Raw genomic sequence first — 59,907 nt, forward strand, 5'->3', positions numbered from 1 at the left:
AAAAAGCCTGGGCTAGCATTAAAGACGACTCTTTCCCCCTCCACTGGACCATCATGTGGGGCTGAGGTGAGCATGCTACCATGAATTGTGTCTGACTCCATTTATTTCAATACTTCTATTTCTCATGCTCTCTGTAACTTTACTATGATCTTTACTTATTATTGCTGTACCATTGCGCCTACCGGACCCGTATGATGTGTTAGGGGCTGGCTTCCCCTGACACTGTTGCACAAAATGTAATATTAGACCAGTCTAAGTTTCTGGATATGGGACCCCTAAGCACAGACTCTTCTTTCTTTCAGTGTCTCTGCGAGAGAGGCTAAGAGAGGATCTAATTCTTTATTTGGTTGGTTTGCTGAAGCATGGACTGCCAGATGGCCCAGATTGGACCCACTTGAAGTACCTGACCTACCTTGGTACACTGGAGAGAAAGGCATCCAAAAGCTTAGGGAAATTGGTTTGTTGGAATGGATCTATCAGGATATTCCATAGACCCAAAAAGGGGGTGTCCTGAAGACATACCCTTTACCACAACCATAAGGAACAAGTTTGTGAAGTGGGCCCCAGCATCTCTTAAGACTCCTGTAATTGCTATTCTATGTGCACCAGGATTAACAGTGGGGATTGCCCTAAGCAAACTCCGACATTTGCCCACAATGGGGCTGATTGGTCCCCGTGATGGTAGAGGGCAGGTGTCAGCACTGAGTCAACAGAGACAGGGTGGGCGTGGTTATAATAGACAACAAGGTTTCAGTAGTAATCAAAGCAACCTGTCTCGTGTGGAATTATGGCACTGGCTACTTAGCCACGGTGTCTCTAGGAATGAAATAGATGGGAAGCCTACTAAATATTTACGTGATCTGTACAGGCGAAAGAATGGTAGATCAGGTGAACAGCAGAATAGACAGTCATGATCACTCAATCAATTCCCAGACCTGAGCCAGTTTACAGACCCACAGCCCCTTGAATGAGGGGGAGGCCGGGTCCCTTGTAAGGAGGATCCTGCTACATCACTGAAGGTCTATACTGTTAGTCTTTCTTCTAGCCTTCCCCAAAGGGACCTGCGGCCTTTCACAAGAGTGACTGTTCATTGGGGGAAAGGAAATAATCAATCTTTTCGGGGATTACTGGACACGGGCTCAGAACTGACACTAATTCCAGGAGACCCAAAGTGTTCCGAAGGCCCATCAGTCAGAGTGGGGGCTTATGGAGCTCAAGTTATCAATGGAGTTTTAGCTCAAGTACGCCTCACTGTGGGTCCAGTGGGCCCCCAGACCCATCCTGTGGTTATTTCCCCAGTTCCAGAATGCATCATTGGAATAGGCATACTTAGTAACTGGCAGAACCCCCATATTGGATCCCTGAAATGTGGAATAAGGGCTATCATGGTAGGAAAGGCTGAGTGGGCACCATTAGAACTGCCATTGCCTAGGAAAATTGTAAACCAAAGTAGTACCGCATTCCTGGATGGATTGCAGACATCAGTGACACCATCAAAGACTTGAAAGATGCAGGGGTGGTGATTCCTACCACATCCCCATTTAATTCACCAATTTGGCCTGTAAAGAAGACAGATGGATCCTGGAGTATGACAGTGGATTATCGTAAACTTAACCAGGTGGTGACTCCAATTGTAGCTGTCATTCCAGATATGATTACATTGCTTGAGCAAATTGACACTTCTGGTACTTGGTATGCAGCTATTGATCTGGCTAATGCCTTCTTCTCCATACCAGTCTCAAAGGACCACCAGAAGCAGTTTGCCTTCACCTGACAGGGGAAACAATATACTTTCACAACTCTCCCCCTGGGGTACATCAACTCTTCTTCCCTGTGCCATAATTTAGTCCGAAGGGCCCTTGATCACCTGTCTATTCCACAAAATGTCACACTGGTCCATCATATTGATGACATTATGCTGATTGGACCCACTAAGCAGGATGTATCAAAGACTCTAGATTCATTGGTACAATATCTGCGTGCAAGGGGTTAGGAAATTAACCCAGTAAAGATTCAGGTACCTTCCACATCAGTAAAATTTCTAGGGGTCCAGTGCTGTGGGGCATGTCGACATATTCCTACTCACGTGAGGGATAAGCTACTGCATTTAGCACCCCCAATGACTAAAAAAGAGGCACAACGCCTAGTGGGCCTCTTCAGATTTTGGAGGCCACATATCCCTCACTTGGGTGTTCTACTTCGACCTATTTATCAAGTGATACGAACAGCCTCCAATTTTGAGTGGGGCCCAGAACAAGAAAAGGCTCTTCAACAAGTTCAGGCTGCCGTGCAAGCTGCTTTGCCACTGGGACCATATGATCCAGCTGACCCAATGGTGTTAGAGGTGTCAGTTGTAGATAAAGATGCAGTGTGGAGTCTTTGGCAGACCCCTATTGGTGAATCATAGTGTAGACCATTGGAATTTTGGGGTAAAGTCCTGCCATCCTCTGCAGACAACTACTCCCCCTTTGAAAAACAGCTGTTGGCCTGTTACTGGGCCTTGGTGGAGACTGAACGCCTCACCATGGGCCACCAAGTCACCATGAGGCCTGAATTACCTATCATGAACTGGGTATTGTCTGGCACATGTAATCATAAAGTTGTACGTGTGCAGCAACATTCCATTGTTAAATTGAAGTGGTATATACGAGATCAGGCCAAAGCAGGACCTAAAGGAACAAGTAAGCTGCATGAAGAAGTGGCCCAAATGCCCACAGTCTCCACTCCTGTCACATTGCCTCCTTTCTCCCAGTCTGCACCTATGGCCTCCTGGGGAGTTCCTTACCATACTTTAAGTGAAGACCAAAAAAGTCATGCTTGGTTTACGGATGGCTCTGCACAATATGCAGGTGCCACTCGTAAGTGGACAGCAGCAGCACTACAGCCCCTTTCTGGGATCTCCCTAAAGGACAGTGGTGAAGGGAAATCTTCCCAATGGGCAGAACTTCAAGCAGTGCACCTGGCCGTTCAGTTTGCATATAAGGAAAAATGGCCAGATGTGAGACTATATACTGATTCATGGGCTGTGGCTAATGGCTTGGCTGGATGGTCAGGGAATTGGAAGAACCATGATTGGAAAATTGGTGACAAGCAGGTGTGAGGAAGAGGTATGTGGATAGACCTCTCTGAGTGGGCCAAGAAAGTAAAGTTGATTGTATCTCACGTGAACGTTCACCAAAGGATTACCTCTGAAGAGGAGGACTTTAATAATCAAGTGGATAAGATGACACGCGCTGTGGAGACTGGTCCTCCTCTTTCCTCTGCCACCCCTGTTATCGCCCAATGGGCACATGAACAAAGTGGACATGGCGGCAGGGATGGAGGTTATGCATGGGCACAGCAACATGGACTTCCACTCACCAAGGCTGACTAGGCCAATGCCACTGCTGAGTGCCCCATTTGCCAGCAGCCAAAACCAACATTGAGTCCAAGATATGGGACAATTCCTCGGGGAGATCAACCAGCAACTTGGTGGCAGGTTGATTACATAGGACCACTTCCATCATGGAGGGGACAGCGTTTTGTTCTTACTGGAATAGACACCTACTCTGGATATGGATTTGCCTTCCCTGCACGTGATGCTTCTGCCAAACTACTGTTCATGGACTTACAGAATGCTTCATCCATCAGCATGGCATCCCACATAGCATTGCTTCAGATCAAGGAACTCACTTTACAGCAAATACAGTGCGGCAATGGGCCCATTCCCATGGAATCCACTGGTCGTATCATGTTCCTCATCATCCTGAAGCTGCCGGCTTGATAGAACGATGGAATGGGCTCCTAAAGACACAATTACAGTGCCAACTAGGTGGCAACAACTTGCGGGGCTGGGGCAATGTTCTCCAGGAAGCTGTATACGCTCTAAACCAGCGGCCAATATATGGTGCTGTGTCTCCAATAGCCAGAATTCATGGGTTCAGGAACCAAGGGGTGGAAGCTGGAGTGGCACCACTCACTATTACTCCTAGTGATCCCCTTGCAGCATTTTTGCTTCCTGTCCCAGCAACCCTGTATTCCTCAGGCCTGGAGGTCCTGGTCCCGAAGAAAGGAACTCTCCCACCTGGAAACACAGCACGGATTCCACTGAACTGGCAGCTGAGAATGCCCCCTGGCCACTTTGGGTTTCTCGTGCCTTTGGATCAACAGGTCAGGAAGAGTGTCACCATACTAAGTGGTGTGATTGATCCTGATTACCAAGGAGAAATTGGACTGGTGTTACATAATGGAGGTAAAGAAGAATATGTTTGGAATCCAGGAGATCCCATAGGCCGACTCTTACTGTTACCATACCCTGTTATTAAAGTAAACGGTAAGTTGCAGCAACCCAATCCTGACCGGAATTATAATGACCCAGAACCCTCAGGAATGAAGGTCTGGGTCACCCCGCTAGGCCAAAAACCACAGCCAGGTGAGGTGCATGCTGAGGGCAAAGGTAACACAGAATGGGTAGTAGTAGAAGGCAGTTCTACCTATCAGTTACGACCATGTGATCAATTGCAAAAGTGAGGTTTGTAATTGTCAGTGTATTTTCTTTTTATGTGCTTATTGCATATCTTTCCTTTGCTCAGGTATGATATATCAGATACAACTGGACTCAGTGTGTTTTCATTTCTATGTATGATAGATGATTGATGATAAGTATAAGTGTGATTTCATCAATGTCTGGAAATTATATAAGTCTATATGGCTAAAGAATTGTGTACAGGTGCCAGGTTGGCAAGGGGTGGATTGAGATAGTTTATTGTGCCAGCCTGGCTGATATACACAAAGTGGGATTAATTGAAGGGCAGAGAGCTAAGTGGCTCCGTGAGCCTCGTCTTTCTTGTCTCTCGCTTGTTCCGTGCCTCAATTTAAAGGGCACACTACCTGTGGGACACCTAGCCTGTGGACTGTGTCGCTGTAAGTTGAGGTCCCTTTAAGGCCACATGAATGAAATTTACATCTCCTGAGCTGAGGACTGACGGTTGGTGACCTGGCTGACTGTTGGTGACCTGCCTGGCTGTTTGCTGCCTGTGCTGGGATAGCCTAGTTCTCTCTACAGAGGACTACCTGGCGGCCCTCAAGACTTGAAGCACTGCCAGTGTCACAACTCTCTCACGGGAGCGAGTCGCACTGAGCCATTTGTACTGCTTTATAACTTAACTGTTCATTTCTTGTGTTATCTATCTATAAAATTATCAGCAATCTGGTTTTATCTCTCTAGAGAACCCTAAGACAGAGTACCAGGACGCACATCCCTGTCCCCACCTGTTGTAGGACTCTGTATAGTCTCACAGCACCTCATCCCACGGCCCTTTCCTCCTTTCACACACCATTCTGATGCAGTCTTTGTAGTGGACAATTCTCACGTTTCTGGTCATCCCACAGTGCCTCATCCTCCGACTGGGTGGAGATATTCTTCTAACATTCAAAACAGTAAATAAATAAATACATAGATAAATAAAATTCAAAACAGTAAGTTTTCATTTATCAGGAGCCTCCAGGGCTCCAAATTTGTTGCTTCTCTTACAAGTCGTACCACACATCCTTTGTCTCCTGACACTCCCTACCAATTCCCCTCCTTTCCCCCCTGCCCTAGTGAACCCACTTGTTTGGGATGTCACCCAACCCTCCGCTGCTATAAAACTCTAACCTGTTTCTATCAGATTATAAGACCCCTCCAGATTTCCCAGTGTTCCTCAATACCCTGTAGCCCTCCAGCACCTGAAGACCTTAAACTCACAATCTCTGAACTCCTAGAGGCAGGCCGGCCTGTTAAGGCCCACCCACTCTCCCTACAACACACTGACGCTCTTTTCTTTGTTGATGTTCTTCTAAACTTCCTAGCAGATAGAGGGTACTGACCATCCCCCACCAAAGTCCAACTCTCCCTCCCTTCTGTCACCAACGGGGGTCCAACTCACAAAACACTCTAGAGAGATCACAGGAGACAGAAACAGCTTTTTGCTCAACATCCAGTGCCCTCTACAACTGCTGAAATACGCTCCTTTCTAGGCCTCGTGGAGATTCCCAGCTGTAGTGTGTTCGTTGCCAAGGGGGATCTCACTGGGCCTCTAGCCCCAGCAACATCTATGGGAAAGGCTTACAAAACATTTAAATCTTCCCTAACCTCAGCTCCGTCTTTCTCCAACCTAACCCTTCTCATCACTCTAAATGTGACTGGAACTCATGGTCCAGGAGTTCTAGGCCAGGAAATAGGCCCCTCCTTCGCGCCTGTCGCCTATCTGTTTAAACAGCTCGATCCAGCTGTCAGGGATGGTGCCCGTGCCTATAGGCCATTCGAGTGTTGGGGCCCCCTCACCTCTTGTCTACAGCGATTTCATCTCACCTTTATTGAAAACTCAAGCTTTACATTCCAGCCCTGCTCACCTGGCGTCTTTAATTCCCATTTCTTCATCTTTACTCCAACACTCCTGTACTGAATCCTTGATCTCGTCACCAATCCACTACCTCACATCTCTGCTTCCCCTACTTGACCCAGACTGCGCCTGGTTCATAGATGGCAGCTCAAATCTCATCTCCAAGGGTGTATGTGTTAGTCTGGGTACTTTAGAGAAACAAATCCACAGACACTCATATGTAGAAGAGAGAGTTTTATATAAAGGGTAAGTGCACATCAAGAAAACATCCCAACCCAGTGCTGCCCAAGCCCACAAGTCCAACATTAGCCCATCTGTCCGACACCAATCCACAAAGTCCTCCTCCATCTCACAAAACACATGCAATGATGCCGACTGCAGGGGAGGAAAGCCGAATCAGTGAAGGTGTAAACATCTCAGTGCTGGCAGGGGTCTCCACACGGCTGCTCCAGCACCCAGGGCTGCATCCATCTTGCAAGGGTAGGTCCGTGCGGCTTCTACTCGGGGATGTCTTGCAGGAAGTGAGCCTTGACGGCTGAAGCAGGGAACTGGCTAAGGCAGCTGCACCTGGTTCAACCATCACAAAACAAGAGACCCGAGAACTCGAAAGGTGAGGCTCACGGAGCCATTTGTCTCTCTGCCCTTCAATTAATCCCACCTGTGTTTATGGGCCAGGTTGGCACAGTACATTTTATTTTTTATTTATTTTTTTCCCCTCTTTTCTTTTTTTACATTTTATTAGGGACTCATACAACTCTTATCACCATCCATACATATACATACATCAATTGTATAAAGCACATCCATACATTCCCTGCCCCAATCATTCTCAAGGCATTTGCTCTCCACTTAAGCCCTCTGCATCAGGTCCTCTTTTTTTTTTCCCCTCCCTCCCCTTTCCCCCCTCCCTCATGTGCCCTTGGTAATTTATACATTGTTATTTTGTCATATCTTGCCCTATCCGGAGTCTCCCTTCCCCCCTTCTCTGCTGTCCCTCTCCCAGGGAAGAGGTCACATGTGGATCCTTGTAATCAGTTCCCCCTTTCCAACCCACTCACCCTCCACTCTCCCAGCATCGTCCCTCACACCCTTGGTCCTGAAGGTATCATCCACCCTGGATTCCCTGTACCTCCAGCCCTCATATGTACCAGTGTACAGCCTCTGTCCTATCCAGGCCTGCAAGGTAGAATTCGGATCATGGTAGTTGGGGGTAGGAAGCATCCAGGATCTGGGGGAAAGCTGTGTTCTTCATCGGTACTACCTCGCACCCTAATTAACCCATCTCCTCTCCTAAACCCTTCTATAAGGGGATCTCCATTGGCCAACACTTGGGCCTTGGGTCTCCACTCTGCACTTCCCCCTTCATTTAATATGGTATATATATATATACATATACACATATATACACATACTTACACACACTTACATCGTTTTTTTTTTTTTGCATGATGCCTTATACCTGGTACCTTGGCACCTCGTGATCGCACTGGCCGGTGTGCTTCTTCCATGTGGGCTTTTTTGCTTCTGAGCTAGATGGCCGCTTGTTCACCTTCAAGCCTTTAAGACCCCAGACACTATCTCTTTTGATAGCCGGGCACCATCAGCTTTCTTCACCACATTTGCTTATGCACCCATTTGTCTTCAGTGATCCTATCATGGAGGTGTGCAGTCAATGATATGATTTTTTGTTCTTTGATGCCTGGTAACTGATCCCTTTGGGACCACTCGATCACACAGGCTGGTGTGTTCTTCCATGTGGACTTTGTTGCTTCTGAGCTAGATGGCCGCTTGTTTATCTTCAAGCCTTTAAGACCCCAGTCACTCTCTTTTGATAGCCGGGCACCATCAGCTTTCTTCACCACATTTACTTGTTCACCCACTTTGGCTCCAGCCATTGTGTCGGGAGAGTGAGCATCAGAGAGTTCCAATTTAATAAAAGAAGGTATTCATGCATTGAGGGACTGTTTGAGTAGAGGCCCAAGGTCCTTCCGCCACCTTAATACTTGACCTATATATATAGACACATAGATCTATTTCCCCATCCTCCTATATATATTTGCATGTACATGTCTTTGTCTAGACCTCCATGAATGCCCTTTGACTCCTAGCTCTTTCCTCCATCTCCCTTGACTTTCCTCCTGCCCTACTACCATGCTTCGTCGCCACATGGGCTAGAGTATACCTCTTCCCTAAGCAACCTTACCCTTGATCATTTCCCACCAGGCCTGCCACTCCCCCTTCTCCACCATTTGGGGTCCCGTGTTTTTCCCTTGTCCCTGGGTTTGTTAACACCACTTCCTTACCCCCTCTACCCCCCACCCCAAGTCCCCCCGGAACTGTCGGTCCCGTTGTTTTTCCTCCAGATAGTTCATCCAGCCTGTCCTATTCAGACAGACCTGTGGAGACACTAACATGCACGAAAACAAGACAGAGGAAAACAAAGCAACAGTATACAACCAGACAACAAAACAAAAACAAACCACTGACAAAGAACAGAACAAAACAGTTCACAAGAGAAAAGCTTGTAGTCAGTTCAGGGATCGTTTGCTGGCCCTTAGGAGCGTTTTCCAGTCCAGTCTGTTGGGGCACCACGCCCTGGCCCCAAAGTCCACTTTCAGCATTCCCTGGGGACCTTGCCACTCCATTCCCTTGCTGTTCCGCTGCATTCCCCGTGATTTGCCTCGGTGTGGTGGGATCAGGTCAGGTGCAATTCCCACACTGTGTCTCCAGTGCTGTCCCCTGTATCGCCCTTAGTCACTGAGGGGCATCATGTCTCATAGTGGGGCCAGCCATGTTGTTCTCTCTGTGGACTGGCTGCTCTACTCAGGAACATCATCATCACAGCCTGGTGGGCCAGGCTGTGCTCCACTCTCTCCTCCTGCCCCTTCATCTTCTCCCGTGTGCTCTGATCAGATATGTCCATCTCCTGGAGCTGCAGAGTCAATGTCGTCCTTTGGAACAAATTCTTTTCGGGGGAGGGGCAGGCACAGTACATTTTAACTGTATCAGTGTATATGAGGCTGGCTATGCGGTAGTCAGCTCCTCAAATACGCTTGGGCACGCCCTCCTCCAAGTCACACCTCTCAAAAGGCAGAGCCAATAGCTGTGATGTGAGCCTTAGCGTTAGCCAAACTCCCTCTTCCTCCGACAAAGAAAATCTCCATCGTTATGGTCAACACCCAACATAACCATGGCAATCAAACCATCCCCTACCATCGGACCAGTGGGTACCAAAGTACTTCTTTTCCAATCAAGACACTGCCTGCCACCTGGCCCCGAAAGGTTATACCCTATAGACAATGTTTCTACCAACTCTTGTAGCCAACCCCTACTTTGGCTAAATACTGAGGCTCCATGCGCCTCGCCTGGAATATTTATCCTATGGGACCAATTTGTCTACACATGTCTAGGGGCTAACTGGACAGGGCTATGCGTCCCCATCGTCTCACCCCAGACATCACTCTCCTGGATGAACAAACATGGGAAACACCATACGAAAATACAAATCGGAATCACTCCCCCAGATCCCACGGACACAGCAGCAGTGGTAGCCCCTATCCTTACTGGAACTAGTCCAGCGGCAGCCCTGGCTGCTTCTTTTTACTACCAACTATCAAGAGACCTCAATGTTGATATGGAAATAATGATACTCTTATGCTACAACCCCAAATTAATTACCTGGTGGGTGTGGCACTACGGAGTAGTCGAGTCCTGTGTGTGGGCACTGCAGATAAAGGGGAGCCGTCTTTCCTTGGGAGAGGAACGTTGTCAGTTTGTTCATCAGGCCGACATGGGAAAGCTTCTTTGGCTCTGGGAAACCTTGGGCCCCGACTTCTGCCACTCCTGGGACCTCCGTCTAATATGCATAATTCTGTGCTTCAGGCCGTCTGCTTCGCCGTTTTTATTGCAGGACCACAAGGGCCTTCACCAGTCAGACCTACTTGTGGAGCTGTGCATGACCGGCTCTATCAGCCCCTAAAGCGCTCACCTGATCCTGCCCACACAGCAGCTGTCTCTCCCATCCCCGCCATAGCTGTTGCCCATGAGACCTTTGGCCCTTCTCCCTACTGCCAAAAGGCAGGAATGATCCGTCTGGCTGAATGGAAGGTGGCGCCTGGCCAATTCCAACAGCTCACTCATGGCCTACACCTTCCTGCGAGCCAAAAGCCAGGTGTGCCCCTGCCTCGTCCAGCCCTGCCAATCAGGCTACTCAGCGCTCCCCACTTTGTGTCAGGGCTACTGGGCATTTTGTAGTAGTCTGGCAGCCTTCATTTCCAATAAAGCCTGTTTTTCTATCAGCTATATGCACGAATGTTTTCCAGAGATTTATGGGAAAATGTAATGGAAAGATCCTGGCATCTTCCACAAACATTTTAGAGACCTTTAATGTGTATGTACGACTAGACATATAATTATATGTATGAGGTTACTTGTATGCATGTATATTCACATATGCAATATGTGGGCAATTATAATTCCTAGGCATATCCATACACCTTGTGAATTTGGTGTTCTGGGTTTAAGGGTTAAGAGCACAGTCTTGCAATAGTTCATAACAGTTGTACTGCACACTAGTTTGTTGAACAGTGTCTGGGGCCGTAGAAGCTTATGAGCAGTTCTCAACTGTGATCTCTGTTCAAAAGAGAAAGAAGGAAGCCACAGAGCCCAGAGAAGACCACTTTATCTACAGGCTGGCTCCCCAGAGACCAGCACAACGAGATGAAGCCTGACGACTAGATCACGGCTACAGAAGATGGATCCTGATAAGAGTCGAAGAAAAATGTGGATTAACTTAAATACTGAAAACATCCAGGCCTAAAAAAAATCCAGGCTTAGTGGGGAACAGGGAGGGAGGGGGTAAAATGAACTGATGCCAAGGCTTTAAGTGGAGAGCAAATGTTTTGAGAATGATGAGGGCAACAAATGTACAAATGTGTTTTACACAATTGATGTGTGTATGGATTGTGATAAGAGTTGTATGAGCCTCCAATAAAATGATTTAAAAAAAAAACTCCAGGCTTACTGGATCCACTTGAGTAGAGGAATTCCCTGGACCATTGCCCAGGGAAATTACACCTGAGATTCTTTAAGTCTCAGATTATCTTTTAGCTAAGTCAGAGTGTCTCATAAAACTGATACGCGGGTGGCCTCACAATCTGTTGCAAATGTCTAAGGTCTGTTCACTGGGTTTCCCACTCGCCTATAGGAGGTCGCAGGGTTAACAATCTCGCTAACACAGGAGCAGGGGCTTCCCAGAAGGTGGGACACAGTGCGAGGCACGTCAAACAGTGTTCCTGAGTAACTAGAGTACAAACTGCTCAATGAGAGCCGAAGTTGCTGTGTAAGCACTCACCCAAACAAGAAGACATTCTTCAAGACAGAAGTAAAAGCACATAAAAACGTTTACTCTTTAGAAGACCGGGAAACTGGGTGAAAGTTGCTCAAGCCAGCTGAGTTAGAGAAACACGTGTTAGAGAAACACGGTGCCTTCCATCATACAGATCATGGATGTATTTTTAAAAAGGCAACAGACCAACAGGTATTTGACAGAGAGGACGGGGCCCCCACAAACCCCTGCACAGCAGGGCTGGGAACAGGCGAGGTGAGCTCAGGACGGGTGTCTGCGAGCGGATGCGCGGCGGATGGGCGTGGTGTTCTTGGGTGTCTCATCTTCTGTCATCTCGGCAGAAAGCTCTAAGGAGAGAATTGGGGGAGTGAGGAAACGCCGAGTCACGCACAGGGTGAGCACAGGACCTCGGAGAACAGAGAGCTCAGCCCAGACCACCACACAGAGCGAGAACCAGGGTGCACTGCAGGGAGATGTCCTGGGCCCCACAGTGGGACCCCGTCAACCCAGCCTGACCCCCCCCACGCTGGCTTCCTTCGGGGCAAGTCCAGGAGGGAGCGCCTACCTTCCTCACTGGACTCATCACTTGAGAAGACAATTTTGGGTTTCCTTTTAGACGCCCGCGGCTGGGTGTTTGGATGGCGACGGCCAGTACGGCGGGTGTTGGGCGTCACAAAGTCATTGTCGGAAGCAGCAGAGGCCACGCGCTGGCATCTAGAGACTGAAAACGCAGGCGACAGGAGTTAAAGGAAGATGAGAAGAATGTGGGCCCTGGTGTTCCCCCACTCAATCCCCGGGGCAGCCTCACACACCGACAGAGTGTTTCTTGGTGGCTGATGGGGCACTCTGGCTCCCACCCTGGCCAACCTCAAGTTCTTCTACTGCCTCCAAGCCCCGCGTGTGACAGGCGCGCAGCTTCTGCTCAAATTCATCTATCAAAGTCTGGAGGGGAAGGGGAGGCGAAGAGCATGATTGGAAACATTGCTATCTCTATGATTAAAAAGACAGGAAGTAGAGACAGATAGCTCTATCTTAGGCTGTGTCTGCTAACTAGGTTGCAATAGATTTGGGAGCAAGATAAGACAGTCATGTAGGAGCCTTCGATAGCTGCTTGGGGGTGCAGGCAGCTCACCTTGCCCTCAGGCTTGGCCCCCCGCCGCAGCTTGCCCACAATCAACAAGAACGCACTGAAGATGGCGGGGTCCGACAGCTTATCCCCAAAGCAATCAAAATTGTCAAGCATCTTCCGCAGGCCTCGCTCTGTGAGGGGCAGCTGAGACACGCTATAGGCCAGGTCCCGGTACTGCCTCTCAGTTCTGCACAGAAGGGCTTTGTGAGGGGCTGGCATGTGGGAAGCCCACACATTCTCCTCTGCCCCCCACGGATCTAGAGGCACCCCCGGGGGGTAGGGGTCTCTCCCCCCTCCTGCAGGGGCCCTGGCACCCAGTGCACAGACAGACAGAGTACCGGGCAGTGCGGAAGCGCTGACACAGCTTCTCCACCAGGCTCTCTGTCTGCTTGTCCTTGGTGATGTAGGAGAGGAGCTGCCTGCAGAGGGAGAGGGGAGGCGGGATGGCCCGGGGCCGCTAGTTGCAGTCACTTAGGAGTCTGGACTGCCATGGCCCCTGCCTGCATCCGTTCCTCTTGCCCTCTCCTACCCCCCAGAGGAGGGTCCCCTTTAATTTTCAACCCCCAAGTAACTTTGGTGAATGGAACCAGCACCACCTGAGCTACCCCTTTAGGGATAAGTCCTTCTTAGGAAAACCAGGAGCAAGTATTGGTGTTCTTTAATAAAATAGGAAAGGGGCCCAGAGGTTAAGTTACTGCTAAAGGCCTTCCAGATAATAGAACAAGAGCAGGAACTGAAGCAGGCTGATGGAATTCCTGGCTCGGAGAAACACATGCCGGCAGGCCCAACGAGCTTACTTCATGATGGTGTGGAACGGCTCCTCCTCCACCCCACCCTCCGGGTCCGACAGGCGGCTGATGATGTCCGGCAGGAGGTTGTAGATTGCGTTGCCCTGGAAGAGGCAATGGTCATCAAGGGGTGAGGCCACCGGCAGTCTTTGGCAACAAACCCTAAGAGGGTCCCGCCGCCTCCTCACCTTGTGGGAGAGCTCATTGAAGAAGTTCTTGGCCAGGGCCGCGATCTGAGGCTCGGGGTCGGTGAGCAGCACAGCCATCTCGCTCACCTGGCCCTTCACCTTCACCATGTCCTTCAGGATCAGGTGGGTCATCACCAGCCCTGCTGTTTTCCGCACTTGCTGAGCCGGGTCTCGGAGGCTAGGGAAGAGATGTCTGGTCAGGTCACGGGGGCCACCACTTGTGCAACCAAGCTTCAGACAAAGGGCTACTCAGCCCAGGGACCACCCACTGACCCTGGAGACTGAGAGGCAGCCTCGGGGATCCCCACACGACTGGGCCCAGAGCTCTCGTGGTCTCTTACCGAGCGTAGAGGTGAGGCGTCCAGGGGTCCACCAGGTTGGGAAATCGGATAGCCAGATCCCCAGCGGCAACCATGAGGTTGGAGCGGACAATGGGGAGAGCAGACTTCTCCAGCAGGGTGAACAGAAGCCGAAGCTGGGAGTCGCAGAAAGTGGCACTGGGAGCAAGAAGAGGACTGTCAGGGAAGTGGAGTCACCTGTAACCTGAGAGGCTGGCCACAGCCCGGGCCTACCTGACCATGCAGAACTTGCCCAGGGCCAGAGCCGCGGCTGCTGAGAGGTCCGGGTTGCCGTAGACACCAGGGCTGTTGCAGACTTTGAGCAGAAGGGGCACAAAGGCGGCCAGGACCTGCTTGCCTGTTGGAGGGACAACTTGGCTTTGCTACTGGCCGTCTCTGGGGCAGACCAGGTTCCGCACCAACCCCTCTCACCCTCCAACAGCTCCAGCTCGCAGATGCTCCGGATGAGTTCAGCCTCTGTGTCATCGGCAGTGGCCCCCACCAGCCCCAGCTCCTCCTCCATGGTGGTCTCAGAGCTTGTGTTCTAAAAGGAAAGCAGCAGGGGCGCATGGGTGAACAAGGACAGCACTTCTGAACTTCACCGCCACGAGTGGACCCGCCTGAGGGCGAGTTCTGCGACACCCTTCAGAGGACTGCCACATGTTGTCAATAAAGAGGGAGGGTTCCCGAATCCTGAAAACACGCTCCTTATTTGTTCAAAGTTGCCAAAACAGGTTTCTACATTTCTTTGTAACTCCTTCTCACAGAAGATACATAACTCCCTGTACAGAGCCAGCAAACAAGATCAGGCTATGCTGGACAATGGCTCAAGGTCACAGAGGTGGGCAGGCATCCCATTCTGCAAGGCAAGGCTTGGTGCCCTACTTGTCTGCGGACATTGCCCTGTCTCCAGTGGCGAGCACACACAGGTGCTAGTGGCCTGGGCTAGACAGCGGCTCTGCTTTGTGTGCTGAGGTTCCTTAACTTGCTTGCCTGTATGTACCACTGGGGACAGGCTGTTCCATCTCTGGTGGCATGAGTCTTCCCCTAGAGAGCAGCGGCAAGGTGGCAGCTGCATCTCTGTGCACGAACAGCTTCTCCACTGACAAGAGGAGCTGAACCCAAACCCCGGGGCCCCGCTCACCTTCTCCTTTGGCCGATTAGTCTTGTGCTCCTGTTCTTCCCGAAGGCCACGGCGGCGGCACAGCTCTCCACTCACAGCCTGCTCCAGATGGACCAGCTGCTGCAGAGCCACGTCCCCAGCCAGGGACAGCAGGTTCATCAGCAGGTAAGTGGGGAGCATAGGGATCTCTTCTGGAGCAGGGGGAGAGGGGAGCCAAGGAGAAAGAGACGTAGGTGAGTCTGGCCCGGCTGAGCCCAGATCTTCCCCCTGGACATGTGCTACTCAAACTAGTGCGGAAGCAAAAGATGGGGTGGGCGGATGGGGTTGGTTCTCTGGGTCTACTTGAATGACAAAAATAGAAGTCCTTTCTGCTTTTCTAGCTTAAACGAGAGTGTGGCCGAGGGTGTAAGGGGTTGCCGCAGCAAGTGGTGGTGGTGGAGTGGCTGCTGGCCCAGCTGGACAAGTGGCCTAACTGGCTGCCCCCACTGGGCCCTTACCCATCTTGCCCCACTTACTCTGATCCTCCTGGGAAGGGCTCTTCTCCTCCAGCTTCCCCAGGGCCTGTTTGGCACAGCTCTGCAGTATGTGGGCACAGATCACCTCAGGGCCCTCTGCCAGCTGGTAAATGAGGGCCACGGCGCCCTCTTTGAATGGGATCCAGAGTGGGTCTGGGAGGACAAAGCCTGGCGGTAGATGGGAGAAGCTGTCCACTGCCCAGAAAGGACGCGGTTCTGCCCACAGCCTTTCCTAACAGCTCACCTCTCGTGACCATCGCCCCCAGGCGCTCAAACAACGTGTGCTCTTGAGGCAGTCGGAAGGGAGGGTGGCGGTTCCCCAGAGAGGGCTGTAGAGAAGACGAGAGAAGACAGGACAGGGCGTGGGTCTGTGTGCACACGGTGCACAAGGTGGCTAGGGGCGTCTCCATTCCCCTGAGTGATAACCACTCACATACCTTTCTCCGGTCGGAGATGTTGGCAATGGCATAGCACACCTGCTGGGCTAACTGGTAATCCTGCGGAACCTTCTCTTCTAGTCCTATGTGCACCAGTGTGTCCAAGTTGCTTCTCACAATGTCTGGGTTTCCACTGAAAGAAAGAAGACAGAGTTACAGGCTGCCTCTGCTGGGGACAGTGCTACTGCAGGTAAGCACCAGCAGGCAAAGCCAGGCCCCAAGAGCCTGTCTGACACGGGGGTAACTCGAGTTCCTCCCGCTCTACTGAGTGCCAATTTTCACTAGGCGAGGGGGGAGGGGAGGGAGCTGGCACTCTTCATGTTTATATTCCATTTAGGCAACCAGCTCACAGAGCTCAGCTGGGCTGCCTGCTAGTACTGAAGGAAAGGAAGCCTTCCCAGGTCCTCCCTCCTTCCCTCACCGTGCCATCATGCCCAGCAGCGTGACGGAGCAGCAGCGCTCCAGAGGAGAACAGGGGGCCTTCTCAGCCGCACGCTCCCATAGCAGCTGCGTCACTGCCGGCCTCAATTCATCCTTCTGCACAAACTCACAGACCTGAAGAGGGAAGATAAGGGCTCGGGCTACTTTTAATCCCAAAAAACAATCCCCCTTCCTTATCCTTGGCCCACTTTGCTGGCAAGAATGTGGAGAACCTGAAGTGGGCGAAAACAACACGTAAGAACAGGACAAAAGAGAAGTGGGGCAGCCCCTTTCTCTGGACTGATCCTCTGCTACTGTTCTTCTGGGGCCTTCATTCTACTTCCGTGGCGGGGACAAGTGAGACGGACTTCCGAGTTCCCGCAGGCAACGTCTAGTAGGTGCTCTTGCCGTCACCACACTCAAAGGTCTAAAATGGCACTGAGCACCCTCCCTTGCCTCTTCATTTTGCTAGTGGTGCCTAACATTTGTTTTACCCACCATCACTGAGTCCTTCCGAGTCTCCCTTTACGACTGGTCCGAGTCTGGGCCCTGCTGCTCGCTCTCGCCACAGCCTTCATCTGGTGTCCACCCATCTCCCATGTGCTATGCTGGCTCTCCTCCTTCCTACCAGGATCCCTGCCTCACTCTGACACCTTTCCTCTGCCCACGGCCCCACCAGGCCTTCTCTCTTCTGCAGTGAGAAACACATGGCCGGCAGAGTGCTCCTCCCAGTGGAAGGTGGCGGTCAACACCACCAACACCCTTTGTCTCCCAAAGCAGCCTTGCTTTACTGTGACGCTGGTGTCCCAGGCTAAGGAGGTTAGAGACCGAGACATTTCTCCTGCAGGCATCTAGGAACTTTCAGAATTTAGTTCCAAACCAGTCTCAATGTTGTTACGATTTCCAGGTGACCATCTTAGGGGCAAAGACACAATCGCCTGTCTTGCCCAATGGGCCGTGCTCTTTCTGTCTGAAATGCTCTCCCCATCCTTTTTCCTTCACGAAATCCCTCAAGATCTACCTCAAGTCCTAACGCTTCAGGAATGTTCCATGAGCAGCCAGCCTCACTGTACTCCGCCCTGCGGGGCAGCATAGCACAGGTTGCCTGGGCTTGAATCCCAGTTTTACAGCTAACCAGCTGTTACAGAGTGTCCTATCTGCCCTGTGCCTCAGTTTTTTAAAGCTCCAATGGAAACAGCATTCTCTCCTAGCATTGTTGGGAAGAAGAAACAAGTTGCCAAAGTAAAGTGCTAAGACTGGTACCTGACACACAGGAAATGCAATGTAAAGGTTACCAATTCACCTCACCACAGAAAGCACTATCAGAGCCATTGACTGGCGTTTAGTTAGTACGGTCCTAGAAATGTTTTGGTTTTTGACTACTAACTAGACTGTTAGTTCCTTGAAAATTTTGGACTGGACGCACCATACCCGCTTTCTTTATGGGGCTAAGTAAACTGCAGAAAACAGGAGTCACTAACACTTGTTGAATGAATTAAAAAAAAAAAAAGTGAGTGAGGAGACTTACAATTTCCTCAAGACACTGAATGGTCCCAATGGAAGCATCGACGAGCAGCAGAGAGAGACTCTGGATGAAAACCCGGGCCGAGGCTCTGTGGGAGCGACAGAGAGGAGCGTGCTCACTAGCTTGGCCCCAGCATGCCAGACCGAGGAGCATGCGTTAAACGTGGACAACAGGAAACTCAGCTAGCCCCCAGTGACTAATCACTGCAGGGAATGGGCATCCTTGGAAGATCAGTCCTACCCTCAGCCCGACAGACCTGGTCTATAGATTCCCGAATCCCCTAGGATGCCTTCTAACTCTCCTTCAGATGTCGCAAGAAGCCCACCTCCAAAACTCAGCAAAGTCAGAAGTCCTGTGCAAACCTGGCAGAGTCCCCTTTGGGGTGGAGGTAAAGTTGGCGGTAGGCATTTAGCACAGCTTCCCGGACTCCAGGCTCCTTTGACCAGATGAGGGGCAGCATGCGGCGTACCCCTAGCAAGGCCTGAGGTACTCCGAACTGAGACACCGTCACAAAGAACTCAATCACCTCCTGTACCACTGAGAAGACAAATGCAACGTCACTCATTTGCTCATAGACTCTCCCAACACTTAAAGGCAGTTTCTTAATGAAACCTTCAAGTGAAGTCCTTCCTCCAGTCTGCTAGAAATATATAGAATTATGCATTTAAAAAGAGCTTTAATGGCATACTGTGTTATATGCCGGGCTGCTAAGGAAAGGTATGAAGTTCAAATCCACTAGCTGCTTATAAGGAAAGATGCTCCTGAAAAGTTACTGCCTGAGAAACCTGAAGGAGCTGTTCTACTCAGTCTGTAGGGCTGTTGAGTCAGAATTGACTCGAAGGCAGTGACTGTAAATATTCAAACATGTAAGCTTCAAACGTTTAAAGAGGCAGACATCCAAACCCATTGACATTCAGGCGATCCTGCCTCATAACCACCCTAGATATAGTTTCTGGGGCTATTAATCTTGACGGAGGCAGATAGCCTCATCTTTGTCATGCCAAGTGGCTGGTGGGTTTGAGCCACCCACCTGGTGATGAGCAGCCTCACTCTTACCCAGTAGGCCCCGCCACCAGGGCTCCTTGGACCAGGTTGGTCTAGCCCCCTCTGTGGCCCAGTCGTTCACACCTGTGGTTGTGTTTTCATACATCATCTTGCTGATGATGCCCATGGCCTCTGCAATCTTCAGAGAGAAGCTGTAGGCGTCCTGCAGGTACTGCACCAGCATCTGCTGTTTCACCAGCTCTTCATTTCCCCCGCAGTGCTCGGGCTGATCTCTACAGACAGTCTCTCCCGGGACAATGTTCCCTGCAGAGCCCTGAGCACTCTCCTCCTGTGTGCGAGCGGTGGTGCCTACGAGTCAAGAATGAAAGGGAGCTTTTCTTCTAGGAGGAGCGCGGTTGGGCCAGTGGGTAAGAGCTGGACAGCTAAGCACGAGGCAGGTCCCGCCCTGTGGGATAAAGAGTGTGATCTGTTCCCGAAACGACGCGTGCCTTTAAACACCCTGTGCAGCAGTTCTCTCTGCACTGTCCTCCGGGGTCGCTCGCAGTCGGAATTTCCCCAATGGGAGTGGGTTTAGGCTTTGTTCAAGGAAACATGGGAAACCAACTCTAACCGCCCCAGCGTATTTCTTTCTGGGACAGGAAGGTATGGAACCGGAACCTATTTAAGCAAATCTTGGTTCATTTCTCAAAAAAGGTTCTTAAAAACTTCTGTGTAAAATTCCACTTACCCCTGGGGTTTTCACTCCAGGCCCTAGGACTGCCACAGCATCAAAGTGCACAGAACTCTCGTTGGGCTGTTGAGCTGGTTGACTAGGAAAAGGACTCACCTTTGAAGATATTTCCTAAGAGACTCAAGAAGCTGGTCTCTTCAGACTCCTCTGGCTCCACCTGGCTGAAGGGCTCTGACTCCCGGAAGCGGCCGATAGCTTCCTGGGTGAGAATGATGGCGTGCCTGAAAGAACCGACCGACCATAGACAGGTTAACGTCCAGAAGAGCACCTGCACCTGCACCCCTGGCAGGAAGGCTGCTTCAGAGGTCGCACCCTCCGAAGCCCGCGGCTTCAAAGCAGAGGATTACATTTCATTCTTCCCGGGTGGAGAAACACACACGTTGTAGGGCTCAGGATGTCCTTCCAACCTGACGTCTCAAGCGACAGGGCTTTACTGCTATCTTACAGGACTCAAGTGAAATGAAGGTTTCTCAAACAGTTAAACCACTAAGCTAACTCAGACATCTGCTTCAGAACTTCACCGAATCAGTGTTTTGCAAAATATAAACTTTCAACAAGGAACTGCTTAACTAAGGATACACCTGGATCCTGGAATTTTAAGGACCCACGGAAAGTACTGTGGCAGTTATTAATGTGTAAATACGAACACAGCACCAAGACCGTCATTTCTGAATACCAAGCTCTCCGGTTACGTGAGATGGAGGACATTTATCGTGTGTGCCGAAGTGGGGCAGTGCACACACCTGACTGCAGAAACGTCATCTCTAGGGACTTGTAGCATCACACCTCTTGGGGGGGGGGGGGGAAGGAAGAACCAGGGAGTGGAAATCACATTTGGAAGGAGGACGTTTCATGGCATACTCATGTAATTTAAAATTTTGTACCATGTGAAGATACTGCCTACTTTTTAAATTGAACTAAAAATTTGAACAATTTTATTGGCATATAACTGACATACAATTAAATGGGTACTGGCTACTTTTTCCAGAGATTAAAATTTTTTTTCTTTTAAAGTTATTTTAAAAGGCTTGTTCTGTAAAACATCAAAATCTTAAATAAGGTCAGGCTTTCTGGCTGGACAGTGACTGATGAACCCTGGGACTATGGTCCTTAGTCACCCTTTAGGACGGGGCAGAATTCACCCCTGTGGTCTGATTTTCAGCCAAACATACACAGGTCTACAGAGGGAACCGCACAAGGGAGGTCCACACGCCTTAGAATCATCAACCATCTAAGATCAAATGGGCAGCACTGACCCAAGGAAGGGCTAGGAAGGGAGGAAGGATGGAAACAGGACACCCAGGGAGGAAGGAGCCTCGACGGTGCCACACTGTGAGGGCTGCAGTGAGCGAGGGGAAACAGAATGCGCAGGCACGCTTGAACGGACAGGGGTGATCTGCTCTGGAAGCCTTCACCCAGCTCACGGTGAAAGCGGTGTGCCTTGACATGTTTAAACAGCTGGAAGCAAAACCACCTGGGTTTCGCCTCTGCAGATGTGCGGCTTCTGAGCTGTGCGATGACAGCTCGGGCGGGCGGCTCCAAAGGCTGCGGAGAGCACCTCCTAGGGTGACCTACTTAGACAGGAAAGCAGACTGCACAGGCTGCTGGGATTAGAGCCAGTGCTCCCACGTGCGGAAACAAGGCTCTGGGTTCTGGCCACTAGAAAGGCCGTCTTTTCACTCACTTGTAACTAGCTTTGGCTAGCAGCCGCTGGATCCGTCCTTTCACCTCTTCGGCAGTCTCTGTTCCAGCAAGTTCCTCTGGCACCTGCTCATCCTCCTGGGGAGACTTCAGAAGCTGCTGCAGGGTGGATGTCACCTCTGGCAGCATGGCTTCCCACTCCTCCTCGGGGTCCAGCGCTGCCGGGAAGGGGAGAGTCTCAGTGAGGGTCCCTTCTGTCGGCTGCTGGGAGGGAGGACTCAGGTAGCAACGAATACTCACAAGGCACCACCGCTTTCCTCTGGGCCTGCATCTCTTGTAATTTCTGGGTCTCCTTCTGCAGGGGTCCGGCTAGGTCAGTTTCACTAAGCTGCCCAGGCAAAATGAACACCAGGGTCACGGAGTCTCATCTTTCCATCCCCATTTCCACTTCCCCCTTCTCCCTCGGGTGGGCCAACCCTACCTACCTACCTTGCAGGAAAAGGGGTTATTGGCTAGAAAGCTGGCTAGCAGCTGAATGGCATTTTTACACACTAGCACCGACTTGTCTGCCAGACGCCCCACAGCTAAGGCCACCACTGTCTGGAAACGGGTCAGGGGGAGAGCCTGTGGGGAGCAGGGAGGGGAGGGTCAGTTCACAACCCACCTCGTCCCGAATGCTCAAGGCGATGGGAAGCGCACACTCAGTGAGGCTGCCCACTCATTTGAAAGACAGTTTCCTGAGATGCAAACAGTCACCGTCCTTAAATGGAGCCAGGCAGCCAAGGTAGAGGAAGGCCTTCGTGACGGACAGCCGAGACCAGCGTGCTGGGCCCTTCTTCTGTGGATTCCCACCTGGCATTGGCTGTAGGAGGTCGCTTACCTTTTGCTGGACAATTCGGGTGAAGAGCTGCAGGACCCGGCTCCTCACGAAAGAGTTGACGTCGTGGCCATGGGCTTGCAGGGTGTCCAAAAACTGGTCTCTGGTGTCTCGGGCCGTGTCCTCCAGCTGGTCACTATTCAGAACCTGCACCACCATCTCCGCCATGGCCGCTAGCAGAGCATTGCGCATCATGTAGTTCTGAGAGAGAAGGCCACACCCGCACCAGGATCACCACTGGCTCCCTTGCCCTTGTGTTTTCAGGTACAAGAGGCAACATGTTAAGCTTGTTTGTGCTTATTAAGCAGTGGGGCACGCACGTGTACACGTAAATCCCCAGGAGGCCTTGCTTGCTCAGAGAATGGAGAACACAACACATAAAGGTTAAAATCAGCCTTTCCCGTTAAGCTCTCCCAGGCTACCCATGGGGGCAGCTGAATATGACGTCACACCCACCCACCAACAGACATTTAAAAGCACGAATGCGATCTTTCATCTGTGGCCTCAAGAGTCTGTGATCCATAATAAGACAACACATCCTCTGTCCTGTCTGATCCCCTTGCCCTCCCTCCATGCCACTAACTGAGAAGTGGAATTCAGCACCAGAGGCAAAGAAGCCGCTATAGGATAAGGGGGTTAACACCCAGGGTGTGAGGTTTTGCCAGGCCAAGAGCCAGCGAACAAAGTCTTAACCAAGAAAATACGTCCATGAACTCTGTCATTGTCGTTCACCTAGGAAGGTCCAGTATCAGCCTGGGAAGCAGCCAGGTTGGCACGAGGTCATGTTAGAAGGCTCCTTGTTTGGAGAGAGCAAGGTGAGCCACATGGCAGTGAACTGCCTCTTCCTGGGAATCAGAGCGGTAACTCTCACTAACTTGTAGCAGAGAATGGAACTGCCCTGTCCTAGGCTACCATCCCTGGACCAACCAATGTGACGACTGAAGGAGCCACGAAAGGAGCACAGGGCCTCCTGTCGTGTATCTGTCTAGGACAGTGCGCAAACGTGGTTCTCACAAACTGCTTCCTTACTGCAAATGGTAAGGAATTTGGGGAGCAGCTGCAAACAGTGTTCCCTGGTAGAAAGTAAACAAAAGCGGTATGGGCCGAGATCCGGAACTCACTCTCAAGGGTATGAGAAATTCAAGCGTGGGAATAGCAAACTTGTCTGGGAACACAGACAGTATTTAGTCCGTCAGGGCTGCGGTTTGTACCGTCTCTGTGTGTGTCTAGTTTGTGCTGCAGTCCTGACCTGTCTGTGTCTGTTTGGTTCCATGTTCACTCTCCCTGCTCCAGAAACCCCGTTAACAATCAATAGGAGAAAGGCAGGGCTCACTAACCTTCACCTACTTCTCTAGAGGAAGGAAGAGCCGCACTGCTAAGACTAGACTCTTAGATTCCATGTGAAAGCTTTCTTCTTGTCCTGCCTTTCAACGTTGGGCTTTAAATTTCCCAGCAAAGCTCAGAGGCTCTCAGAGGATCCCCCACCTCTCCATCCAGGTGATCCAATAAAATGCACATGTTGGACATCAGGATAGCCGGGACACGTTCTGCTAGTTCTGTCAGGAAAGCTGCAAAGCCCTTTGCCCCTGCAGGGTCCCGACTCAGCTCCTGGGGACACTTCTGTCCAATCTCTCTATGAAGGGAGGAAAACACAGTCAGCGTAAGACAACGCAGTTTCTCAGTCCCCAGCAAGTGGAAGCAGACTGCTGTCAATTATCTCAAGGGGTCTAGTATTATGCAAAGAATAAATTACTATGTCCGATCTTCTGAAGAGACAAGAATTACAAACCCTGAACAATAGAAACGTGGGGGAATGGAGACAGCAGTCAGTGTAAGATATGAAAACAACAAGTATGTAGACTTTATCAAGGGGTCATGAAGGTGGGTGGGAAAAGTGAGGTTACCAAGGGCTCAAATAGAAAGTAAATGTTTAGAAAATGATGATGGGAACATATGTGCTGATATGCTGGATACAAATGAAATATGGAATGTTAGAAGAACTGTAAGAGCCCCCCCCCCAATAAAATGACAAACAAAAATCAAACCAAAAAAACCCCACACACCCCCAAAACAAACCCTCAACAAAACAAACCACGAAACCCTGAGGGAAGGCAACTCGCCTTACGATCTCTCCCACTATGCTCTTCATCCCATACTCAGTAGCCCAGAGGCTCACAGCGGTGACCAGCACGGGTGGCAGGTGTTCAAAATGCTGCAGCATCTGGATAATCTTCACCGTGGCACCTGTGGAGCGCAGACCATGAGAGATGCTGGGACACATGGAGGGGCGCTCGGTGCAGAGGGATCACTTACTGAGCATGTGGTTATGTCGTGTCAGGGCCACACCAAGCAGATGTGTTATGGCCTCCCGGGTGGGGCGGTTCTTCTGGTGACTAATGGTAGGGTTCTCTAGGAGGCGGTAGCAGCAGCCAGTAACCAAACTGAAGGAAGAGAGGAAGCTGATGGACTCTACCTGAGCTCTGCTTCATCTAGTTTATCCCAAACAGAACTCTGGATCTTTCCCACAGCCTCCCACTAGCAACTCCATTATTCCAGATGCTCAGGCCAAGACGCTGGGAGAGTCATCCTCATTCACACTGCGTACTCCATTGGCAGGGAAATTCTGTAAGCATTACTTAAGAAAACAGGGCTGAACTCCAACCACACCTGCCCGTCTCCATCATTTTTTGCACCAGTTACTTCATAGCCTCAGACCTTTCTTTTTTTAAAAACATTTTATTAGGGATTCATACAACTCTTATCACAATCCATACATACATCAATTGTGTAAAGCACATCTGTACATTCTCTGCCTTAATCATTTTCAAAGCATTTGCTCTCCACATAAGCCCTTGGTATCAGGTTCTCTTTTTTCCCCCTCCTTCCCCGTTCCCCCCTCCTTCATGAAGCCCTTGATAATTTATAAATTATTATTTTGTCCTATCTTTCCCTGTCCGATGTCTCCCTTCACCCTCTTTTCCATCCCCCAAGGAGGAAGTCACTTGTAATCGGTTTCCTCTTTCCAACCCACTCTCCCTCTACCCTCCCAGTATCGCCCCTCACACCCCTGGTCCTGAAGTTATCATCCACCCTGGCTTCCCTGTGCCTGCAGCTCCTATCTGTACCAGTGTACATCCTCTGCTCTATCCAGACTTGCAAGGTAGAATTCTGATCATGGTAGTTGGTGGGTAGGAAGCATTTAGGGTCTGGGGGAAAGCTATATTCATCTTCTCCCCTAGACCCCTCTGTGAGGGGATCTCCAGTGGCTGACAAATGAGCTTTGGGTCTCCACTCTGCACTTCCCCCTTCATTCACTATGTTAAGATGTTTTTGTTCTGATGATGCCTTATACCTGATCCCTTCGACACCTCGTGATCACACAGGCTGGTGTGTTCTTCCACATGGGCTTTGTTGCTTCTGAGCTAGATGGCCGCTTGTTTACCTTCAAGCCTTTAAGACCCCAGACGCTATCTTCCTACCTTCTAACTGCTTCCTCGCTACAGGCAATTACAACACAGCGGCCAGAAGGCGTTCATTGAAGGTCAAGTCATGCCATCTCACTGCTCCCTTCAGAATTCTCCTGTGGCCTCAGCTCTAGGGTCCTGCTAAGGTCACCGTGAAGGCTGAATTCCCAGCCGAGCCTCTTGGCCTCACTCAGCTGCTGTCCCTCTGGCCTCAGGGCTGTTACTTGCCCACACTGGGCACTCTCCCTCCACAGGGTCTGGGATGCTCTTCCTCCAGTCTCATAGCTCTCACTCACTCCGTCTTTGCTCAGATCAGAGGTAACTGCAGCCGTCCTCCACCCACACCATCATTTTCTTTCCCAGAAATAAAGTTCAGAAGATACTATATATTTTACTAACGTAAAAATGACCGTCCCCTCTGTAGTATAAACTCCAGGAGGCATCTCCAGTGTCTCCAATGATGCCTTACGTGCACAGGAGCCTCTCAGTGAATTCAGTTCGGTTAATAAATACTAGAGATGAGAACACCACAGCAGTTTCTAACATCCCATTAGCGACTTCCTAACAACTCCATGTTATGGTTTAGTGGAAAATCCCCATTGCCTAGTTCCCCCTTTCCACACTTTGGGCTGCTTCCCTGTCCGTGTGGGTGCTCCAGAGAAAGCTGAGGCAGGAAGGGAAGTATTTAAATGACCTACAAGCAGCACAGCCCTCATTCTGCATAACTGTTCTGTTTTCATGACCTACCTGACAAATTCCTCTTCAATTACTGAATGGTTCCACAGGTGACGAATGTCCAGCTGGAGCAGTTGTGTTAGCAGCTGAAGGATTGGTTGCCTCTCTTCTTCCCAGTTAAAGCCGAGGGCGGCCTTGGCCCGAGCTTTCTTACCCTGAGCAGGATCATGGACACATGTAGGGGAATTAAGTTAATAGAAGCGCAAGGCCCGCAGGTCTGAGGGTGCAGACCAAGGGGGGGAGGTGACAGAGAAGCACAGCTCCCAAGCAGGGAGCTGCTCAACAGAGAAGGGGAGGCTGTGATGCTCAAGGATCCAAAACGAGGACAGAGGACCCCCAGATCCTCAGATTCCTCTTTCCCATCAACTCTCTCACACCTCGACTCAAGTGCGCCAGGTGCTCCAAATTACCTTCCCCGCCACGTCCAGGTCTAAGAGGCTCATCTGACTGGCCATGGTCTCAAAAGCCTCCCCGAGGCGGATGAGGGCATAGCAGTTCATTTTGAGGGCATTCAGGTGGGCACTTCTGTCAGATGCACTCAGGCTTGCGTCATCCAGGAGAGCAGGAAGCTCCTGGGAATGGCGGGCTACCACTGCGAGGGCCAGAATCCAGAGTCAGGTTCATTCACTTCCCCACAGACCCCAACCACCACAAAGCCAGCACTGTAATAGCCATCAGATTACCAAAGATATGTGTTTCATCTCTCAGTGGTCACAATACAGACTATGTCCTTGGGAGCCCTGACCCTCATCACCCCAACTTGCCTTGTCCCTACTCTCTAGCTTTAGTTACCATTTTCTCCCGGCAACTAGAAGAGTCCCCCATTGAAGAGGGAGCTCAAAAGTAGGGTCAACTTCTTGTTGGTCTGCCCTTACAGCGAACGCACACAACTCTGTATCGCCCACCAAGATTACAGACCTTCATGGAGGGCCACAGGTCCCTGGACTGAGTCAACCCACTGAATCACAACAGCCTTGATATCATCATATGGCTAATCAAACACAGAAATAATAAATACCAAAACCACCACCATACCCACCTCCCATCCCCTCCCCCAGACCCACAAACACCTTTGATGAGGAGTTCCAGAGTGTCTTCCTTGAGGCCTGGGTCTACACTTCGAAAGTGACTGTGAGGGAGAGAGAGTGCAGGAGTGAGACAGGAGGTTGCAGAGGCCGTTCTAACGGACAGGCCGAGGCGGCCAAGACTTTAAAACACACACGAACGTGACCAGCTGACTACGTGCGGGGAAAGTCTGGAGAAATGGTTGTCAGTAGAGCTATGCGCACCAAGAACCACGTATCTGTGAACCCATCATTTGGGATTTCCTCACGAACATGCAACATTCGGGCACGAGAGGCCCCAGTTCCTCTTATCGGGCACAGCAGGGTGTGTACTCACTGTAAAATGCTGTAGATGGTATCAAAGTGCTCCAGCATGGCCAGGGGGCCCTGGGCTCGGAAGGCAGCCTGAAACGCTGTAAAGACGAGAGAGGCTGATCAATACAAGGCTGAGCCCTTGATGGTATATTGTGCCCATGCCAGAGCACCAGGGTAGCTGTGTTCCATTAAGTATTTGACACCAGCTTCATGTAGCTCAAGAGAGGCTTTGTTAACCATGAGACAGCACAAATGCTAGTTATTATCGTTTTTATAGTAGGCCCCACTGAAATGGACAGGCTGCCTTCTTGGTGAGTCTTCCAATAAAAGCAACTGACCTGTCACTATCGGTGAAAAATGACAGCCTAGTGGAAAAAGAGAAAACATTTTATTTTCTCATTTACAGTATTTGGTGTGCCGACTGGAAAACGGAAGCAGGGTTTCTCACACACGCAAGACTTCTGCCCCGGAATGTTCACTCCTTAGCTGGCTCACTCGCTCGCTGCCATGAGTTGATGCCAACTAAGTGACCCTACAGACAGGGTAGCACCGCCCCGTGGGTTTCAGAGCCCGCCTTGTCTTTCTCCCATGGAGCAGCTGGTGGTTTCAGACTGCCAACTTTGTATGAAAAGGTCTTTAAACTACGATTTTTTTTCTTTTGAAACCAACCGAACTTTATTTTCTGGGCAGACTGGGTGAATCCATCACTCCTGATGGGCTCAGAGGCTGTACTTTCTCTTCAGGAAGGTCCACTGGAATGGGGAGCACAGTGCTTGGTGGGGCTTGTGTTGCTTTGAGATGTCAGGTTCCCTAGCTGGGCTTCAGGCTGGTCTCCCCAGAGCAGATGCCTGGGATCATTGAGAAACCTCTAGCTGAGCTGGCATGTTGGCAGGTCTGTACTGTCCAGCGCAATCCCATGAGGCGCAGCTGGCGCTGGGTGCAGGTCAGGCCCAGGACCAGGAGGGACGAGCAACCACGGCACAGGGTCCTCTTCATCGAAGGTTCCGTGGCAGGACCAGCCACTTCGCGATGGTCCTCTCCGTGTGGCAATAAAAGTGCGCCAGCGCCTGGTTTGCAGGGTTGTGTGCGAGCACGCAGTGGACCGCCTGGTACAGGATGCTGAGTCTCTGGAAGGCCTCGCGGTCTTACACCTGCCCCGCCATCCCGGCGGCGGGCCTAAACTATGATTATATGTTAACATTATCTGAGTGAAGGATAACAGGAACTGGGTACTAAATTTGCAACCTTTCTGTGATTGTGAAAGAAAAAGTCTAAAACTGCAAAAGTTTGAAACTCTGCAAATGATCCCATTTCTCATATTTTTTGCCCACTCATTTGAGCACGCATCAATGAATCTTGTCTCCCACAATTGCACCTGTGGCGTTTACCAAATGGTGACTTTCTATCATTCCTCTACACTGATTAAGGGGGCTGTTACTCTCAGGAGGGGCTATGACTTTTTCTTCCCCCTAGAGGGCAGTCCCTGGGAGAAGGCCATCATGCATGGAACAGTGGAGGGGCTGTGAGAAAGAAGAAGGCCCTCCAACTGTTCCAGGTTCCTCTTGTTCTTTCCCTGACCAAGCCGCTCTCCAGATTCCCGGGTCCTCTCACGGGGTCAAGGAGACGTAACACCAAACTCTAGGCACTAGAGGCTCAATGCTATTAGGTTATCATAGCTTTTAGGTTTTCTCAGAAGGCATTAGTAGGATCCCCCCCATACAGACACCCACACCCGGCTCCCAACCCCCCTATTTCTCTCTATAGATACATTATACTCAGAATGATTATCTCCAGCTTTGGTCCAAACCCCAGGAGTCTTTTTAAGCTCACCCCACTTTCTTAATTAGACTTCCTTTCTCACATAGTGAGAACCGTAGCTCTCAATCTCTATTTAGATGTTATTTGCTTAATCCTAGTGTACACTCGAAGTTTCAGAGTTGCTACCCACCCCCCCAGTTTCCCTAATAGAAAAGCATATGTACCAATAGCGTAGTGTCAGCGTGCTCTTTTGTACACAGTACATGCTCAATCCACTGTTTGTCAAGACCTAAGGTTGGTGCCCTCCTTCACAGTGTACATGCGCATTTGCTACTATGTTCATTTTAAATGTTGCAAAGTGGCAGGATCTTTGACCCCTTACACTTAGTGCTCTTTTCGCTGGTCTACACTTTCAGTGTAAAGAGAAGAATCGAATGAAGTCTTACAAACTGCCAAGAGTTCGATTTTGAACCAAGTGGTCCTCTTAGCCCTTTGCACCTGGAAGTCTTTTCTGCAAGCCCAACGCTAGCACCTCGTCTGCCTGCGTCCCTCACTGACTGCTGCAGGGCTGTGCTGCCCGACTACAACCTGTCCTGTGGTGCTAGCATGCCTTTCTGCTCTAATTCCTGTCCACTCTAGCACCCAATTCACACTCTCCTTTCTCTTTATACTTTCATTGTCCCAATTTTTGCTTTTTAAAAAGTTTTATTGGCACTTCATCCACATATCATACAATTCAATAGTGCAACCATTATTTTTGCTTTTCTTTCGATTGTTGCTTTCTACTATCAAAAGGAATGAGACCACCCTCATGCCCCGGCCAAAGCATGGACTCCCTTATATAACCCTGCCTCCCCACAGACTGCATCATTCTCAAGCAAAAGTCCTGTCTTCTAAGGCTCATCTGTCCCACTACAGAGCCGAGACTTCCCTCCTCCCCACTCCGCGGGCTGGCTCTTCTGCAGGAACTGCTCGTCCAGTTAACAGGCGCAGGCAGGCCTTCCTTCTCACAGATCCCAGTGACTTTCATTCTACATCTTCCCAAATTCTGCCCAATCTTTCTAGATTTCTAAAACTTTTGGAGGCCTACCAATCTAAAAGCTACTCTCCCACAGATTACCAATTATCTATTTTTACTACATCCAGTGAGTCCCTTGGTCCACCATCCCTCTTCAGTACTTCCCTAAACCACTCAATGCTTGCGCAAAAAAGGTGCTTGCTTGCTACCAGAAAGGTTGGAGATTCACAGGCACCCAAAGCAAGTCCTGGCAATTTACTTATGAAACGCTAGCTACTGAAACTCCATGGCGGCGCACACAGTTCCAATCTGACACATATGGCGTCACCACGAGTCCCATCAATTCGGCTGCAACTGGTTTTCTGGCTTAGGCCACACAACTTAGCATACTAAATCTGTGTCCCTTCTGTGAATTGGGCCTTGAGGTATTTATCACGTAACATCCACCAAACAGTCTGTGAACACCAGGTGATCCTTGAATAACAAAGTTGAAAATCCGTGGGTAAATTTGACTCCCCTCAAACGTAACTAACTATATCCCACTGTTCACCCTATTGATAAGGCCTTACTGGTAGCCTAGTCAATGAGCTCCGCGTGTATGTTACACACTGCACCCACAGAAAACCCACATTTTCAATAAAAATGGTATTTATTCTGCAGAAAGGGCAAGGTTTGCCAAACTGCCAGCAAAGTCACAGTGACGACTTCTCCTCTTCTCGAGTTCACTTATCTTACAATGGAGGGCACCAGCAGCCGCAGACCTCAACTCCAGGACATGTCAAGCGATTCAACTTTGTCCTGTAATGTCATGTCATGGCTTTTCTCTGCTTCTTAGGGACGTGTCCGGCTTAAAAGCTGGTACTTCATATGGGTTCCCTAGGGTTAATCATGGCTTAAGGGATTATACCAAACAGGATGAAACTATGCTAGAACTGTGAGAAGTCAGTGTTTACTGTGATATGCCATTTACTAGAGAGACAAATTACTCACCTGGAGACAGTGTTACCAAGCAATTTTCTTAAAAAGCCACATATAAGTGGACTTTAGTAGTTTAAACTTGTGTTTTTCTTTTTCTTTAAAAACATTTTATTAGGGGCTCATACAACTCTTATCACAATCCACACATATACATACATCAATTGTATAAAGCACATCCGTACATTCTTTGCCCTAATCACTCTCAAAGCATTTGCTTTCCACTTAAGCCCTCTGTATCAGGTCCTCCCCCCCCCCAACTTGTGTTTTTCAAAGGTCAACTGCAGTTATTTTTTTCAATCAACCGTAGTATCTTTGTATATATTCAATACACACACAAATAAGATTCACAAACTTGTGGAAAATCTCCCTCATATTTTAATTCCATTTTCCCAGAAACCTTTTGAAGTACAACACCCCTGGCTACCCATTCAAAGTCAATGCCCCTTAGGGATGAGGTGGTGCAGCTGGAGCTAGGGGCAGGGCCCAGCAACTAGAGAGCCTCCCCAGCCACACCGATAGCTCATGCTTAAAGCAAGCCCCTTCTCCTCCTCCCTACCCTATGGCTGTATGGACACATGTCAGGACTCGCCCACTTATGCTGTGCATACCTGGACTAACCAAATATTATAGAAGCTTTCAGGTTTTTTCCAGCCGACTTTTCAGTTTTCCCTTTGTTGAGTTCACATCCCATATCCACTCTCTGTCCTGCTTTTTAAAGTTTATTATCATAGCAATGTCCCAAACCTTACCTTTATTCATTTTAATGGTTGTATAATATTCTATTAAACATATATATATCTTAATTAAATTACAATTCCCCCATTATCAGACATATTTCTAATTCTTTCCACTAACTGACAACATCATTTACTCCCCTGGAAGATTTAGGTTAAATCCAACTGTTTGTTCCATTCAGGTCACCACCTGGATAAACGTGACCCCAGCAAACCGACATTCTGCTGAGTCTTACTGTAAACTCATGACCACTGGCCTCAAATGGGCCCTTAGTATTTTCTGGTAAGTTCACTACAAATTCACAGGTATATGAACTTTCCTTTGCCCAAACCATCTCTAAGACTTTGCTTCCTATTTCACTGGGAAAACAGAAGCCAACAGAAGAGAACTAACTTCTAATTGGTTCCTAGCTCTGTACACCATGCATCTGGCCTTCCCGCTATGATGCTACAGTTGCCTCCTCTGAGCACCATTTCACACCGTCTCTTACCTATTGAAGAACTGTGCTCCAACAGCTGTCCCCTCTTCCTCCCGCATCACCAGCGTCTCATAGCATCCTTCAACACATACACAGGTGTAGCAACAGGGAGCCCTGGTGGCAGCGTGGTTATGAATTCGTTGGGCAGTGGTCTGCAAGGTCAGCAGCCTGAAACCACCAGCAGCACTGAGGGAGAAAGACAGGACTTTCTCCTCCTGTAAAGAGTTTCAGTCTCGGAAACCACAGGGGCAGTTGTGCCTTTTCTGACGGGATTGCTATAAGCCAATATTGACCCGATGGCAGTGAGCTTGGTTTTTTAGGAGATGGAAACAACAGCCAAAAAATCCTCCCTTGACCCAAGCTCCCTCTCTAGCTAACATCCTACTTTACTGCTAATTCCTTTAGAAAAAAGTTTATTAGCATATAATTCATGTATCATACAATTTAAAAGTTCAATCATATTAATAAGAGTCGTATACAATCATCACCACAATCAATTGTAGAACATTTTCTTCTTTCTTGTTATCAGCTATTTCCCAACTTCTGCCACACCCCATCTAGTTACTGTCTCTGTAGATTTACCTATCCTAGATTTCATAATCAGAAAAACATACAAACACCTAACAATAAAGTAAAACAGAAAAAAAAAGCAAACCAGAAAAGAAAGCAGAGTATCTTAAAACCCAGACAAATTTAAAATGGGTCACAAAATGGAGATTCAGTTATTACACTGTAACCTAACTACGTCTTTCATAATTGCTGTTATAATGCTGTCTGATAACATGGCTATTCATAGCCCTGAACCATGGTCAGAGGGGTTCACTGGAGGCTCACTCCACACGCGGACGCTGCAAATGGATTCTGGCCTTCTACTGTCATCCATCAAACCCAAACTCACTGCCATGCGTGGATGCCAACTCATAGTGAGTCCCTCGTGGGCTTCCAAGGCTGAGACCGTTTACGTGTGTAGAAAGTCCCATCTTTCTCCTGCAGAGTGGCTGCGACGTTTCAAACTGCCAGCCATGCAGATGGCAGCTAACCATGTAAGCACAGGCTTCTATAAACCAGGTGTCCGCCATGTAAGCTCTGATAACATTTCCTCCTTTGGACTTAGATTTCTTTATTTACAGTCCTTGGATCACAGGCTGCTGTGCTTCCTTCATGTGGGCTTGGTGGATGCCTCCCTTGGATGGCTGCTTGTTTGAAGATAAGCCCAGGCACTGTTCTTCTCACTAACTGGGCATCATCTGGTTTCTTCCCCACACTTTGCTACGGCACCCATATCTTCAGTGATCTCTTCATGAGGGTGAGCACCAAGCAGGACCATATCATAAAAACGAACTGTCCTTAGATTGGGGCTGAAATTCAGTGAGTCCAAAATTCATTCACATATCTTTGGTTTACATGTTCCTAACTCAACTTAGAGATTTCACTATCATTTAATGTTAGAGAACATTTTCGATCATGCCCCTGGGGCACTAGGTAATTCTATTGATAGCGTCACTAATTTGGCCAATGGTATGGAATTGAAAACATTTGGAGAAAAGGAAATCAAAAGGTCAGCTACGAAGATGATTCGTTGACTTTTACAGTTTAAACTCAAGTGACTGGATGCTACTTACATAACAACAAGGTTATGTAACAACAGGGCAAAACTTTCAGTAATATTCATTCACAACAGCAAAACCATGCCGACTAGATTAGTACGTGTCATGATAAAGAAATGAAGGGCATTAAAATAGTATGCGGTAGTCCCGGAGCACCATTCACTGGGCACCCTCAAGGCAAGAGATCCAACCGAAGTCCAGGGACAGCCAGTGCTATCTACACCCTTGGGATAGCAGTCATCTGCTTCTTCTCACACTAGGCAATTTCAGCCTTAAGTCAAAGGATGACAGTTGAGTTTGAAGTAAAGACCCGTTTCCACATCAAGTGCTTCTGGTGTAGCCTATGAAAGCTGTGTGCCTCAGAAGAACCGAGTTTAAAACCCCAGTAGCCTGGAGCACACGGCCTGCGCCACCAAGGGCTGGGGTACAACTTAGGTCAAGTGTTCAAATGAGAACACAATACTGGGCGTATTCCCCTTAGGCTCCAGGTAATTACTGTTAAGCAATTTTTCCCTTTCCAAGGAGAGGTTGCTCTTCCCCGTTTTTTCTACCAACAGAAATGTAATCCTCTTCTCTGGGGCATATGCTCCACGCCCTAAAATCTGGACTTGACTTTCCAGTAAGGTTCCCTGATCACTCTGGTACGAGTGTCTATCGATTTAGGGTGACCTTAGCAATTTTATATGGCAGCAACTGAATGGTCTTTTACTTCTCTATCTTGAAAACCCACTCCCAAGCTCAGGTGAGATCTCCATCGAGGTAGTTGTTAAGACGTACATATAGAGGCGGCAATACAAGGTTCATAGGCACTAGGGAGGCACTCTACTGTGTAGCTTGGGACCCCAGGTTAGATGATTATATGACCTCAGAGCAGAAGCCTGCCTTCGCCTAGGTGTTTATCCTGACAGTAGTAGACCCATGCTAACTCACTCAGCATAGTGGGTTCCTGGTCCCTCCATGTCAAGAGGTGTTTCTTGGTTTTATCAATAGTTTTCAGGATGCATAGTATCCCATTGTGTGAATGTACGTGGGTTTCTTTATCCATTCTTCTACTGAAGGCCCTTTGTGCTGTTTCCAGTTTCTTGCTATTGTGAACTGTGGTGCAATGCACATGGGAGAGCAGACGTCTGTCCGTGTTGTCTCCTATTTCTTTGGGGTATTTATATCCCAGCAAAGGAATTCCTGGGTCATATGGTATTTCTCCTGCCAGTAGTTTTCGGTAATTACCCTATAGTTTCCCACAACGGTTTTCCTATTTACAAGTCCACCAGCAGAGCATAAGTTTTCTAATCGCTCCCTACCCTGTCCAGCAAGTATTGTTCCGGTTTTGCCCCCTCTAAATTGGGCTCTCCTGGTGGGTGTAAGATGCTAGCTCGGTGTTTTGATTTGTGTCTCCCGGATGGCTTCCCTGCGTCTACACTCACTGTTTCCAGTGTCTCTCCTCTTCCCTTTTTCACTGAGCTCCCTCATTCAGGCGGTCGCCTCACCACTCCTGTGCAGCGGCTTTTATCAAGGCCCAATCCGTAGTTAATTCAGCCCTTACTTGCCCTACGAGCTAAACTGATAGTTGACCACTGCTCTTTTGAAATGTTCGTTATCTTGCTTCCAGTTAGCCCTTCCTTTGGCTTTCTGTCCCAGTGATTGCTCCTTAGCTGTTCCAATGTGGTACTGCTTTGAGTTGTCAACGCTAAATGGCTTCCCCTTCTCCGTCTACACACCGGACACCAAGTCTCAATGTCTTCAGTTGGCACCTCTCCCCTGAACTCCACACGCACACAACCACCAGTCTAAACAGGCTTCTCTCATATTGTTTCCCATCTCCGGAAACGGCACCTCCGTTCTCCTAGTTTCTTAGGTCAGAAAACTACCTCAGATTCTATATCTAATGCTACCCTGATCTGTCAGCAATCTTGTAGTTATACTTTCACAACATACTTGGAACTTTACTTTTTTATTGACACCTCCAATGGTATCACTCTCTTCCAATCAACTGAAATTATTGTATCAGCCCCTAACTAATCTCCTGCTTTTTGGTTGCTCTTTACTTACGCCGGCGCTCAGAGTCCTGGGGGCTTCGTGGTTATGCATTCCAAGTCCCACAGGTCAGCAGTTAGAAACCACCAGCTGCCCCACACAAGAAAAATGGGGGTTTCATCTCCTAAAATGAGTTACCATCACGGATACCCACAGGAGCAGGCAGTTCTACCCTGTCCTACAGGGTCACTACAGACTCGATGGCAGTGAATGAGTCGTCTGTGTTCACAGTAGACAGGCACACTTGTAAATTGTCAGACCACAATTTTCTGAGCTCAAAGTTCATTAAGCTCACTCATGCTGAAATTAAGTCCTTACTATGACCTCTGAGGCTCTAAATTGAGGCTTCTCGAGTTTGAGTGTGCATCCAAATTACCGAGGGAGTTTCTTAAAACACGGCTTTTTCTGATAGTAGTTCTGGTATGCGCTTTCTATTTCTGGCGAGTTCTCAGCTCTGGTTTGGGGAAGAATACAGTGATGTACACCGCCAGTGGGGCGCTGAGTCCAACCACCTTGGCATTTCCCCTTCTCAGAGCCTTTCACCAGCTTTCTGTCTCCCCGAAGTGTCTTTGCCCGAGAACCTGCAGAGCTAACATCCTCAAGGTCCAGGTTCAAATGTCACTTATCAGCAAGGCTTCTCAGATAACCAACACAAATGACACTCCTCCCCCCAGCACATCCTGTCTTACTTTGCATTACTCTTCTCCTTGGCACTGACGTGCTCCTGATTTACTTATTTGTGAGTGCCTTGTTGAGAGAGAGGACTTTGTCCATTTGGCTGTTTTGCTTAGTGCTGTACCCCCAGTGCCCAGACCACAATTTGTGTCCGGCCCATAGCAGATGGTCAGTCAACACTTACGCAAAGAATTAACTGATTTAACCTTGTATATTCATAGAACTTGCATTTAGACTTCTAAGCATCAAAATCTTCAGAGAAACAAGTCAAACTCAGAGGAGACCAAGAGATGGGTAGAACTCCCAAGACTGTGGCCCTTCAGCACCCTGTAGTTGAAAACTAAACAGTCTCATTGGTCAATTTTCAGCCAACAAATAGGTGCCTTGAGACTGAAATCTTCAACCTGTCATCAGTTGCTGAGCATGTCAACCGTTTATTCCATCCAAGGGCCCCAAGAGGCGATAAGCTAGAATCATCTCAACAAGCTTCAATTAGAACCAAGCCTCCCTTAAGGATAAACGTAGCTATTATGTCTGTCATTACAGATGAGGAAACTGAGGCACAGAGAGTGCAAGAACTTTGTCCAAGGTAGAGGTAGTAGCGCCAGGATCCAAATCAAGGCAATCTGGCTTCTTAATCTTTCCTCCAGCTACTTTTCCTAAGCAACCTGAAATGAAGACCATTCCCAACAAGCACAGCGACATCATCGGTCTTGTTGGCAATGGAGGAGTTATTCTTGCTCCCTGACAGGTTTTGGTGGATCAGAGCTGATTTGCAGCTCCCTGTGTCGTTTCTCCCATTGTTGAACACTCTTGCAAACAAGACATCCTGACGTCAGAAAAGTGTTTACCTGCAATTGGTCAAGCTCCAGACAACCTGAACAACCTCTATGAAATCCGTAAGGACTTAGTGTGGTGTACAGTACAGGGTAGAGAACAATCCAGGGGGCTACAAAAGCAGATACACACTTTATCCTGGATTAGGGGCTCTAGTTTTAATACTTTTATTTGCCAGAGGGGCACTCAATAATCCCCCCCTTAAAAAGGGGGCAACAGACCAAGTAAGTTTGGGAACCTGTGAACTCAACTTCCTTCTCCGCCCAGCCAAAGGGAAATCACATACATCAATATTATTTAACTTAATGAATTATCTCAAGGAAGGTAGTATTCTTCATAGCAGATAACTATGCACCATGTTCCTGGCCCTCGGTGAGCTTAATGGTGGAGAACAGTTAGGCAATGGGACTGTGGTTTTGACATGTGAGCCATGGTGACAGTTCTGTAGTCTTACCTTTCAGCTGTGATGCAAGATGTCTGACCGGCAGCACCTCTTGTACAACATACTGATTCACCCCTCCACTTTTCAACAGCTCCTCCAAAGATAAGGGAAGACGGAACTCACAGAGCTGCGGAGGCATCTTTGGCCCTCTGGCTCACAAGGCTGGAAAGCAAACAGCAGACATGTTGGGGGTCTATATCTAAGCACTGCCTTTTACCTGGCTTTATTATTTTCCCCACCTCCAATGTGTAAGGATGCTTTTCAGTCTCATAGAAAGCTAGTAACATTCTTCAAGGATGCGAGGCACAAGATCAACCCTAGATTAGAATCGAATACTAACTAGTTGGGACTCTCCGGCCTGGTCCCTTAACTTCCTGAGCCTCATCTGTAAAGTGGGATTACCAATCGGATTACGATACTGCTCTGGAGATCATATCAGTCAAGGAGCAAGACAGTGACTTAAGAACTGTAAAATGGCATAAATCAAACCAAACCCATTGTCCTCCAGCGGATCCTAACTTATAGGGATCCCATAGGATTAAGTAGAACCCATATATTATGTTTACAAGGCTGCAAACCTTTATCATAGCAGACTGCCACGTCTTTCTGCCGCTGAGTCTCTTGGTGGGGTCCAACTGAGAGCTTTAACTACTGTACCACCAGGGCTTGCATGTAAAGCAGCTCATCAATGTACAAAGTGATCAGTATATAGATTTCTCAACCAGCATGAGTTTCTAGGCTCCCCAATGGGGGAAGGTAATAAAACATCTTACTTGCTTATGCTGTGGCAGGCTGTTATGCTCCCTATTTCATATCTAACTTACCCCTCCCCAAACCTAAGCCCATGGAATGCATCGATGGACACAATAAACAGATGCAATGATTTGGGTTAAGAGTGGTTATTTTAGTAATTTGTCCAAATTACAAGATTGCGTTGGGGATCTGGTCTAACTTTCTATCACACAGGAACCCCCAACAAATCCCCGCTCCACCTTTCCGCCTCTCCGATTGCTTAATACCGAGTCTTACTGCCAATCCTCCGATTCTCAGCTGCCCACTGCCCGCTCCACACCTGAGTCGAGCCCCTCACCAACCGATCCTCCGACTCAGACGATCGGACCTACGTGCAAGGGGCCCGGGAGAACACACACACACTCGGACTGCACAATACTCACCAATCAGCGAGGAAGCTTTCTAGCGGGCAGAAAACTAACCAATGCCCTCCGGGCGGAAGCAAAAACCCGCCTTTCGATTCGGCGCCGAGCGAGCGAAGCCACAACTGGGAGTTTAAATATCAACGGCTATAAAAGGACCAATCGCAACGTTCACTGGAGAAACCGGCCAATCACAGCAGAGGAGGCTGAGCGACGGGCGCGCTGCCAAGGGGCGGGGCCTAGGGCCCAGCGCTGAGCCCGCCCCTCGGCTCCCCGGAGCTTCACCTCCGGCCGCGCCACGCGGCCTTCAGAGTTGACTCTCCTCCGGGCGGGGCGCGGGAAGTGGACACTGCTAGGGTCCCAGAACAGTGGCCCACTCAGGGCCCCCCCCTGCAGGGAAGGAGGCAAATCGAGGCTGAGTTCAAAGGCTTGGGCGCTAATCCAATTTCCTTCTGCGTTATGTCCGACCGAGTTTCACGTTTCTGCTTCTAAAATGGGCTAAGAACAGAGTTGACGCCCGAAGACGATTAGGCGGCTCCGAGGAGAAGACTGCGTCCTTGAACACCCCGAAGCTCTAGGCTCCAGGACTCCGCTTTCCCTCACACTTAAGGCCCAAGAAACCAGCAACGGGCGACCTCGCCGCCAAGCGCCGGCGGGCGGGGCGGCCGGAAGTGCTCGGGCAAGGGAGGCGTGCCGAGCGTTCGCGCGCCGGAAGCTGGTGGAGGGGGCGGGCCCTGCGCCCGGTGCTTTCTGGGAAAGCCAGGCTCACGATGGCTGCCTCTGCTCCCTGCCGGGAGTCAGGTCAGCCGTGACACGCTTCTCCTCCTTGTCTGAAGCCTGGAGGAATTCGCCCGGTCCTACCGTTTGCAGCCGTGCAGTGTGTCCTTGTAGGACAGACGAGAGCAATGGCAGGCGCGCTCCCTTGGGGATTAGGCAGGAGCCTTTGGGGCTGGGTGCCCTTAGCCTGCAGAACCTTTTCTCTGGGTAAGTAGCTGATGGAGAAAGACGTCCCAAGAACCGCTTTCGCTAGGTGTCTCAGACTCATTCTTTCCCCCTCCGCTTCCTTAGGCGTTCCAGGATTGTCCCGCGTAAGAGTCACCCTCCCACCCCCTAAAGTCGTCGATCGTTGGAATGAGAGGAGGGCCTTGTTCGGGGTGTATGATAACATTGGGATCCTGGGTAAGACTTGACCCCCCCTATGGAACTCACAGTGGCTATTACGCCATCGCGACTCATTTTTTTTCTAACCCATCCCCCCCGCCCCCGCGCCCGTTTAGTTAATACGGGAACCCAGGTGGTATAGTGGCTACCAGGTACACTGCTAACTAGGTTCAAAACCACCAGCCACTCCTCCGGACAAAGAGGAGGCTTTCTAATCCCTAAAGAGTTACAGTGTTGGAGGCTCACAGGGACAGTTCTGTCCTGCTTTCCAGGGTCCGCTGAGTCGGAATGGATTCGGTGGCAGTGAGTTTGGGGTATTTGCGTGTGTGTTGTAGATAATGATGCTATATTCAACAGTAAGAACAAACAGGTATGTTTACGTTCTCGGTCTTCTGCGCTATTTTGAATGCTGAAGTGTTTAATCCAATAGCCCTTTCACTTAGCAAATGAAGAAACCAAAGGACAGATTTAAGTGACTTTTTTTACCCTCAAAGCTAGTAAATGGCAGTGTCAGAACCTGAACCCCAAGCCGTCTGACTCAGAGTCTTCCCTGGACTCTGTCTTAGTACTAAGGAAGGTACAACTGCCTATTAAAGTTTAGCTGGGCCAGGCTGTGTTCTCTTGTCTTGGAACTAATATGCTCTCCCACAATTACACAGGTGACTTTGAGAAACACCCCAAAGAACTGATCAAGGGCCCCAGATGGCTTCGAGGTTGGAAGGGGAATGAATTGCAACGTTGTATCAGAAAGAGGAAAATGGTTGGGAATCGAATGTACCTTGATGACCTGCACAAGCTTAACAAACGCATCCGTTACCTTTACAAACATTTTAATCGGCACGGAAAATACCGGTAGAAGAGAAAACGGAACTATGGAAGTGTACATTTCTATCACCTTGAATAAGGCAATAGTACATTTCTTTATGAAGGAAGAAAGGTGTGTGTTTTCTGCAATAAAAGGGGTTTTGTTTGAAATCTCATATCCACAAACATTTCTAGTAGATGTTGCGTGTACTTAATTCAAGGAACCCTGGTGGCACTGGGGGTTAAATGTTGGCAGTTCAACCTAATCCCTGAGAGAAAGACGGGACTGCTATAGAGAGTCTCTAGGATATACTGAAAGTGGCAATTAAAACAAATCATTTTATTAGGGGCTTATACAACTCTTATAACAATCCATACTTCCATCCATTCTGTCAAGCACATTTGTTAGAGAGTGGCAATTTTTTATTACCCTGCAATTTTGTTTGTGAGATCCAGCCTCACATCTGGATGGGTCCTAAGGGACGGTTGTGGAATTGAAGGGAAGAAATTGAGAAACAGACACAAGTTTGGGGGTGCTCGCCGCCTCCTCCATGGCTTCAGGAGCCAGGTCCACGTAGAGAGAGGTAATGTATTCCCAACATCAACTAACATGTTATCGGGGCAGGCAAGTCCCCCGCCCCTAATTACAGGTTACCTTATACCATATATACTCGAGTGTAAGCCGAGTTTCAGCACATTTTTATATGCAGATTTTGTGGTAAAATTAGGTGCCTTGGCTGATAATTCAGGTCGGCTTATACTCGAGTGTATATAGTATCCTTAGCCTGGAGGTCCTGGATTTCATTGGAGGAATAACCAACAGCAGTGCGGGGGCAGGGATAGGGGAGTGACTGTCCCCTGAGCCAGGAGAGCAATAGCACATGGCTGCTCCTATACCTGAATCTTTTGGCCTGATAGCAATCAGCCCTGTGCTTGTAAGAGGTAACTTTAAGGCGCCACTATTATGGGAAGATATTGTGGGCAACAATATTAATTTTGAGAATGTGATTGGGACTCATCTCTAACTCAAAAGTGTGAAGACCTCACTCCGTCTAGAATCCTGGCCTGCCAGGCTTCTTAAAATATCAAAATAAAAAATTCATCCGCATACACTCTTCCCGTTCCTCAGTTTCCCACACTTGTTAAGTTAAATCTGTTTCTGAACGCCCCTTCGTAATGGAATGGAATGCAGTAGACGAATGCAACTGTATTCTTGCACTACATTTTGGAGCTGGTAACAAGGAAAACAGTATAAAATATCTCCCCTCATGTGCTTCCTAGTTAGGAATATAAAAGTTATATCCTCACATATATACTTTACTATGGCAACAGATAGCCTATGAAGAGTATAGGTGGATGACTCCTAAACCTGACTGGGCAGCAGTTTGCCACTTGAAAGACTGGTCCTAACCCCCAAAGATTGATTCAGGTAGCTGGACTGACTCTTGAGCAGTGGTTTTGAAAAAAAACACAAAAAAACACAAAATGAAATTTTAAAATTATGGTATGCAGATGCAAGGTTTTCACAGCTATGTGTATTTTATAACATCAGAGGCAGCCATTATTACAGATTTCTTGTAATCTTTCTGTATGTTCATGTGCAAGGGCCTCTGATGACATAAGCATTGGGTTAACTGCAAGATTGGTACAAACCCTCCTGGTTCCTTGGGGGAGAGATGAGCTATTATCTCATCCCCCTACACGCACATGCGCACACACACACACACACACACACACACATACTACCCACTCCCTCCCTGGCCTGTAGTGCTTTTCATCCTACTTCATCCCATTAGGACAGGTTAGTTGGGTCTGAGAGTACATAGCTTCCACCCCAAAGATTTTCTTTTTATCAACTTGGTCAAAAAAAAGACCCTGTAAGGTCCAGTATGTCATTTTCTACATGCATTGCCTTCATTGAAGGTCCCTGAGTGGTACAATTCAGTTGTACTTGGATACCAATCTACCCAGTATCACCATGAAAGAGCGGCGATCTACCCAGCACCACCGTGAAAGAACGGTCTGGGGATCTGCTTCCACAAAGATTACAAATAAACCCAGTAGTAATTCCATCCACCTGTGGACAGTTGATTGTCCACAATGGGTCAGAGTCCATTAAGTAAGTCTCTTTAATAACTGATGCTGGCAAAGTTGGATGTCCATACCTCACACCGTATACAAAAATTAACTCAATGTGATGTAGCTCTAAATGTCAAATCTAAAACTAAAGTTCATAGGAGAAAGTAGACATATGTAGACTTGTAAAGAGCAGTCTAGGTAATCTAGACTATGCACTACATAGCTAGGCCTTAGTAAAAATTAATTCTTTATTAAATCTATGATGATTGTGATGATTAACCATTAGATGCAACTCAAAATGACAATTTGATATCTCTGGTTATAATGGCAGTGATTAAAAAACAAAAATAAATGCTGGTGAGACTTGGGAAATTGGAAGTCATACACTGCTGGTGGGACTGCAAAACAGTACATTCACTATTGGAAACAATAAGATGCCGATTTCCCTTGTATATCCTAAAAAAGGAAGGACTGTGACATGATTAGCTGATTAGACACATTCACATCCATGTGCATTGCAGCAACATTCACAATGGCAAAAAAAGATGAAAGCAACCTAAATATGGGCTGAATGGATAAACAGTTTGTAGTGCATACATTCAATGAGATATTACACAAATAATAAGTTCATGGTACATCTTAAATCACGGCTGAATTTGGAGGAATTTTGTTGAGTGGAATAAGTCAATTACAAAGGAACATGTGAGACCGCCACTGTAAAAAGTCAAGGGTAGACTTAACATGCAGAAAGAAACAAGTCTAGAAAAAAATGATTAGGGCAAAGACTGTACAGATGTGCTTTATACAATTGATGTATGTATATATATGAACTGTGAAAAGAATTGTATGAGCCCCAATAAATTGTTAAAATTAAAAAAAAAAGAAACAAGTCTGGTTCCCGGGAAGGAAAGAGAGAATCACTAACTGATACACAGAGGTTGATCATTATAGGGAGGGGAGGGCAATACACCGAATGGGAGAAGTTAGTACAATGCTACCCAGGTTCAAGAAGGTCGGCGGTGTGCAAGAACAAAGTAACCACAGTAAGTGCTGTTAACATACACAATCCTGCAGGGCTGTGAGTAGATAGGTACATCTGTATGTTACGGTGAGGGAGGTCATTTGGGAGTGCACCCACGCACATATGTGTCGCTGCAAAATCAGGAACGTTTAGTAAAGAAACATCAAAATGAAATGGTTGTTTCTCAACATAGTCCCCATAGAGGTCTCTCCACTTCTGAAGGTGTTTCCATCTCTAATCTGTCCCAGAGAATTCTGTACTCTAAAGTCTATGCTAGGTGAAAACAGTTTGGGCATCCTTGAGGGACTCAAATAGGTTCCTTTTAAGTGTTCTTTGAGTTTGGGAACCAAAAGCGTCTCTAAAGGCAGGATCAGGGTTACAAGGTAGATGAAGTAAGGTTTCCCAGTGAAATTCTCATACAAGAGCCTGTGCTACCCTGGAAGATTGAGTAGGTGCATTGTCGTGAAGGGGGAAAAATTACTCAGTGAAATGTTTCTGGTCTTTTCCTCACTGGTGCAGTTTTCAATTTTCTTAAAACTTCATACTAAGCCCTGTGATTGTCCTGGGTCCTCTGAAAAAGCATCTGTCAAGATTCTCCCTTTGGAAGCCCCTCAAAATTGTTGCCATACCCTTCTTAGCTGACCTCTCTGTCACGAATGAACTGGCCCAGTGGTTCCCCTTAGTAGCTGCAGTTTTGACTGGACCTTTTTTATGTGTGTGTGAGATATTCTAAGAAGACTAAGAAGTGCATTCCTGAGAGAACTTGTCTGCAACCATCCATGATCATAATTACATGTTTAAAAACATTTTGGGATCATCTATGAACAGAAGCCTTAGCAATGCTTTTTTACTTACTGTGTATATGGGTATAACTTTTAAAAAATCAAACTCATTGCCAATGAGTCATTGCCAACTCATAGCAACCCTATAGGACAGGGTAGACCTGCCCCTGTGAGTTTTGGAGACTAACATTTTTTTTTGAAACTAACTTCATGGTAAGAGAAAGCTTTGTCTTTCTCCCAAGGAGCTGCTGGTGATTTCAAACTGCTGACCTTGCAGTTAGCAAGTAACTGGTACACCACCAGGGCTCTGGACTTTTGTGGGTATGGTTATAGATATTTATAGATATTTGTGAATGCAGAGTGTATACTTATATGAAGGAGCTTCAATAAGTTTGTGGAAAATTTTATTATCATTCAATTCCATTTCTCCATAAAAAAAAACACAACAACCCTCAGATATTTAAAAGTGTACATGGGGGCCAGAGTTAAATAAATTACTTAGACATTGAGACTAAACTACTGGACCTGAAGACTACAACCTCATAGCTATAGTGTTATACATCCTAGTCTAAAGCGATGACTTGGTAAAGTGAGTTACATGTGGGGCTGCTACCTGCGAGGTTGGCAGTTCGAAACTACCAGCTGTTCTGCAGTAGAACGATAAAGCTTTTTGCTAGGGTCAAGATGTATAGTCTTGGGAACCAAAAGGGGCAGTTGTACTCTGTTGTAGAGTCACTGTGAGTCAGACTTGATAGCAAAGGGAGAGAGGGAGACATCAGGTCTGAGGGGTAGTATCTGGGGGTCTTAAAAGCTTGCCAACAACAACAACAAAAAGCCAGTGGCCATTTAAGAAACAACTATTGGTCTCTTCTGACAAGTAAATAAAACAAAAAACTCAAGGGCGCAATTAATCCAAAGGACTAATGGTCCCTATGAGCTACAGTCTCCTCTACCTGAGATCAGAACTAGATGGTGTCTGGTTACCACTACTACCCAGGATGTCTGGGTTCCCAATAGAAGGTCTCAGTTAAGGTGGGTAGGAAATGTAAACCAAAATTCAAACAAATCATAATGAAGATGGAGAGTCTGGAGGAAGCCCGAGACTGGTCCACTGACAACCTTCTAACCGGGAGCTGGAGACACTCCCAGAGGCCACCCCCTCGACCACGCGGTAGACAGGGCTGTAAAATCAGCAATAACATCCGTGAAGAATGTGCTTCTTAGAACAATCATGTGAAACCAAAAGGGCAATGTGGCAGTTACATAATCTACTGTCAACTTGAGTGAAGGGGTGGAGTCTAGCCTGTCAATCAGGTCATAGCCAATCAGGCCTTGGTTTGGGCATGGCCTTTTGAAGAGTCTGGAACTCCTGTCTTCCTTCCTGGAGGGGGGACACACACTCTCCCTGCCAGATGCCAGGTGAAGCCAGCCCCTAACACACCATCATGGGTCCAGTAGGTGCAATTGTACAGCAATAATAAGATTATAGTAAAGTCATAGAAAGCATGAGAGAGAGAAATGAGAAATAATGGGGTCAGACACATTTCATGGTAGCAGTGTTCACTTCAGCCCCGCATGGAGGTCCACGTGGAGAGAGAGAGAGATTTATTGCTAACCAAGGCTTTTATATTCTCTGGGAATATGCAAGCCCCCTAATTCCAGGTAAAGGCATATGTCACAGGAAGGGGTTGTGCTATAGGTAATGCAGTAATGGGAAGGGGTGATCTAGGGGTATCCACATGATAGGAAGAGGAATAGGAAGAGGAGGGATTGGGTATATATGTGGCAAGATGGGCGGATCCTAGCTACAGGATGGCAGCCTTGACCTGTTCCCTGGCTCAACTGATAGAGACCATTATCAGTAGGGTGTGAACTCCACCTACAGGAACCAAATCATGACTGCAGGCCTGTCCATTGTCCTTAACAACAGGGAGTAGGGGCTACTGCAGTCTGGCAACTGATCACCCTCAGGGAGGATGCCTGTAAGCATCTGACCTCCCCCCACAGCCAGACATTCCTGTTGACAAGCCACATAAAGATACCCTGGAGCCAGAGCCCTCGAGCTGGAGAAGCCATGTGGAGACCCCTGCCAGCGCTGAGATGCTTCCACCACCACTGGCTCCACAAGACTTTCCACCCACTGGCCTGTGATCTCCCTGCATTTGGCGTCATTGCATGTGCTGCCTGAGTCTGAAGAGGAATTTACAGACTGGTATCAGACATATGGACTAATATCAGACTTATGGACTTGATCTGGACTGGGCTGAGATGTTTTCTTAATTTACAATTACTCTTTAGATGAAGCTCTTCCTTATACACATACCAGTGTCTGCACATTTGTTTCTCTAGTCAACCCGGACTAACACAGGCAACGTTTGCCAAAACCACAGATGAGAAGGCAGAGGGGAACTGAATGAATGGGAGATCAAATGAAGGGGGATGAGGAACTCTGGGAGGAAATGGAAGAATGTTGACACAAATGTGGGGATTATAACCAACGTCAGGGGGCGATTTATGTGTTAATTATTGGTTAGAAAATGAATTTGCTATGTCAACTTTTACTTAAAGCACAATAAAATCTAAAAAACGGAAAAGGAAAAGATGGCCAAGAAAAACCTGCGCGGTCGTTCTGTTCCGTCACATGGGGCTGCATTGAGTCAGAATCAGCTAAGGGTTATTCTAAATTGTCTTCCTGGTTCCTATGTTTGCCAAAGCACATCTTTAAGTAGTCTACTTAGAAAGAAAGTTAAGATTCTTGACACCTTACATATCTGAGAAATGTCTTCTGCCCTTATCCTTTACTGATAATGTGTCCCGTATAGAATTCCAGGTTAATAACTTTTCTTCTTGCCTTATTGCCTTCTCTCTTCTGATATTATGCTGAAAAGTCAGATGCCATTCAGATTCTCATTCTCTCTTTTAATTCTCTCTTTCTGAAAGCTTTTAGGATCTTCTCTTTCTCATCAATAGACTGAGCCATTACAAAGATGTGTCTTGATGTGATTCATTTTCTCTCACTGTGCAGGGAACCTAGTGTACTTTTAAAAAAGGAGTGATTCACTCCAGAGGAAAATTCTTTTATTTATTTGAAAACCAGTCTGATGTACACACACTTCCTCTTCCTCTCTCACCATCATTTTCTCTAATTAGAACTCCTTTAGTCACACATGGGACTATATAGTGTGAGGATCTAATTTTCTTTCTTATTTCCTCTTATCTGTATTTCTATTAAGTAGTCCTGCTGGCTCATTGGGCTGCTAGCCACAAGGTCAGAGGTTTGAAACCACCAACTGCTCCTCCAGAGAGAGTTGAGGCTTTCTACTCACTTAGAGAGTGATCGTGTCGGAAACCCACAGGAGCAGTTCTGCCCCAGCCTAGAGGGTCGCTGTGAGCGCCAACGAACTTGCAGTGAGTTTGAGCATTTGGATATTTCTGTTGGCTCTTGCTTCTGGCACCTTATCGCTTATTGTTTTCATTTCTTGACCACAAATTCATGTGTCTTGGCACTGCATCTGTGGAAATTTCCTAAGGTCCAGACTGAGGATGAGTTCACCCAGAACGATTTTCTTTGCTTGTGTCCTATGCTGGTGGCAGTGTTGACCCCGAGCCACATTCAATTCTTGTCGTTTCCTTTTTAGGATCAACAAGGAATTCAGGCAGAAAAACCACAGGATTAGCTTATGGTTATACATTCTTTGCAAGAATTAAAAAAACAAAATTCTCTTGTAGGCATTTAGGCTTCAGATGAGTTCTTTTCTCTGCAGGCCTGTGGGGGTGATGTAGATGCTAGCACTTTTGTTGGTTGTTGTTATTAATCCATTTATTTATTTATGATGCTAGCATGCTTTTAATCTACTCTTATTTGAGAATGTAGCCCTTTGGAGTCTCAGCTGCATAGTGTGAGCCTTTCATCAGATTTCCAACTTAGGACAGGCCCTGGACTTTCTCCTCTGTGCCACAGAGGCGCTCAGCTCAAATCCAAAGAGTCAGCAAATTCAATGTGTTAGCAGGGGGTGTTTCTGCCACAGGCAAAAGGGGCTTTCGTGCTCAGCTTAGACACCAGCTCTCACTTCAGTTGTATCATTATATAGTCTTTACTTTCTTGGCAACTTATGAATACATTTAAAAATGCTTTGAAACAACCCAGAATAGCTAAGACAATTTCAAGAAGAACAGAGGGGTAGGACTCCCTTCCCCATGTTACCACTTACTCTATATTGCTACAGTAATCCAGACAATCTAGCACTGGCAGAAGGATGAATGTAGGGAAATAGGACGAAATAGAAGCCTGAATAAAGGTTCAAAAGCAACAGAGAAGGAGTCTTTTAACAAACAGCACTGGTGCAATTAGACATTAATGTAGATACTACCCACCTTGTGATGCATGTAACTACTGAATATGCATGTCTCATGCTACCTATAAATGTCCCAAGATAGTAAAGTTTCTCTCTCTCTTCTCCCAGTTCCATGTGGACCATCAAGAGGGGCTGAGGTGAGCATGCGACCATACATGTGTCTGTCTCCTTTACTGTACTCGCCTATCTTTCCTATACTCTTTGACTTTACAATAATCTTTATATGTTATCACCATACAATTGCACCATCTGGCCCTTTGGTTGTTGGAGGCTGGCTTCCTCTGACATATATGAAAAACATAAAACTTTTAGAAAATAGCAGAAAAACATCCAGAGTTCTTAGACTGGACACCCAAAGTACAGCCCGTAAAAGGACAATTGATAAATTAGACCTTATCAAAATTTATAACTTCTTGTGTTAGTCTGGGTAGACTAGAGAAACAAATCCAGGGAGACTCATATATGTATAGGAAAGAGCTTTATTTAGGAAAGAGTATATATTAAGGAAACATCCCAGCAAAAAGTAAATAAATAAAAAGAAAGAAAACATCCCAGCCCAATCCAGATCAAGTCCATAAGTCCGATATTAGCCCATATGTCTGATACCAGTCTGTAAATGCCTCTTCAGACTCAAGCAGCACATGCAATGATGCCGAATGCAGGAAGATCACAGGCTGGTGGGTGGAAATCCTGTGGGTCCAGTGGCAGTGGAAGCATCTCCAGGGCTTTGGTTGCCATCAGCGTGGCTCCATGTGGCTTGTCAACAGGAAAGTGAAGCAGAGAGAGTGTGTGCCCCACCTCCAGGGAGGAAGAGAAGTCCCAGAATCCTCTTGAGAAGGCCACACCCGCAAGGAAGGATCACCAGGCTGTGACCTGGTTGACCGGCTAGACAACCCCTTCATTCTTATCAAGTTGACGTGAAATCGTGTAACGACCATGAAAGACCCGTGAAGAGGGTCAAAAAGAGAAGGACTAAAACCACAAACCATGTAATTGACCAAGAACTTCTATTTAGACTAGTCAAGGAACTCTCTAGACTCCAAAGTTTAAAAAATAAAATTCATCTAGAAAATGGGCAAAAGCCGTGAACAGGCATTTCACCAAAGAGGATGCACAAATTAAAAACAAATACACAAAAATATGTCAACCTCACTAGCCATTGGAGAAATGAAATTTAAATGCACAATCTCCATCACAACGATTAAGGTAACAGAGTTAGGCACTTGCAATATTGGATTTTCATCTGCAGAAGAATGAAACAGGACCTATGAAAAAACAGGGACCAACTTCAGGGCCCTATTATAGGGCAGAGGCATACTGTTAAGCATCACAAAGGAAAGCATGCACAGTCAAAGACAAAATAGATGCCTGGGACCTACAAAAAATGAGACACCTGTGTGCACCAGAAACTTTCATCAAAAGAGTTTATAAGAAAGCCCAAACCCAGGGTCCCCACTTGGATGAAGCCTCTGGTGAACCCCTCTGACCATTGAGCAGGAATGTGAAGAGCCTTGTTGTCCAACAGAGGGCGGTGGAAACTGTACTCGGCAGATGCAGGCAGGCTAAAATTTAACACCTTATCACTTATTCTCCCTTTTGACCAATCTTAAATCTGGTCTAGTTTGTATTATCCTTTCAACTGAGGTTTTTCTATATTTTATTTTGTTATATATTTTTTTCTTTTTGTGTTTTTTTCTCTATATTAAATCCAGGATAGGTAAATCTAGAGAGACAGTAACTGGATGAATAGTTTCTTGGCGTTATGGCCAGGGAGGGAGAGGCTCATGGGACGGGGAGGTCATGTAACAAATACAAGAAAGAAGGGGATGTTCTAAAATTGATTGCAGTGATGACTGTACAACTGCTTTTAAGATGTTTATAAACTACTCAAAAAAGAGTTAAGAAAAGAGTAAATAAAAGAACCCACAGACGGGGGATGGTGGGAGGAAATCTTTGGCAACAATCCAACAGACAAAGGATTAATCTCTAAAATCTCTAGGAAACTGCAATATCTCAGTAGAGGACATACACAAACAGTTCAACAAAAATGACCTCCAAATGGCTAACAAACAAAAGAAGAAAATGCTCGGAGATCTGGAGCCACCTGGAGATGCAAATCAAAACCACAGTGAGGCCACAGTTTCAAAAGACAGCAAACACCAAATGGTGGAGAGGGTGCTCAGGGATTGGAATCCTCATCCAGTGTTGATCCAGAAACTCCAAACTCCCTGCCAGCAAGTTGACCCCGAGCACAGCAACCCTATGGAACAGAGTAGCACTGCCCCCAGAGAGTCTCCGAGAATGTAACTCTCTTTCTTTCTCTTCTTTTGTGACATTGGTTTATTAAGGGGCCTTACCAGTATTCCTAAACAATAAACAATGGGAAACCAGAGGGTACAAAGAAACACATTATGGATAGTCAGACAAAGACACCCTTCATTCTGCTTATTGGTTTTATAAAGCCAATGCATAATACTTACGTTCAATTCAATTTCTTATTAAACAAACATTTTTGCATAAGCTGCATTCTCCTTATCTTTCTGGGCCTTTATCTTTTGCTTGACTTTCAGTGATTCTGCCTGGAGAGCTTCATCTTCGGGGGGTATCTCCTGAGCTTTCTTGGGATCAGTTAGTGCTGGATCATAGTCTTTTAAGCATTGCCACCCTTGAGCTCTGAGATACAGTCCTTTGGTATTTGCTGGATCTAGTTTAAGAGCCTCCAAACAGCTGTCAAGTGCTCCCTGCAAATCGGGCATCTTTAGTTTACAAGCTCCAATATTTAGCACACAGCTTAAAGCTGTAGCCTATAGCTTGGCTCCATCATCTTTCTCAATAACAAAACCTGAACCTTCTACCTTAAAACGTTTGCATACTTCTTTAGGGCCATCTCCCAGTTCTGGGGGTTTTAAAAAAACATTTCCAGTGGTTTGGTTTTTTTTAAGCCTGTTACCAATAAAATTTATCTATATCCTTTGAATCTATCTCAGCATCCTCAGGAAAATCCAGATGACTGTCACCAGAGCCATTTTGGAGACTATTCCCCAATCTTCCTCTTCTTTCAATTCTCCGCATTCTGCAACAACGCAGCATGTGTTTCCCCTTCCACTTCTATATTTTTATTTTCCAGTAGCCTTGTCACACCCAATCCTTTAATAACTCGGCCAAATACCACACATTTACCGTCTAAATGGAGAGCTTTGTTAAATAACTGGGAACCATTTGTACTGGGTCCTGCATATATTGGACCATTGTGCTGCTGCTTTAGCTAGTTCTCTGCTTCAACCTGTGTACCACACTACCTGTGAGGCAAGCCAACCCATGGCTTATGTTGCTAGAGCTTGAAGCTCCTTCAAAACCTGCTTCCCATGCTGCTCATCCACACATCTCTTGAGCTTGAGGCTGGTGATCCTGTTGCCGTGCACTGCTTGAGTTTGAGATCCCATCTGGGCCTGCTTCAATAAGCTCTGGAGCTACTGGCTGTTGCTGACCCACCCTGCTGCTTGCCGCCTGTGGACAGACTCTGCTGTCTGCTTCTTTGACCTTGGACCCAGGATTCCAGGAGTTGAAGGACTTCCAATATATTAACTATTCCATGAAAGTGAGTTGAACTGAACCCTCTGTACTGCTGTGTAGACTAATTAGCTGTTATATTACTTCTCATTATTATATTCTTAAAAAAATCTTTTTATTGGGGCTCATAAGGCTCTTATACATCAATTGAGCAAAGCACCCTTATACATTCGTTGCACTCGTCATTCTCATAATTCACCTTCCACTTGGGTTCCTGGAATCAGCTCGGTTTCCCTTTTTCCCCCATCCCCCTCCCTCCCCGATACCACCCCTGGTCCCTTGATAGTTTATAAATAATTATTATATCTTATCTTACACTCCCCGGCGTCTCCCCTCACTCGCCTCCCCATTGCCCATCTCCCAGAGAGGAGGTTACACATAGATCTCCGAGATCGGTTCTCCCTTTCTACACCCCCTTCCCTCCTGGTGTCGCCACTCCTTCCGCTGGTGTTGAGGGGTTCGTCTGTCCTAGGGGCTCATACAACTCTTATCATAGTCCATACATATACATACATCAATTGTATAAAGCACATCCATACATTCCCTGCCCCAATCATTCTCAAAGCATTTGCTCTCCACTTAAGCCCTTTGCATCAGGTCCTCTTTTTTTTTTCCCTCCCTCCCCGCTCCCCTCTCATTATTATATTCTTATATAGGTTTATAAACTATAGGTTATATACACACATATAAACCTATACATATTTATAGGTTGGTATTTATATCCATATACATGTGTGGATAGGTTTATACATATAATCATAAGTGTCCTGGTTTCCTTTCTCTAGAGAACCCTGCCTAACACAAGGGGCACCCTTGGTGATATGGATTGGCCCACTAGTAGCAACAATAGACTGAACCGTGTTAGTGATTGTGAGGATGATAGGACTGGGTGACATTTTGGTCTTTAAGTTGGCAGGAATTAGGGTCAACCAGACAACAGCTGTCTACCTTTCTATCTCAGCTCTCAGTAGCTAATTGCAGTGGGTAGTTTGAAGCTCACCACGTTACTCTTCAGGGGAAAGATGTGCCAGTCTGCTCCCCAAAAGGTTCCCCTTGGAAACTCCATGCAGTTCCATCCATGCTGTCCTACAAGGTTGCTATGAGTAGGAATTGACTCCATAGCTATTTGTTTGTTTGTTTATCTGTCTATCTAGAACAGCAGTTCTCAACCCCTGGGTCGCTACTCCTTTGGGGCTCCAGCGACCTTTTCACAGGGGTCGCCTGACTCATAACAGTAGTAAAACGACAGTGATGAAGTAGCAACGAAACTCATTTGATGATTGGGGGTCACCGCCATATGAGGAACTCTATTAAAGGGTCACGGCATGAGGAAGGTTGAGAACCACTGCTCTAGAAGAAGCTGTAGTGGCTCAGCAGTTAAGCTCTTGGCTGTGGACTAAGCTCTCGGTGGCTTGAGTCCACTTCTGTAAAGGCTGGGGCTGCTTACTCTGCCCTAGCGGTCACTAGGGGTTGGAATGGCCCCACGGCAGTGGTTTGGTTCTTTTGGATTTATATGTCCACACGTCTGTAGATCTCAAGAGTACTATGCTTGGGAAAATCAAGTTAGGAGCGGGGATCGGGAGCATGCTTGTCTTGAGAAGACAAATGCACGCTTGTTAATAGAAACAAGGGGAGGACCAACTTCCTAGTGGGGAAAATGACCGAGGAGACTTGTTTGTTTTCATTTTATTGGGGCCTCATGCTACTCTTGTCACAACCCACACATGTACACATGTTGCCTTCCTTCTTTTCTAGACCTTTACTTTCTATCGAGCCCTTGGGATCAGCTCTTTTATGCCCCTCACCCCCAGAGCCCCTCCCTTGATAGACTGTACAATGTTATTGTTTTCATATCACACCGACCGCTGTCTCCCTTCCCCCATGGTTTCTGTAGTTCTTCCCCCTGGAGAGGGGTGGATGGTTATGTGTTGATCATTGAGATCGCTTCCCCCTTCTCCCTCCCTCTTCCCCTTTCCCCCCTACCCTTCTGGTATCACTATTCCCACTCCTGTTCCTGGAATCTGTGTGTCGTGAGCTCCCATCTCTTATCTGTACCTGTGTACATGTTCCGGTCTAGTCTGTACTGAGAAGCAGCACTGGGGTCATGGTAGTGGGGTGTGAGGAAGTCTCAAGGAACCAGAGGAATATAGTATTTTATCAATGTTTTATTGCACCCTGGTGACTCATCCCTTCCCTGTGGCCCCTCTGTGGGGAGATTGTTCCACTGTCTACTAGATGGACTTTGGATCACTGCCCCAACCCCCATCATTCTCAAAAGACTAACAATACTTTTACGGACTCCCACGTGAGAGTATGTCTGGCTCTATGCTCCTAATAAGGCACCTTGGTCCGAGTCTCTGTGCACCCCTGGGGACCCCTGCCATGTGCTATAGAGCACTAGGACATTAAACCCTGGATCGCCAAGGCATACAACACGCTCCAAAGGCCATACAAGAGAGATACAATGTGGAAACCCCACTAGGTGAATTAGGCTCTACATCAAACATACCTGTAACCCGAGGGCTTAAGACTGAAACGACACGATGCATGAAGAAGCAGAGACACTTACGCCAAGAGTATGGAGTTGTCGGTAGGCAGACTAACATTCACTGCCCTACTTGCTCTGTGAAGAAATGTCTTATTTTCGTAGACCTGTGTCTGACATTGTCAGTTGTGAGATACAGAAGGATTTCTCCCAAGCCGTCTCCCCTAAATATATGCCAGACAGCTGCTTGCGAATGACTATACACTTGGAGGTCATCAGAAGTAGATCAGGGGTCATTCTCCCTAAGAGCTATCAGCCATCTAGAGCAAGCAGTCACCACTGTTTATCCCACAACAAGTAGGGCCCACTCCCTTCTGATAAGGATAATAGTTGTCTGTGTCCTTGTAGGAGACCCCAGAGAGGTCAAACTCATCCAAGGATGACCAAGGTTAGGCTGCCATCCTGACTCTAGGATCCGCCCATCTTGTCACATGTATACCCCCAATCCCTCTTCTTCCTATTGCATGTATTTCCCTAGACCACCCCCTCTCATTACTGTATTACCTATAGGACAGCCCCTTCCTGTGACGTATGTCCTCATCTGTAATTAGGGGTTTGCATGTCCCCAGAGAAGATAAAAGCCTGGGCTAGCATTAAAGATCTCTCTCCCTCCACGTGGACCACCAAGTGAGGCTGAGGTGAGCATGCTACTATGAAATGTGTTTGACTCCATTATTTCAATCTCTCTTCTATCTCTCATGCTCTCTATAACTTTACTATGATCTTTACTTATTATCGCTGTACAATTGCGCCTACCGGACCCCGTAATGATGTGCTAGGGGCTGGCTTCCCCTGACAGTCAGTGAATATTATTGTAAGTCTTTTTTTTTTTTTTTAAATTTTAACAATTTATTGGGGCTCAAACAATTCTTTTCACAGTTCATATATATACATACATCAATTGTATAAAGCATATCTGTACAGTCTTTGCCCTAATCATTTTTTTCTCTTTTCTTCTTTTACATTTTATTAGGAACTCATACAACTCTTACCACAATCCATACATATACATACATCAATTGTATAAAGCACATCCATACATTCCCTGCCCCAATCATTCTCAAGGCATTTGCTCTCCACTTAAGCCCCTTGCATCAGGTCCTCTTTTTTTTTCCCCTCCTCCCTCCCCATTCCCCCCTCCCTCATATTGCCCTTGGTAATTTATACATCGTTGTTTTGTCATATCTTGCCCTATCCGGAGTCTCCCTTCCCCCCTTCTCTGCTGTCCCTCTCCCAGGGAAGAGGTCACATGTGGATCCTTGTAATCAGTTCCCCCTTTCCAACCCACTCACCCTCCACTCTCCCAGCATCGTCCCTCACACCCTTGGTCCTGACGGTATCATCCACCCTGGATTCCCTGTACCTCCAACCCTCATATGCACCAGTGTACAGCCTCTGTCCTATCCAGCCCTGCAAGGTAGAATTCGGATCATGGTAGTTGGGGGGAGGAAGCATCCAGGATCCGGGGGAAAGCTGTGTTCTTCATTGATACTACCTCACACCCTAATTAACCCATCTCCTCTCCTAAACCCCTCTATGAGGGGATCTCCATTGGTCGACACTTGGGCCTTGGGTCTCCACTCTGCACTTCCCCCTTCATTTAATATGATATATATATACATATATATACATACATATATACATATACACACATATACACATACATACACACACTTATATCTTTTTTTTTTTTTTTGCATGATGCCTTATACCTGGTCCCTTGGGCACCTCGTGATCGCACTGGCCGGTGTGCTTCTTCCATGTGGGCTTATTTGCTTCTGAGCTAGATGGCCGCTTGTTCACCTTCAAGCCTTTAAGACCCCAGACACTATCTCTTTTGATAGCCGGGCACCATCAGCTTTCTTCACCACATTTGCTTATGCACCCATTTGTCTTCAGCGATCCTATTATGGAGGTGTGCAGTCAATGATATGATTTTTTGTTCTTTGATGCCTGGTAACTGATCCCTTTGGGACCACTCGCTCACTCAGGCTGGTGTGTTCTTCCATGTGGACTTTGTTGCTTCTGAGCTAGATGGCCGCTTGTTTATCTTCAAGCCTTTAAGACCCCAGTCACTATCTCTTTTGATAGCCGGGCACCATCAGCTTTCTTCACCACATTTACTTGTTCACACACTTTGGCTCCAGCCGTTGTGTCGGGAGAGTGAGCATCATAGAGTTCCAATTTAATAAAAGAAGGTATTCATGCATTGAGGGAGTGTTTGAGTAGAGGCCCAAGGTCCTTCCGCCACCTTAATACTTGACCTATAAATATAGACACATAGATCTATTTCCTCATCCTCCTATATATATTTGCATGTACATGTCTTTGTCTAGACCTCCATGAATGCCCTTTGACTCCTAGCTCTTTCCTCCAGCTCCCTTGACTTTCCTCCTGCCCTACTACCATGCTTCATCGCCACCTGGGCTAGAGTATACCTCTTCTCTAAGCAACCTTACCCTTGATCATTTCCCACCAGGCCTGCCACTCCCACTTTTTTAATTATTGTAAGTTTTGCTTGACCACCAACTCCCATTGTTTGTATAAACACAATTTATTCAGTACAAGTCAACAATTCTTATATGGTGACTGAAGTTAGCCTACACTTGTTCTAGCTCCTTTCTTTTATTTTAGAATCATTTTATTGGGGGCTCGTACAACTCATCACAATCCATACATGTATCCATTGTGTCAAGCACATTTGTACATTTTTTGTCATCATTCTCAAAATATTTGCTTTCTACTCGAGCTCTTGGTATCGGCTCCTCATTTCCCCCCTCCCCCAACCCCCTCCCCCAACCCCCTCCCTCATGAACCCTTGATAATTTTTTAATTACTATTATTTTGTCAAGTCTTAGACTGTCCGACGTCTTCCTTCACCCATTATTCTGTTTGTCCCCCAGGGAGGAGGTTATATGTAGATCCCTGTAATCAGTTCCCCTTCTCTACCCTACCCTCCCTCCACCCTCCTGGTATCACCACTCTCACCACTGGTTCTGCAGGTTTCATCTGTTCTGGATTCCCTGTTTCCAGTTGTTCCTATCTGTATCAGCTTATACCCTCTGGTCTAGCCAGACTTGTAAGGTAGAATTGGGATCATGATAGTGGGGCGGGGGGTGGGAGGAAGCATTTAGGAACTAGAGGAAAGTTGTATGTTTTATCATTGCTACATCGCACCGTGACTGGCTTGTCTCCTCCCTGTTAGGTTTCTCTCTCCGGCCTAAATCTCAGCCTCGGTCCTTAGCTCCACGCGAGAAAGATTTCACGCCGAAGCCGGGCTCGTGATCCAAGTGAATTTAATGAAAGTTCAAAGAAGCATCAGGTTTTATGCGGCACCCATAGGATTCCTTTGACCTTGCGGCCTGGCAGAGACTGCTCCGGGACACGCAAGCATCTCTCCCCTCCCATGAAGATGACCAGACCACCCAAGCAAGACCCTCTCCCTCTCGGTTCCTGCCTTCTTAAGGGTTCCTGGGGGAGGCGTGGTGAACGACCCCAGGTCTATCCCATTGGCTGAATTGCAATCACCCGGCCCAGGTGGGCTGCTCCAGGTGTAACGCCCATCTGGGCCCACCGGCGGGAAAATCCAGCTTTTGTCTTTTGCTGGCTCTCCTGGGCATGCGTAAATGGATGGACTTCCCAATTCCCTAGGCTAAGCTACCTAACATCCCCTCGACCCTTCTGTAAGAGGATGTCCAGTTGTCTACAGATGGACTTTGGGTCCCCACTCCACACTCCCCTTCATTCACAATGATTTGATTTTTTTCCTCTTTGATGCCTGATACCTGATCCTATTGACACCTCATGATCACACAGGCTGGTGTGCTTCTTCCATGTGGGCTTTGTTGCTTCTGAGCTAGATGGCCACTTG

At 47.6% G+C, this 59,907-nt stretch overlaps 2 protein-coding genes, 1 non-coding gene and 2 pseudogenes across 6 annotated transcripts; 1 reads left to right on the forward strand and 4 right to left on the reverse strand.

Moving 5' to 3' along the window:
- Window positions 1-11,746: 11,746 nt before the first annotated feature.
- Window positions 11,747-40,385, reverse strand: NCAPD2 (non-SMC condensin I complex subunit D2). Of its 4 annotated transcripts, none has more exons than XM_075552167.1 (32): window positions 39,741-40,385; window positions 38,578-38,727; window positions 28,026-28,101; window positions 27,695-27,753; window positions 27,035-27,216; window positions 26,637-26,779; window positions 24,739-24,866; window positions 24,546-24,669; window positions 23,911-24,058; window positions 22,429-22,626; window positions 22,038-22,172; window positions 21,849-21,936; window positions 21,592-21,766; window positions 20,004-20,128; window positions 19,301-19,525; window positions 18,535-18,709; window positions 18,176-18,260; window positions 16,649-16,782; window positions 16,228-16,360; window positions 16,035-16,119; window positions 15,791-15,958; window positions 15,297-15,466; window positions 14,585-14,696; window positions 14,387-14,510; window positions 14,156-14,311; window positions 13,815-13,992; window positions 13,636-13,730; window positions 13,177-13,257; window positions 12,842-13,025; window positions 12,522-12,651; window positions 12,275-12,430; window positions 11,747-12,056 (listed from the first exon to the last, which is right to left on the reverse strand). In XM_075552167.1, the coding sequence occupies exons 2-32, from the start codon at window positions 38,702-38,704 to the stop codon at window positions 11,971-11,973; spliced, it is 4,185 nt and encodes a 1,394-aa protein (XP_075408282.1). In that variant the 5' UTR covers window positions 38,705-38,727; window positions 39,741-40,385; the 3' UTR covers window positions 11,747-11,970. The 4 variants fall into 4 exon arrangements, with proteins under 4 accessions (XP_075408282.1, XP_075408284.1, XP_075408281.1 ...); XM_075552169.1 differs by lacking the exon at window positions 39,741-40,385 and adding an exon at window positions 39,585-39,717 and having other exon boundaries at window positions 15,791-15,943; XM_075552166.1 differs by lacking the exon at window positions 39,741-40,385 and adding an exon at window positions 39,585-39,717.
- Window positions 27,294-27,616, reverse strand: LOC142452301 (small nucleolar RNA U85). Its single transcript, XR_012785317.1, has one exon. It is a non-coding gene; the product is annotated as a small nucleolar RNA U85 (small nucleolar RNA).
- Window positions 28,679-29,166, reverse strand: LOC142451229 (ribonuclease P protein subunit p21 pseudogene; annotated as a pseudogene).
- LOC142450351 (large ribosomal subunit protein mL51-like) lies at window positions 40,040-41,860 on the forward strand. Its single transcript, XM_075552170.1, has 3 exons — window positions 40,040-40,703; window positions 40,788-40,898; window positions 41,540-41,860. Exons 1-3 carry the CDS (start codon window positions 40,625-40,627, stop codon window positions 41,734-41,736), a joined length of 387 nt encoding a protein of 128 aa, XP_075408285.1. The 5' UTR covers window positions 40,040-40,624; the 3' UTR covers window positions 41,737-41,860.
- A 10,559-nt stretch (window positions 41,861-52,419) lies between these two features.
- LOC142451666 (peptidyl-prolyl cis-trans isomerase D pseudogene) lies at window positions 52,420-53,241 on the reverse strand (annotated as a pseudogene).
- Window positions 53,242-59,907: the final 6,666 nt, after the last annotated feature.

This window comes from Tenrec ecaudatus, chromosome 6 (assembly GCF_050624435.1).
Source record: "Tenrec ecaudatus isolate mTenEca1 chromosome 6, mTenEca1.hap1, whole genome shotgun sequence".
NCBI classification, from domain to species: domain Eukaryota; kingdom Metazoa; phylum Chordata; class Mammalia; order Afrosoricida; family Tenrecidae; genus Tenrec; species Tenrec ecaudatus.

Bases quoted from the DNA above. Each gene is read 5' to 3' on its own strand.
- NCAPD2 (XM_075552167.1), bottom strand. From the start codon at position 38,704: ATGCCTCCGCAGCTCTGTGAGTTCCGTCTTCCCTTATCTTTGGAGGAG. The intron at 14,697-15,296 runs GTGAGCGGGGCC...CTTTCCTTTTAG, and splicing joins CTAATCGGCCAAAGGAGAAG to AACACAAGCTCTGAGACCAC. The intron at 12,431-12,521 runs GTGTGTGAGGCT...CTGCGTTTTCAG, and splicing joins CACCAAGAAACACTCTGTCG to TCTCTAGATGCCAGCGCGTG.
- LOC142450351 (XM_075552170.1), top strand. From the start codon at position 40,625: ATGGCAGGCGCGCTCCCTTGGGGATTAGGCAGGAGCCTTTGGGGCTGG. The intron at 40,704-40,787 runs GTAAGTAGCTGA...CCGCTTCCTTAG, and splicing joins CTGCAGAACCTTTTCTCTGG to GCGTTCCAGGATTGTCCCGC. The intron at 40,899-41,539 runs GTAAGACTTGAC...ACAATTACACAG, and splicing joins TGATAACATTGGGATCCTGG to GTGACTTTGAGAAACACCCC.